Source organism: Prinia subflava, chromosome 5 (assembly GCF_021018805.1).
Source record: "Prinia subflava isolate CZ2003 ecotype Zambia chromosome 5, Cam_Psub_1.2, whole genome shotgun sequence".
Lineage (NCBI taxonomy): Eukaryota > Metazoa > Chordata > Aves > Passeriformes > Cisticolidae > Prinia > Prinia subflava.
The window spans coordinates 59,523,905-59,595,290 of record NC_086251.1 but is presented as its reverse complement, the minus strand read 5'-3'; the positions used below and the strand labels follow the sequence as shown (position 1 = coordinate 59,595,290).

General features: G+C 43.1%; 2 protein-coding genes across 4 annotated transcripts; one reads left to right on the top strand and one right to left on the bottom strand.

Annotated features, from left to right (window-relative positions):
- Positions 1 to 29,602: 29,602 nt before the first annotated feature.
- Positions 29,603 to 59,862, bottom strand: EXOC5 (exocyst complex component 5). The gene is made up of 18 exons (XM_063399616.1): positions 59,695 to 59,862; positions 50,897 to 50,988; positions 48,459 to 48,606; positions 47,894 to 48,088; positions 43,677 to 43,741; positions 43,205 to 43,233; positions 42,949 to 43,058; positions 42,418 to 42,462; positions 42,169 to 42,309; positions 40,991 to 41,073; positions 40,334 to 40,543; positions 39,014 to 39,161; positions 36,834 to 36,942; positions 36,027 to 36,147; positions 35,525 to 35,611; positions 33,218 to 33,326; positions 32,082 to 32,297; positions 29,603 to 31,944 (listed from the first exon to the last, which is right to left on the bottom strand). The coding sequence occupies exons 1-18, from the start codon at positions 59,719 to 59,721 to the stop codon at positions 31,756 to 31,758; spliced, it is 2,124 nt and encodes a 707-aa protein (XP_063255686.1). The 5' UTR covers positions 59,722 to 59,862; the 3' UTR covers positions 29,603 to 31,755.
- A 15-nt stretch (positions 59,863 to 59,877) lies between these two features.
- On the top strand, positions 59,878 to 69,421 carry AP5M1 (adaptor related protein complex 5 subunit mu 1). Of its 3 annotated transcripts, XM_063399619.1 has the most exons (8): positions 59,878 to 60,011; positions 63,842 to 64,487; positions 65,833 to 66,060; positions 66,522 to 66,661; positions 67,382 to 67,467; positions 67,569 to 67,684; positions 67,910 to 68,006; positions 69,018 to 69,408. In XM_063399619.1, the coding sequence occupies exons 1-8, from the start codon at positions 59,944 to 59,946 to the stop codon at positions 69,098 to 69,100; spliced, it is 1,464 nt and encodes a 487-aa protein (XP_063255689.1). In that variant the 5' UTR covers positions 59,878 to 59,943; the 3' UTR covers positions 69,101 to 69,408. The 3 variants fall into 3 exon arrangements, with proteins under 3 accessions (XP_063255689.1, XP_063255687.1, XP_063255688.1); XM_063399617.1 differs by lacking the exon at positions 59,878 to 60,011 and having other exon boundaries at positions 62,953 to 64,487; positions 69,018 to 69,421; XM_063399618.1 differs by lacking the exons at positions 59,878 to 60,011; positions 69,018 to 69,408 and having other exon boundaries at positions 62,958 to 64,487; positions 67,550 to 67,684.
- Positions 69,422 to 71,386: the final 1,965 nt, after the last annotated feature.

Sequence of the window (71,386 nt, the reverse complement as noted above, 5' to 3'; positions counted from 1 at the left end):
AGGTGCCACATCAGCCAATCTTCCCTTCAGACACACACACAGAAAAGATAACGCACAACATTTAGCAATCCATTTTTCTGTTCTGTTTCCTTACCACCTCAATGGAATATAAATATATGTGTATATAAATACACACACATATATATATGTAGACATGGAATGGAGTAGGAGTGGGAAGAGTGAAGACACAGGAAAATATAACATTTAAGTCCATATAGTCATGCTCGTTTCTGCATAATCAGAGAGACAAGTAAAGCCAAGAATTTGCAGAAATTCCAAGCTCAAGTCGAACCTGGAGCTTGTTTTCCTTCCCCAAAACATCGTTTGACTTCAGGGCATCATAGTCCTCCACCTTCAATGTGTCCTCAAAAAAATAAAATTGAACTGTGTAATGGGAACAGGTGCCAGCAACAAAGCCTGGAAACTCTATTTGTCCTCCCAAGAAATTGTCTTCTCACTACATAAGCACAGCCTGGTGCTGTCGATAAATGCAAACTGCATTTTGATAAAGATAAATTATGAAGGAGCTCTCTGGTTTTCTAAAGAGATGGGGTGCTGTGGACAGCTGCTTGGCTGCTGCAGCTACATTTAATGAGATTTGTGCACAAAATTGTTTGCACGTTGGAGGGATGCATTTCACAATGGCACCGAAAACAATTGGGTGTTGTGGGATAAGTACCTTTTACAGTATATCAAGGTCAAACCTTTTACTTGATGTACTTAACTAACCATGTAAAATATTACATCAGCAAGCCTATGAGGCACTTAGAGATATATTCATATTTGCATAATGTCCTCTGTAAGTTAGTCTGCGGTCCTTAAGGGTGTTTAGAATAACTGCATGCAAGAATATACTTAATCCAATCTCATTTTAGCTTTTGCTCTTTTAAGATTTCAAAATTAATAAATCCTCCTGATACTCCAAATTACCATGAGCTTTTATAAGCATAACTTTGTAACTTTAACCCATTTATGAACATACCCTACAGGCATATGTACTAATGAATAAGAAATAACATTAGAAGTTTAAAGATGGTCTCTTTATGAAGTAATGTAAGAAAATCCTGTTAGCTGGATCAAGTACAAAAGTGTGATTTCTTAAAAATAGAAAATCCTTCACAAAATTACTTGTAATTACAATAACCAAAGGATAAAAAGTAAGAATAGTTTAAGCATTGTGCATTATTTAACTTGGTACATGAAATATGTTTTATGTATATGTATGAAGCATGCAAATAGAAATCTGATCTAAAGTGTGCTTCCATGGCTACAGGATTTCTCTTTATTTATTTATTTTCCATTGTGCTTGGTTGCTGTCAAGAACACTGACAGATAAAGGATTTCAAATTACCTTAAACTCTTGGTGCTTCCTCCAGTGGACCAAGCTCTTCTCGTGTTTGCCTCTAAGACATCTGGAGGAGGTGGGGAAAACCTTCCTGGTGAAAGGTTCTCCCAGTGCCCCCAGAGTCCTGCAGAACCCACAAGCTCAACACCTACTTTGGAGAATTAAAATTGATGATGATAAAAGCTCATCACAATTAATGGATCAACAATTGAAATTTCTCCCACCAGGAGTCATTACAACCCATGGGATGAAATGTCCTGGTGACAAAACCCTGCAAGTAGGGCAGGAGAAAGGAGTGAATCCCAGGCACTGCTGCTGATGGCTCGGAAGAAAAAAGACCACGTGGGAATCATGTGGAAGTGGGAAAGAAAGGTTCATTTTGCCCACCACATATTTAATATGGCATGAAAAAGTCCCAAAACATCTCCTGCTTGCCCCCGCCCCTTCCCACTTGAAGTTAAACATTAAGTGGCCAAATTATAGAATCCTCTCCTCTCCCAGTTATGATTTATTATAATAATCCATTTTGTTCTGTTCCCAGATCAGCCAAAGTCACTGCTCTCTTTGATAGAATAACTGAAGAAAGGGGGGTTATCTGGTATGAGCAGCCAGTGTGGATCAGAAGCTGCTTTCAGTCAGGGGAGATGACACCTAGAACTGAACAGCCAGCCCTGAGCCCCCAGTGCTCCCAGCAGATCAGCTCCTGGTTTCCTGAGAGTGGCATTTCAGGATATCAGGACTGTATTGCTTCCAGAAGGAAGAGAGGTGCAAGTCCCAGGCATCACAGGAGTCACCCTGCTGTTGTAAGGAAGCTGAAGAGCATTGACAGGTCTCACAACAAAACCCATTTCACTCATCACACATTGATCTTGGCCAGGTTTTGCCCTGCTCAGCAGAGCAAGGAGAAAATGAATTTAAAGCAATGACAAATGGGATGTTTGCAGGTGGGTGTGTTATGGAGGTGCACCACTGCTCTTCCCCTGGATGTCACTCTGACATTGAGCCCAGCTCTGGGCTCTGCACAGACCAAAGCGGTTTTGTCCAGGGGAAAATGCCTGAGCTGGTGGAGAGCAAAGCTAAGAGACTCCTTGTTAAAGCAGCCCCAGACAGCCAGCAGCTCCTTGAGAAGTGGGATCGTGGTTTGTCCCAGGGACTGATGGGGCAGACAGCACATACACAATAATTCCCCAACCTGAACGAAACAGGGCTGGGAGGGGATAGATGTGCTGTAAGTAAATCTGGAGGTTGTATGCCTACAGGGAGAAATCACTGATGCCAAAGGACAGCAATGCACAGGAGCATAAGAGAACCTTGATCTTATTTAGACTGGGAGTTAGAGGAAGGTTTCAATGTGTAAAATCACAGAGGGCATGGAGTTGCCTGGATAAGTGGACTAGCAGGACAGCGCTCCCCCTTCCCAAGAAAACAAACCTCAGCCAGGACTTAAATGGACCTTGATCTGTCTAAGGATGGTTCTTCATCACTGTGTGGGTCAGCAGGTGACCCTAAAGCTCTGGCCCAGGAGGCCTCTTCAATTCTTCAGTCATCAGCACCACCTTCAGTACTACCCACCTCTGCTACACACTAAGGAAAGGGAATTTGACAGGAGCACAGTCCCCAGCTGAGAATGAGAGGAGATATTTCTGCCTCCTGGTGTTCTCCTGCCTCCCTCGTGCCTGCTGTGTCACAGTCACAACACGAGGGGACAGTTAAACAGGACTAAGAACTGTCCTGAGCTGGGCAGGGTTCACAGCACTGTAAAAATCAATAATTAGGTTTAGTCACCTAGACCATCTATCTGCTCTTGTACCCTAAATTATAGTCTTAATTACCATCACCAAACATCATCTCCTGCACTTCACAACCAGCCTACACCAGAACAAGATGCCAGAAGAAATGTCAGTACCAGGCCAGAGTTTGGCTAAGCCTGTGTAGCTCACACTAACCAAAGGTAATAATTCAGGTAGCTCAGATCCCCGTGACAATGACACTTGTACAAGAATACTCTTAGTCTCCTAACAACCAATAAATCAATGAATACTATTCCTCCTGTATGCGACCATGGATTCTGGACCATTAAATCAAGATCAGGCATCTTCAGAATGCCATCACTTGCCTTAGAAAAGCATCAAACTGGAACACAGGACCAGCCAAATAAAGTGAGCATAATGAAATCCAAATTGTAGCAGCAGAATGGAAATGCTGAGTGGGACTGAAGAAAGGCCAGTTAGGCATTTCTGGGGTGGCCACTCTACAGGCATTTATCCTTGTGAACAACCAGAACATAAAATAATAAAAGCAAACATAAAAATTTAGAGTTCCATGAGAACTGAGAACTACCAGAGTGCCCTTGACAAAGAGAAAAAAAAGACAAGTTCTAACAGCAAACAAAAATTTCTCGTGGCTGCAAATCCAGGAATGAAACTCCTTTGCAATAGAAAGATTCTTATTCTTATTCTTATTCTTATTCTTATTCTTATTCTTATTCTTATTCTTATTCTTATTCTTATTCTTATTCTTATTCTTATTCTTATTCTTATTCTTATTATTATGATGATGATGATGATGATGATGATGATGATGATGTGGCACTCAGTGCTCTGGGCTGGCTGTCAAGGTGGGGATTGGGGCCAAAGGTTGGGCTTGGTGGTCTTGGAGGTCTTTCCCAACTTGAAGGTTTCTGTGATTCTGTGATTATTCTCTAAATCCAGCAACATGAAGTGCTGTCTGCAGGATATAATTATTTGTGAGTGCAAAAGAATAATTTTATGTAAAGAGTCCAATGTACAGACAAAACATGTCACTGAACCTCAGCCGTGTCACAAGTCTGAAGTTACTTTACCCCCACATTACTGAAATTATCAAGGAAGGAAGAGTCTGACATTCCTAAATTTCTTAAAGGATGAATAATTTAATTTAATTCCCACGCTGAATAACAGATTTACTTGTAAATGCTCAGACTTTCATTCTGCACTCAGGGTAAGCACCCTGGCTTTGGGGAAGAAACACTGTATTTGCTTTTATATGCAACACTAAGTTTGAGACAACCCTTCAGCTGTAAATCTCAATTCCCCTCATTTACTGGGCCATCACTGATGCCTCCACAACACCAGAAGTCAGAGATTTGAGAGTTTTGAAAGGGTTTAGAGACACAAGTCCCATTAGACTCATGGGAACCATTCCTGCAAATCTTCCAGGCAGCTCTAAAATATTTTAGTCTAAATTCCCTTGCCCTCCTTTTGCATATTTTAAAGAAACAAGACACAGCCCTGGAGAGCAGCAGCAAGAAGTGAGGAGACTCCTTTTTTCATCGGTGTTAGCTAGGTCAAACAAGAGGATTGGCTTTGCATGGTGAAAAAGTTTAATAAAAGTTTAATAAAAGGCACCAAAAAGCGCCAAAATGCTTATCCTGAACCTGTAGATGTCACACAAAGTATCAAGTGAGTGAGGCTGCAATGCCAAGTAGGACAAGGCCACAGAGGAAAAAGCTTCTGAAAGATTGCAGGTTCCTCCTGCTCATAACGAGAAAGAGAAGTTTAAAAAGCTGAAGGAAAGGAATTTTATCCCATTTCAATTAACCAGGAAGGCTGGATGGAAATGTTTACTCCCGGAGAGCACTATCAGCTTCGAGTGTGATTCTCCTTTAGGGGACAGAAAGTTTGATAAAAATGCAGCACCCTGGTGCTGATTGTGATAAACAGAAGATGTATTTTGGTGGTGATAAGGAGCTGTGTGACCTTGTGGAGCCCCGGAGCTCCGAGGCACAGACCGGCACCGGCGGCAGCGCCTCCAACCAGAGCCTCCCCTTCTGCAGAGAAAGAAACGAGCTCAGCTCTGACACAAAACATCTTTTAACTCAATTACTGTTTACAAACACAGCCCCGCTCCTGTCTGGGGATGCAGAGCCCAGTTGCTGTCAAAGTGGATAACGAAATGGAAAAGGAAAAGGGTGGAAAAAACCCCAAATGCACCAGAACCCCCTGCCCAGCATCTCTCCTTTTCCAAGCTCTGGTCATCCAATCCCACCCGGACACACAGCAGGGATTGGCCTCCCAGGAGGAGCAGGCAACATAAAAGTGTGGAATGTGCTCTCCCCTACACCCACCACGGCAGGGCATTTGAATATTGGATTTAGTGCTGTGCTTCCACAGATACAAAATTAGGCCGACAGAAGTCTGGACTCCGGCCCTTGCTCCGTCCTGGTGACTCGTGGGGAGCTGGTAGCCAAAAGCATTTGGAACGGTTGTCTCTCTCCAGATGCTGCCATTCATTTCTGTGGGAACAAGACCACTTACATCTAATTACAGTTTCTGCTCAAATTAACAGGACAGAAATGACAGCAAAAAAAAAAAAAAAAAAAAAAAAAAGAAAATCAAACCAAAACCCGAAACAAACAAACCCACCTCCAAAATTTCTCTGGACTAACTGGGAAACTTTTTGCTGTCATGGCTTGGGAAGCAGTTGATCCTTTCAAACAATGGCTTTTGAGTGATTTTAAGTTCATGTGTTCTGACATTGTCTTATTGTTAAATCAGCAAAAGGGAGAGGAGAGTTTTATCACAGAGATTCCCTGCTCGTGAAAAATTAGTTAAATGACCATGCAGTCAACTGTGGAATTGGGACCATCGTGGCATAAAACATTGTTTTCATTATTAAACCAAATGCCAATTGTATGTTACACTATTTGCTGTGGAATAGAAGTTTTACAAAGACACGTTTTCCCTGGTGCTGCACAAGGATTGGAATGTCTGTGTGGAGTTTTATACATGAACACCTCTGTCTTTCTCTTCCTTGTGGAAATCAGGACTAATTCCACCCAAAGGTGAGAAAAGCTGCAGTTTTCAGATGACAGAGGAGCCACCCATGTAGAACCCCTTTCTCTGCATTCCATTTACCATTGGGATCATACCAGTTGGCCTCTGGATGCAGAATATTTCTGTCCTCAGCTGGATTATGGCATCATCAAAGAATCAGAGAATATCCTGGGTTGGAAGGGACCTACAAGGATCATCATGTCCAGCTCCTGGCCCAGCACAGAACACTCCTAGCACCCTTCCAAAATGTGCTGATTCACATCACAGAGGCTGAGTAACTTCTCTGACTGGTCCAGCCACAAAAAGGCTGGAAACAGAGGGGAGAGTTGGGCTGTGAGACTCCTTCTCTTGGTGGATCCAGTCCCATGAGGGGTCTCCGTGTCCTTCTGGTGAATCAACATGCAATTCAGGGTCCCTCCCTGCCAAAAAGCTCGTGAAAATCATTCTATGCTAGTAACCATTATTGACTGATTTTCCTGGCCCAACCTGGGATAGTTGCTGTCTCTCAGATCTCCAGGAATGAGACTGTCTTGGTTTGGAAGAAACAACTCACATCATTCCAAAAGAAGGGGTTAAATCAACAGTTATAGTTTATGCAGTCAATGGAAAAGTCTTCTCCTTTTTTAAAAACTTCTTCTTTCATAGCTTTCAATAGACCAGCTCCTAAATTTTTCAAGTTATTTCTCTCCCAGTTTCACAATTAGAAACAATTTTAAAGGATTGATATTCAGGCCCAATTCCTGACTTGTCCCAAGGGGCAAAGTAAAATCACAGAATCCATCAGACATTTGTTTTGTATGTGCCAGCTGTGAAGGCAGCTGACTACAGAGCAAGAATTTACAGACTGCAATGCACAAAAATTTGACTTTTGCTTCTATTCAGCCCCAGAGCCCTTAAGACATACCAGTCAAAGTAAAAATCCTTGCCTAAAAACACGGACTTCACCTCCCACTGGACAGACCTTAAAAAACATTTCAAGTCTGAGGTGAATAAAAGAGCAGGAGGAAAGGTTATACAGTGTAGATTTAGACCAATTTCATAGCAAAAATAGGAATTACCTTTAACTGCAGCTTTTCTTGCCTTTCCTGCCTTTCCTTAAGAGAAAAGCTCTCCATTTGCTCCCACTTTCATTTTATGTGCTTTTTTAAACAACTAAGCATAGTTCTTGTTCCCTGGAATTAAACTCACACTGGTAGTTCTAAGAAGAAACCAATACCTATGAACCAGGTTTACAAAAAAAAGAAATTGTTATCCTCAAGCTGCTAAAGATTCAAAGTTATTTTGTAAGGGACTAGCTAAACGTTGATTTTTTTTTTTCCTGGTATTAAAATCACAAGGATATGTATATGTATTTGTTTAACAAGGGAAAAGGCTACAATCAGTTTGAAATCAGATTACACCATCTTAGTCTTTTCCAGAAAAGATTTTTTTTTCCAGCCAAATATTAGGGATAGTGTCAGTCACTTCCAAGGAGAAATTCCTGGAATAACAGCCACTAAGGGCACAGATTGAAAGCTTTATCTAGAGGGAACATGACAGAGAACACGCAGCAGAGCAGATTTTTCACTCAAGACTCATTCCAAGAGCTGCAAAGCTACAACAGTTCCCAAAATGTAGGACAGAATTCCTCAGGTTATTGCCTTACACACATGTCCACACAGCCAGCCATTAAAAATTCACAAGAACATCTTGTCAGACGCCTCAGCATTGGGTTTGCTTCCCAGCCTGAGCCTAATCTTACCCTGAGCATCCCTTATCTCAGGAGGGAGCAAGACTCACGGTTAAGATGGGACTGGGCAGCAAAGCCACAAGAGTTCAAGTCCTGATCCTGCTTCTGAGTTTTGAAGAACTTGTTTAATCCCTCCAAGGTGCAGCTTTCCCTGCGTAGAATGGGGATAATACCACTTGCTTTTGGTTGTCTGTGCAGTCTATCCAAATCCCAAGTTATTTAGGAAACAGCTTCTCAGCATATATATTTACCTTTTGCTTTGTGGAGCAGGACTTCCAGTGCTGTTGGAGCCCTTAAGCAGCAATAGTGAAAGCTGGTGAAATAGTGCCAAAGGAGACCATGGTGTGTCCAGCTTTTCAAGCCAGGTTAGTCAAAAATCCTCCAGAATGTTTCAAACAAAAAATGTTCCTGTCTTGAAGGACACAATTCAGCTACATAATTTCTTCCCAGCAGGATTCATCAGTTAAGAGCTGCTGCATCTCTCACCCTGGCACAAGGCTCCTGGGTCTGAAGGGATTTAATCTCTGATACAAATCTTGAGCATCAGGAAGGCACCACTGAGGAGGGAAGGCAGTTTTGTGGCTCCTACCAGGACAAAACCTGAACTGTATTTCAACCAAACACTGATGGGCCTGATGGAGAGACTTTAGGACTGCATTCTCTGGCTAAAATCAGCCAGGTGTCAGGGCAGGTGGTCACAGTACAGCCTGTTGGCTTCCAAAAATGTGGCCAATCCATGGTGGAAAATTCTCAGTTCAGACACATGAGCAAGCAGTGATTTCTTACTGTATCAACACACAGAATCCCAGAATGGTTAGGTGTGGGAGAGACCCTAAATTTCATCCAGTTCCACCTCCTGCCATGGGCAGGGACACCTTCCACTATCTCAGATTGTTCCAAGGCCCATCCAACCCAGCCTTGGACACTTCCAGGGATCCAGGGGCAGCCACAGCTTCTCTGGGCACCCTGTGCCAGGGCCTCCCCACCCTCACAGGTCACACCAGGAGCAGCCCTTAGGAAGCCTTTGCAAAATTCCAAAGAGCAAATACCATGCCAAACATTTCAGGGCGTTTGGGGAAATTCTTTTGCATGTGAGGAAAAGGGATGTGGTGTTTGGAAGAATACAGGCTGCAAATTGCTCACCCCGTTCCGCTAAGCCTCCTAAATGATCTGGAGGTGTCCCAGTTAAGCAGAACTGCAATCCCTATTAAGTGGCACTCATTGCCACTAAGCATCCTTGGACTTAGATGATTTCCCTTGTAGATGTCTGGATTAAGTGGTTTTGCCAACTAAGCACCTCCTTTTTCCGATTCAGCGGCGCGTACGGCATTGCGCGTATTTTACCACTTTCTGTATCCCAAATGGCACGAAAACGGGCTGGTTTTGTGAAAATTAAAATACAGTTCATCTGTAGCACAAGTTCTTGATACACGTGAGCTCCTGGGGCACGTGGAATGCATTTCACCCCATCCATCCACCGTGTCCACAGAGCGGCCCCGCCGTGCGCTTAACCCGGCCTGATAACATTCTTCTGAGCCAGGACCCGTGTGCTGAACCTCATTAAATAATGTCAGGGCACGGAGGAGAAGGGGAAAGAAACAAATAATTCAACCCCAAACCCAGGCACCTTGAAGCAGAGCTCAGAGAACACCGTCTGTCCCAATGGAAAATCCTGTGGCCGGTGCGTTTTGGCGGCTTTCAGAGCGAGCAGTGCCCCTTTCATTGGACACTCAAAGCTCTAGAGCCACATCTGTTTGTGCTGGCGTGAGATTGGCACGCTGCTCCCGCGGATGAAAGCCAGAGCCGTGGTGCCAACCTGCTGGGAAAAGCATGGCTTTCAGGATTTTTTCCCTTTCTCTCCTTCTGTTGTGAGGGTTCTGGGTTCTCAAGCGGTGCCAAGGCGGCGCAAGAGGTGAGCGCACACAAGTTTTCTTTGGAGGGTGAGGAGAATGGTTGGAAAGGAGGAGGAGGAGGGGTGGGGATGAGGAATGTGGTGGGGGAGAAAGGCACCATGTCTGAAAGCTGAACCTGCCACAGAGTTCTTTCTTTTTTGGTGATGGCAAAAGGGGTCAGCAAATATGTGGGCCAAGGAAGGTTTGCCATTAATTTCTGCAGAGGCAGCTCCTGTGCCTTTTTGCCACGTGCCCCACACCTTTGGGTGGGAACAGGCCTGAGTTAACCTTTAAAAGTTGCTTCCTTTTCAGGTAAGGTAGGTGAAGATTCTCCTCTCCAGATTGCCTGGAGAAGAGAAGGCTCAGGAGTGACCTTGTTGCAGCCTTGCCCTTCTTGAAGGGGGCCCACGTGAGAGCTGGAGAGGGACTTGGGACAAGGGCCTGGAGTGACTGGACAAGGGGGAATGGCTTCACACTGCCCGAGGGCAGGGTTAGATGGGATATTGGGAAGAAATCCTTCCCTGTGAAGGTGGTGAAGCCCTGGCACAGGGTGTCCAGAGAAGCTGCCCCTAGATCCCTGTAAGTGTTCCAGGTTGGGTCAGGCAGGGCTTGGAGCAGCCTGGAACAGTGGAAGACATCCCTGCCCTGGGCAGAGCGAGGAACAAGATGGGCTTTAGGTCCTTTCTAACCCACCTGTTTGACCCAATTTAGGCACTGATGAATCAGGGGTTGCAAAGCCAAGCTTGCAGACCCTTAGTTCCAGGAGACCCCCAGTTCACAGTGAGTGCCTTGGTGCCTTTATCAGTGGGCAGGGAGAGCTGGAGGCCTCCCAGTGTGGCTGATGAGTTTTTGCAGCTCATGCTTAAAGCAGTAACTCTGTTAGCAGTGGGAGGTGACAGAAGCATAAAATCATTTTGGTTGGAAAAGCCCCCTAAGATCACTGAGTCCAGCTGTGAACCCAGCACTGCCAAGGCCACCACTGACCCATGTCCCCAAGTGCCACATCCACAAAGCTTCTCAGTCCCTGCAGGGAAGGAGATCCACCACTGCCCTGGGCAGCTGGGACACTGCTGGACAAACCTTTCTGTGAAGAGGTTTCCTACTATCCAAACTCAACCTCCTCTGGCACAGCTTGAGGCCATTTCCCCTTGTCCTGTCCCTGTTCCCTGGGAGCAGAGCCTGATCCTCCCTGGCTACACCCAGGGAGTTGTGCAGAGCCACAAGGTCCCCCCTGAGCCTCCTTTTCTCCAGGCTGAGCACCCCCAGCTCCCTCAGTCCCTCCTGGTGCTCCAGACCCTTCCCCAGCTCCACTGTCCTATTTACGCTTCATTTTCAGGTCAGTTTGGATTAATGGGAATTCATGGTATGGCCCACAATTTGAGTTCCAAACTAGGGTTCATCCATGTGTTAGACCCAGGTCTCAAATATGATCCCCTGAACATCAAGTGGAAAGCAGGGCCAGGAAAACATTACTGCACCTTGGAACAGCAGGAAAATAGCACATGACTCACGAGGCCAGAACTCAGGGAGGCTTTCAGTGCCCTCACAAGGGAAGATTAAAACAGAAAGCAAAAGAAAAAGAATTTGGAGTTGCAGCAGGACTGAGATTACAGCTAACCTCATTCTTGTGCCTTGTAAAATATCTGAGAATAATTAAATTTGTTCCTTTTCTTTAATTAGCCGTGTGTCTCATTAGAGCAGTTCACTGCCATGTCTTTATTTACTTGATTTATATCTCCTTCACACCTTTGCCTTCCCTCCTTCACCTAATCTTAACATCTCTCTTTTCCTTCCCTTAAAGCTCTTTATTTTAGTGCTTTGATGTTATATTGGCTTCCCCTTGACATATTTTGTTTAAAAGAAAAACAAAGACAGAAAATCTATACACAAAACAGAAGTCAACTACATCTTGACAAATCAAGCTTTTAAAAAGTCAGAAAAAGCAGATTTAGAGATGAAAGCTCATTCTTAACCCAGCTTCCTTCTTCAGAGACCTTAATATGATCTCTTTATGTAACTGTTTGCCAATTAATTCAAAATATAATGCAAGCTGCAATTTCGCTTAGAGACACGCATTCATTAGGGTTGGGGAAAGTATATAGCGTTCAGGCTTTGATTGATTTTTTAAATCTCATTGAGACGTACAGAACAAGACATCTTTTAAAGACATCAATTGTCCAAACAGCCACGGTTCGTATCTACAAATTTACAAGAAACAGATGGTTTGCAATGGGTGGAAAACAGAGTTATCCTGGAAGAATGGTAGCTGGATTTAATCTGAGAGCGATGACAAGTCCTGCTCCAGCTATGACCTACATGTGGAGAAAACAGCAGCTCACCATCACAGAGTTTGCCTTTCCCAACACAGAGGGATCAGATTGCTGGGCATGGAAGATCAGAACCTGGAAAAGTTGCTCTGGACATTTGTGTAACTACTATTTGATGCAGTTATCACTTCCACCTTCTGGAAGATGCCCTGGCATTGCACCTATGGCGTGAGGACATGTAGATTTACAGGCAGACAAAATCCCTAAAACCAGCCCAAATTCAAACAGGAAAGTTAGTTTGTTGGTTTTTTTTTCCCCTCCCCAACAATTCAGCTTGAAAAATACACATCTTGAGGAGACAGTGACAGCAGGGACAGAGGTTTCACAGCTTTCCTGATTTCACACCTGGACAGTGCTGCTACCCCAACACTGTCCATCCGATCCTTGGTACCAGAGCTTGCTGGCGTTCTCTGGGATACAAGGAATGACAAGAAGGAGCCATAAGCTGTGGAATGTGTTACTGAGGTTCACTGGAACGTGTTCCAGGTACCCAGAGTACTCATTAAACAAGAAAGGGTTTAACTGAGGTCTAATTTTAGACCTCAACAGGTCTAATTTTCAAGGATTCCTGAGTGGGATCAGGAGCCCAAACCTCGATGTCTTTCAGATCTCTCCACTCCTGACTTACTGAGTCCCTGCCCTGCCCCCAACTGCAGCACTGTTGCAGAGCAATGATGCTGCAGCAATCAGCTGCAGATGCAGCCCAAGAGCTCATACAAAATGGAGTCCCTGCTTAGAAATAAAAATTCCAGACATCTAAGTCCTGGTATAAGCCAAAGAATTCCCTGCATTTTTGACATATAAGTGAACTGAAACATCAAAACTCCTACCCAGACATTTTGGGCACATCAAGTAAATTCATTAGGGTATAGAATACGAAAGGTAAAATAAATGCCTCTTTGAGCTTCATCACCCAGAGGATTTGTTTGGAGACCACACCAGCTCAGCAGGCACAAAAACAACCTTCAGAGCCTACCATGGTTCTGAAATATGTCACAAATTATGTTAGAAAGGCACAGTGATAACTCTTCTGACAGCTGAGTGTGGCAGGATTGAAACTCCTTGTGCCACCAGATCTCAGGTGACACGAGCCAGGTGGGAAAAGAAAATTTGAGCAGCAGATGGGTGAAGGAAGTGGACTGACCATGAGAGAGGGGTACAGAGCAAACAAAAAGAAGAAAGAGGAAAGAGTTTGGCTGTTGGGTGAAGGGGTCAACACCTGGCTCGTGAGGTAGGAGAGCAGCACAGGGCAGCAGTGCAGCCCTGCAAGAGTATGAGACAGCAGATTGTGATTTCAGGGTGCAGGAGCCTGCTCTGAGCTTCCCACTCAATGCAGTATCAGGGAGATGATCTTAGCATGAGAATGAGCAGAGTCAGAACACAACCTGTTTCACTGAGTGCCCTGTGCTGTCCCAAATCTGATGCTGTTAGAGGCTCCGTGAAAATAAAAGAAAAAATTTTTAAAAGTCATCAAAAAAAACCACAAACCAATAAAAAGATGACAATATAGATGGGTTCCTCAAGGGTCCCAGACACTCAGGATCCCGGCCCTGTCCTCTTTGCTCAGACTAAACTGCTGAAGGGAGGAATTTCCTCTGTGTCAGGGCGTGCTGGAAGCATGCCCAGGCCCACCATGGCTCCACCCAGTAGTTCAGTGTGGAGCCCCCGGTGCTATTCACCATCAAGAGAGTGAATTCTATACCCCCCTGCTTCCCCCTGCCCCACTGGCAGCCAAATTCCTGCAGTGGCCTTATGCAAATCCAGCCCAGCCCCCCTGCTCCCCACTCCTTAGCTCTGTGCAGTATTTTATTGAGCTATGGTTTCTCCAGGACAGTGCAGAAAACATCATGTATTTTTCTCTGCTGACAGTCTCAGGCCACAGAGGAAAACATCCCTGCCCTCCCAGAGGAGGTCTGCAAGCACAGAGCAAGTGCTTAGACCCTGTTCCTGTCCCAGCCCCACGAGGTCTGGCACACCAGGTGCCATCCAGGGCAGCCTGTTTGCCCAGCTGGTGCTACCCCGGGCATTGTCCCAACAATGGGACAGCACAACAATGTCCCCAGCAGCCAAGGGACAAACTTTGCCCCCAGCCCCATCCAGCCATGGGCCCATCGTGGTTGACAGGCAGCTGTGCTCCCTGCAGAGGGGGTTCTGCAGATCAACACCAGCCCAGGTGTGCCCAGGTGGCCAAGAGGACAATGGCACCTGGTCTGGACCAGGAGAAGTGTCCAGCAGGACCAGGCAGTGACCATTCCCTGTGCTGGACACTGGCAAGGCCACACCTTCAATCCTGGGGTCAATTTTTTGACTCTCACAACAAGAAAGATGCTGAAGGGATGTAGTGTGTCCAGAGAATGGAACAGAGCTGGGGAAGGGACTGGAGCTGGGGGGGCCCAGCCTGGAGAAAAGGAGGCTCTGGGGGGATCCTGTGGCTCTGCACAACTCCTGACAGGAAGGGACAACTCAGGGGGGGATCAGGCTCTGTTCCCAGGGAACAGGGACAGGACAAGGGGAAATAGCTTCAAGCTGCACCAGAGGAGGTTTAGGAAAGGTTTAGGATGGTTGGAAAAATTTCTTCACCAAAAGAGTTGTCCAGCCCTGAACAAACTGCCCAGGGCAGTGATGGGGTCCCCAATGGACAGTGGAGCTGGGAAAGGGGTTGGAGCACAAGGAAGGACTGAGGGAGCTGGGAAGGGGCTCAGCCTGGAGAAAAGGAGACTCAGGGGGACCTTGTGGCTCTGCACAGCTCCTGACAGGAGGGGACAGCCGAGGAGGGATCAGGCTCTGCTCCAGGGAACAGGGACAGGACAAGGGGAAATGGCCTCAAGCTGTGCCAGAGGAGGTTGAGTTTGGATAGTAGGAAAATTCCTCACAGAAAGGTTTGTCCAGCCCTGGTACGGCTGCCCAGGGCAGTGGTGGATCTCCCTCCCTGGAGGAACTGAGAGACTTTGTAGATGTGGCACTTGGGGACATGGGTCAGTGGTGGCCTTGGCAGTGCTGGGTTCACAGCTGGATTCAGAGATCTCAAAGGCCTTTTCTAATCTAAATGAATAAATTATTCCCATGGCATCAGGCTCTTCTGGGATCCTCTGGAGCTGGCAAGTGTGGCCAAACCATCACAGAGCTGTGCCTGTCGAGGCAGTTCACTGGTCTAGCAACATTTCCTTTTCTCCCACATGACAAAATAAAAAGCAGGAGAGAATTATTTGTCAGCTCAATCCCTGTGTTAATCTAGTTGCAAGTATAATGTGATTTCCCTCCTGCCCCAGTGGTAGGTATCGCAACACCTTACATATGGATCATTTTAATCTAATATAATCTGGCTGGCTGGAAAGAAGGTTTCCCTCCACCACAGCTGCTTGTGATTAATGCTAAACATACATGCAAAGCTTCAATCAGCAAGAGTGTGCATCTTAGCTGCTCTGCATTTGGAAAATCAACAGTAAACCCTAGAAAATGCAGAAGATGCTGCAAAGCTTTACATGCTTAAGTTATATCCAGCTTTTTTTTTTTCCCCCAGATGCTTCCTCTCTTTGCCATTTCTAATGTATCACGATTTATTACTACTTTTCTTTAAGCAAAATTGATTTAAAAGCTGTTGATTGCAGGAGATAAGAAATGTCAGCTCACCTTTACAAAAAACAAACCCTGGGCAAATGATCATTAACTGTTTTGTCCTCTTCATTTTACACTCATTTGCTGCAAACTTCAGCAAGAGGAGATGCATTTCTGCTGGAGCTGAGATCAAGTACATATGTGGTAATAAAACCACAAAGCCAATAAACTATAGCTTTTTTATCACTATTAAATACAAATATGTATTCTTATTTTACTATAATTATCAAACTAGGATTAATATAATCTTGTATATGGCTTCCCTTCACGGTGAATTAAATGATGTAAAAAGTCTCCCACCAGTATTCTTACCCAGCAAGAAACACTTTAATTGTAAATTTGCCTTTTGGAGCCTTTAAATGACACACACACATGCATTAAAGAAGGCCACTACTATGGGAGCTGTGTATCCACTAATCTGTAAATAGACTCCCAGTCCAGGACTCATCTCTGAAATGTGGCATCAATTGCACAGGCTCCCATTTAGTTTTGAGTTGAATAAAGCCACACTAGATACGCAAATAACATCAAACTTGCCGGATTAGAAAGGGGCACCTCATACTCTAAATCATGATTGTCAATCATCACCCAGGATTAAGGGATATAGTTTAAAAATCTAAAAGCAAGCACTTCCTTTTAACTTCTGCCTACTGTGCATTTTGGATTATCGCCCAGAAGCAGCATTACTTGAAACAAGGCTGCCTCCCTTCTGCCACGGCCGGGAAGTGCAGCTTTGCCACCTTCTCCCCTCTGCTTGGGGAAAAAAAAAAATAAACTCTCAGCAAAGCGTGCAATTTAGATTTGAGATCTACTGCTGGCTGTGATTATATTTATAACTCGCTGTTCACAGAAAAATGGGGGGTTATTTTTGGCTTAATAAGCGCTTTCTGAACACAGTCCCCATTCTTACCACAAAGATGTAAAGGCAGTTAAAAACCAGAGCAGCCACTCTGCTCTTCCACAGAGCTGGCAGCCTCCCTGAAGCCCCGACTTCCTCGGGAAGGGTTTTGAGGGAATTACCTGGAATGCATCTCACTGTGCTCCTGAGAGCAGAGCAGCATCCCTTGGGCAGCTCAGCAGACAAACAACACTCAGCTCAGCCCTCCAGCTCTGCCCCACACCTCTCCCTCCATCGCTTTTCCCACTTTCTCCTGGCTGAGCTACAAGCTGTGCAAAGTGGGAGTTGTCTCTCCTTGGAGGAGAGGAAAGTCTCTCCTTGGCAGTCAGAAAAGAACATGATTTGGTCAACAAACATTAACATTGAGTGTGTATGCCAGCCCTGAGCTGAGCTCAGGATTGGGACATGAACCAGGAATAATTTAGGGGAATAGTTAGGAGAAGTGGCTGCTGTTTGGGCCCCGATCCATAATTGATTACGTGATTTTCCAGGTTTGTGGTTTCCCTTGTCTGACATAAAATCCAGGCGATTTTTGGGCTTTTGGTTGTTTCTGCCCAACAAGTGTGGTGCCTGCTGATGTACCTGGACGTGCAGGTTCTGTTGGAGAGCTGGACATGGATGAACAGCTGTGGGACTGGACCCAGGCAGAAGAGAAAGCACAGAAGAAATGGGGCAGAGAGGGAACCTGCCTGCACAAAGAAGGACCTGTTTGCTGTTTGAAGGCACTTCCAGCCAGCATTCTGTGTTTCCACTCCTTTGCCTGCTACCAGAGACAACACACGTCCCATTCTGTTCCACAAAAATAGGATTAAGTCATCGTGCACAGCTAATCAAAGCCATTTTCAAAATCAGTATTTTTGGAACACCTTTATAGCTGAGATGGTCACCAGAACCTGGGGACAAGGGTCATACCCTCACTGATGTGAATTCACAGCTGCACTGACTCCAGCTTCACTTCCCAAAATCTAAAGGAGTCAAAGATCTTCGCCCTAAGGTACAGTTTATGGCTGCAAACTGATTAAAGAAAATATACACTGGTTCTTTAAGCAACAAGAGGGAAAAACTCAGCTAAGGCTAATCTTATCAACATATAACCTTTTAATCAGATTATTGAAACAACATGTTAATTTATGAAAAGTTCAGCATTCTATTAAATTGCAAACAACATAGTGAATTGCAACCCAACAGGCTGCTTCATTGAATTCATGCAGCCACTCCTGGCAAAGGCATTCCAAATTTGAACTTAATTAATATTCCTACTCCTGGTTTCCATAGTTTCTTTTTAAACATGAGTACCAGCAGAAACTGGCAGTAACTTTGCCCATATTCTCAATAATAACCCCCCTCTGGCTGTCAATATGTATGAAAGGAAAAATTTTTTGCATACCCCAAACAGCCTGTCATTTTCCTGTCTTTTGTCAAAAATATGTTGGCAACTTCTTTCCCCTCTTTTTTTTGCTTACACAGCTTAAGATGCTTAACTATTTCTCTGCTTGGGTTGTGAGTGAGGCACCTTCCCTCCTTGGAGTATTGACCTGAAATGACAGCCACATTGCAAAAAAACCCCCAAATTTCACAGAGGTACAGGGTGGTGGGGGGAAAGCTTTCCTTGGAGAATGAAGAATGTAAGTGGTTAAAATGCTTGGGGAAGTATTTAACATTTTCCATCCCTTGCTTTGGAACTTCAAAAATTACTTGTCTCCATCATGGAATGAGAACTTATTACTCTAAATATGATTTAAAGTTATTTTTCTATTCCTATACAAACTGAATGCCAAAAATACAGACCAAGAAAGCCTCACTCACCATGTGGACAGAAAGCAGGAGAGAAGCACAGCACTGAATCCCACTTGGGCATGGGAAAGGAGGAAAGAGACATTCCCAGCAGTGTCCTGCTTCCACAGGAACATTTCCAAAGGGCAGAGCTCCTCTGCAGCTGCACAGCATCTCCCTTTCTGCATGATGTGGTTCCCAAATCCACCTTTCACTGTTCACCAAATGAATCCCTCGTTCACAGCATCCTTTGACTTTTAGGGAGCTCTCCTTGTATTTTGTGTTGGCACAAGAGGAACATAAATATCATTTGGGAGGGTACCCGGAGAGCAGAGGGCTCCCATAAAGAACTCCAGGCAAAAATCTGCATAGCAAATCCACCCTGAGCTCTGTGCTGCTACAGGACACTGTAATAAAGATTAATCCCTCAAGCTTCGGGACCAGTGATTTCAGATTTATGCCTTTGGACTTCTGCACAGGAATAACCTTGGGCTACTTTCCATGGGGAGCTCAGTGTCTCTGTTCCATCTGGCCAAGCAAACCCCAAGTATCTCAGACAGTGTCTGACTGAACCTCTCTTGGAAGCAGAGTTGTCCAGCTGTGCTTTAAACCAGGTGAGGTGTCAGTGATGGCAGGTGGAAAGGGAATTCACAATTCCCTAAATTAGGGACTAAATCTAAAGCTTTTTCCTAAACTGAAACCAGCAGGTAAGACCAGGATCTTGCCATGGATATATCCAAATTGATTCTTCTCTCTGAATTTACTGGGATGGTGGTGAGACACTGGCACATGTTGCTTAGGGAGGTTGTGGCTGCCCCTGGATCCCTGGAAGTGTCCAAGGCCAGGTGGGACAGGGCTTGGAGCAACCTGGGATAGTGGAAGGTGTCCCTGCCCATGGCAGGGGGTTGGAATGGGATGGTCTTGAAGGTCCCTTCCAACCCAGACCATTCCAGGTTTTTATTAATTTCTCAGGTTGGCACATAAGTTCCATATTAATCAAAAGTGGCCAAGGCATAGATTAAAACAAAACAAAAACAAAAACAGACCCTTCTATAAATTTTATCCAAAAAGTTCAATGCAAAGATCAGAAATACAAATCAGTGCATCACCAAAGGCAGGCTGCAGAGTGAGCTCAGCAGCAGTTTCTTGTTTATCCCATCTGCTGAACAGTTGAAATGTGTGAACTGGTGTCCAGTTAGAACATATGTTAATATGCAGGAGAGGTGCCAGATGCCTCACAAGGATCCACAGCACACACAGCCACTCATCCACCTGTGGGACAGCACAGAGGATGCTCCAGAGGGATTTAAAGGAGTTCAGAATCACAGAATCGTTTAGGGTGGCAAAGACCTCTCAGATCACTGAGCAGAGGGAGGAACCTGTGGGGCATCATTCCCCAGGAAACCAGGTTTGGTTTGCTCCAGTGTTCAACACAACAAAAGTAATTAACAGCCTCCCTGACAAAACAGGGTTTAGATGCACACAGCCAGCAAATCAGGCTCTGCACCTCTTTTGGGGCTGTTGAATGCAGTGTTCTTTATGACCTGAATTCACTGCTGATCCTGCTTTAAAAGTGGGGGTGGGAGGACCAGGTGAATTCATGAGGTGCCTTTCAACCTGAACTATCCCGTGTCTATCCTACATGGGGAACACAAGCAGCTAAGTACAGCCATAAGTGAATTTTCCACCTGCAAAGGCTACACTAAAAAAAAAAAAATCCAAGTGAGAAAAATTAAACTCACAGATTCTGAACTGACACAGTGAGTCTACACCACACCTTCAACAGGTACAGGAGCAGACAGCGATGCCAAAACCCAACTAATCCAACACTAAACACAACAAGGCAACCTTGGGCTGGTCGTGACACCTATTTCATTCCATCAAGGCTGATGTCAACCACGATTTCCAGGGTTTTGCAGGATAAGAAGCCTGCCCTCAGGGCACCACAGTGCAAAAAGGTGATGCCTCATGCTGTCATTCCAAATTCTGCTGTTACACTGAGTTCAGTCATGAAGGCTGTGCTGGCTGTTGCCTCCTGCGTTACCAGACTCAAACTCAAAGCCACCTGCGAGTCAGGAGGGGACAAGATGACAAGCAACTGTCTGACTGGTGAAGATCCTGTTCTTGGAATAGTTCCTGCTTATCCTGCCAAAAATGCCTTGGCTGAGGAGTGTGTGGTGGCTTGGGAGGAGGGATGAAGAGAGGGGAGGGAGTGCTGAGGATCAGAACTGCCTCCAGGTAAGGCAGACCCAAGGCAGAGCTGAACGAGAATGGCAGGTCAGATGGAAGAGCCCTGGGAGAGATGGGCATCCAGGAGGATGTCCAGCCAAACCCAGGATTTTCTTCAGAAGGAGAAAAATAATTTCTCCTTGATGTTGGTGCTGGCCTTCAGCTTTAGAGGCTCTCCAGCTCAGGGAACTGGTTTAAAAAAACTCATAAACAATGGATCAGGACACCCAAGTGATCCTTTGATGGGGCAAAAAGATGTTCTGTGGTTCACAGTTCACAACACAGAAAAGGGCAAAGAGGATGGCTGGAAATAACCTTCCATGCTGCACAGGGGAAAAAAAAAATCTTTTAATTCTTCAGCTGCACTGGGGAGGGCAACAGACATCATTTCTGTTATGGCCTGATAAGCCTTAGCTAGAAATGGATCCTGGAAAACAAAAGGGTGAAAGCAGTGAGGATAAATGAGGGCAGGTCATAACCACAGCCCTGTAGGTGATGCCTTAAGTTTTAGCTTTTGTGTTTTTAAGACTCTGTGCTGCCTAGAGCTGTAGTTCTGAGCTTTATATTAAGTGTTAGTGAGCTCTCTTCACAGAGCAGGGAGACAAAATAAATCCTTTTCCTGCTGAAGACCAAGGGCAACTTTCAGCCCAACAGCACAAACAAGGGTGGGCTGGAAGGAGGAACAAGAAGGATGGGCCCTCACAACCTGAAGCTGTAACTGAACAATTAAACCCCAATATGCAAATGGACCAAAACTTATAAAAGTGTCAGACCTCATGACGGGTCAGCCATTTTGTGACCTTTCTAAGCCCACCTTGGGCGTAGCCCTGGCCAGGCTCTTGTCCTGCCCAAGGTGTACCGTAAAGGCCTTTCAATAAATCCCTATTTTATTCTCCAGCTCTGTCCAGTCTCTGTTCCAGGCCAGCCTTCCAAGGCACCACAGGAGAGCAGGCAGACATGAGGCTCACCCCAACACCCTGAGCCTGCGGAGCTCTGAAATACCAAAACCCTGAGAAGCTGCTCACACCAGGCCCGGCACCTCAAAACTCCACCTGTGAAGGGAAGATCACTGTGGGAAAAAGAACCAGGACAGAGACTTGCAAGGAGGACAGGAGACAGCCCCTTCCTGCCAGCAGCCAGGGCTGGAGCAGACGGGTGGCAGCTGCGGGTTGTGTCGCTCGCGGCACAGCCGACCCGGCCACGGGCTCAGGGAATGGTCAGACAGCAGCTGCTGCTCAGAGCTGGGACCAGGGGAGCACAGGCAGAGCTGGGCTGCTCTGCCCTGCCAAGGACCAGCAGGTGGGCAAGGAGAGAGATGCCAAGCAGAAGGGAACCAAGCTAGAAGAAAACTCGTTTTTGTTTGAAGTTAGCCAGTGGCAGATTAAAGAAATCAAAGACTTGGTTAGAGTAAAGCAAGGAGAAATGAAGGAAGCTGTTTTCAGATTTCAGTCCAAGCCTTTTGTCCAGTTTAACCTTTTTTCTCTTGCTCCTCCATTTGCTTGTTTTCTTCATCAGTCACAACAGAACGGCTCCTCCAGGAGAGGCTCATCCCTTGGCTTTGTGATCACCAAAGAGACCAAGAGCAAAGCAATTAAGGACACGGTTTTCATGCCTGCATCACCCCAACGTGCTCCTTCACACAGCACTGCCATGGGAGATAAACCCCTGAGCGGTGCCTCAGCAGCCAGAGAGGCTCTGCAGTTTCCTTAAAGACAATTCCTGCACACAGAAAGGAAGCATTTGCCTGCTACCAAATTCTCTGCTCTCCAATCTACCACCAGACTTAGCAGGGAAGCGAAGTCATCTCGAGGTTCTTCCTGTTAACAGGGAAGATGAAATGAGCCACACAAGCTGAATTCATTACAGATGGTTTCCAGGGGTCAAATTAACAAGTAGCCATGGCTTTCTAGGCCTCTACAAGTAGGTGACGTTATCGTACTCATCAGGCATCTCATTTTAGCAGGTTTAAACAAGTGGCTTGCATCCCTTCGGAAGTGATGAGGCAGCTGAGACTCTTCTAGGGAGAAAATCATCTGTCTTACTTTAGTTCCACGCCAGGACAAATCAGACTTTGAAACAGATCCCTTGTCTCTTAGTCCATGATACACAGAGCCTGCACAATGAGCACAGTGCCCATTTAAACTCACAGAATGGGGATTTGGTAATCAGTCCCCCACGATGTTACCATGCCTGGGGAACTGCTCCACTTTTGCTTCCTCTGGCTCCATTTCTGTCTTGTGTGGCAGTGCAGAGTAGCTGTGTTGACTTCTGCAATCTTGTTCCATCACAGAACTGGCTCCATTCCATTTCCCCTTGGAATCCACACGGTTCAACATCCAAAAAATAACTACCCACGGAATTAAAACAAAACCTTTTAAAATGTTATGTCACTCTCCCACAGCTTCCTCAGCACATCTAGTTCTTTCTGTGTCTATTTTGTACAGGAATGTTCAAGAAGGAGATCTGTTCCTTGTCTTTTTTGGCACAAAACAATTTTCTGGCACTGCCAATTAAAAGGGAGTACACTCCAACTCAAAGCTGGAGACAAATGTAAGAGTGTGTGTGACAGCACGATTGACACTCATGCCATTTTTTATTTAAATCAAATTGACAGAGTCTTAGGAATTTCTAAGTGCAGACATTCCCTGAGCCTGATTAGGACCTTTCTGAGTCCTGGAAATAAAGGCCCAGGATGAGCTCTCTTCTTTAGCTGACATTACTGTTGATTTCTGCCCTCGCCACGTGACTGAGCAGTTGAGCACTCGGTGCTACCATTGAATCATTATTTCCTGCCTTCTCTTTTTCAGCCTGGCCCCTCACGTTGCTAAATGTGCCATTTTTCCATGAAACAAAGCAGAAAACTGCCCACCTTCCTGTTCCTTACCTCACATGGTGGGTCTGAATGGAAAACACCAACGTGGAGAGAATTACACGTTGCACAAAGAACGGCTCCAGCTTTCTCGACGGAAACAAACCACGGCTTGGATCCTATCGCTGCTGCAGGAGGAATTGTCCCTCCAGTGGCCTGATCTGAGGGTCCCTTCTGGAATAACGTCCTAGAGGGAAGCTGGCAGCTCTTTCTTACCCTCCCCCTCCTCCCTTCACACAACCAGCAGCATTATTCTTATAGGATTGATGTTTGTAAAGACCGAATAAAGTAATTTCCTTTAAAGCAAAGCACTTTCACAGTGTAAAGGCTTCAAAGAAATCTTTGCCCATCGTTGTGGGGACTGCTACAACCTTGAACCTATGTGTTTTTGTTTCCCTAAAGTCACTTTAACCTATTTTTCAATTTGCAGAGAAGAGGAGTGTTTTCTTGCTACCACCTTAGCACCCCTCTCACCAAAATATTAAGTGCTATCAGCTAAAGATGCTCCAGTGTCTGCTCTGAGTTTTACATCAGTCATGGTAGGTTTTAATTTGATTAGTGATTGGGCTAAATAAAAATTATAATGCCCAAGAGCCACTTAGACTTGTTCAGACTCTTTAAAAACCAAATCCCTTCAGCAACATAACATTATCTTTATAGACAAAACTGAGTTTAAAAATACAAATCTAATTGATCTCAAGTGCATTGGAATTACTACATTTAGGCACTGGATTATGTACTACAGAAAGCCTCATGCTATGCAGGCAACAAAACTAATTGTGGGAAGACAAAGGTATGTGTCTAACGTGCTTATGGACTTTTAAAAATTCATATTTTCATTGAAGCTGGCAAAGTTGCAGCTGCTCACACCAGCAGTGAATTTGGCACCGTGCCCTACATGTTGAGCAAACATAAGCCAGCTATTTCTGGTCTCCTTCAGAAGACCTGGACTTCAAGCTCTGCCTCAGAATTACCATTTAAGGTTCTCACTGCTGCAAGAAGAAAAAAACTAAATTAAAAAGCAGCAAGTTGACTCTCAACAGCTAAGCAAGACTTTTCTTCTCTTTAGTCTTGACTGGGGGCTCAGTTCATGCTGACGTTTATGGCAGGTGCTCTGACACTGAAGAAAGATGTCTTTCCACATTTAAAGAAGCTTTTCAAATGTAAGATGCTATTTCAGAATAAAGGAGTTGCCTAGACAAGAGGAAGGAGCAATCCATCCTCACAGTCACTTCTGATATTGATATATATCAGCATATATACCAAAAAAAAAAAAAAAAACACAATACAAAAAATAAAGGGTACACAAATGGAGAGATTCACTAGTCCAGTTGAAATTGTGTCTGGCTGGTCAGGAGCATTCTTTTAAAGTCTTTAGATGGATGCAGGGATTCTGGCTGCTTTGAACTGCTGCTGCTTGCAATTTAGTTGCCTCCCTGCAGACAGATTTCCACAGGAGGAAAAATGCAGCAAAATCCATTTTTTACCCCAAATACAACCCCAGTTCTGCATGTCAGAACAAAACAATTGTCAAGTAACACTGGCAGACAACATGATCCAAGATTATGGAATTATTCTTCCCAATATTGAGCCCAACCCTGCCCTCTGACAGTTTAAGATACTCCTCTAAAACTTAATGGCTCATCCCTGTTTAGCATTTCCTGCTTATCCCAGAATGTCTCCTCTTGATCTTTCTTTATAAAAGGAGATGCACTCACTGGTTAAACAGACTGGCTTTACCCTCAGAGGCTTCCAAAAATGCATCAAGAAGGGAAAACAACAAGCAACATAGAAGAAGACAATGTCTTAAAAATAGAAAGAAAAAAAACCCAAACACCTGAGCTCCATATAATTCAGGAAAATCCACAGAAGAAATCCACTTATTACAAGGGGCTGGGCTGGGTCTTGGAGATTTTATTTCAAGCTTTTCCCTACCAGGCTGGAGGGAGAAGGAAAGGATAAGAAATTCCATGGAAGAGCAAGAATCTTTCTAGGTTGAAGGTGCTATTTTTTTATTTCTTAATGAGAAATAAAAACCACAGATGCTGGGAAACAAATTTAAGTTAAATCTAGCCCAGCTTTACACATTTTAACAATTCACTCTGCTGTCTGTAGAACACAGCAATATAAATATTGCTATCTCTGTTAAAATGAATTATTGACAATTTTAATACATGTTGCACAGTACATATTAATATAGAAAAATACATGTTATCAGCAGCGCAATGTTGACCATGTACTAATCCATTCCACCTGCTCAAATATTAGTGCAAATAATTATATATTTGTAATGCATCATTGCTGTCTAGTTTGAATCTCTGCCTCCAGAATAAATGTTTCTTCTCTGAAGTTGTTTGCTATTATGAGTAAAATGTTATATATTCATACTCAAATTGACTTTGGGTGGATAAGTAAAATGAGCAACCTTCAAAAATCCACTTGCCTAAGACTTAGCAAGTCATTTTAATGAATTGTTTACAGTAAAATGGATGTTATAAAAATGTTTCAAATGCAAGCTCATGTTCACTGGCTTCTCCACAAAGCTCAAACATCAGTTAAAGCAGCAGAGGGTTCACAATGACCACCTGCAACCCAGGTGAACCTGAACTGTTTATCCTGACACCTGGAGCTTGGAATTGGTTCTGGACACGTCTGCTCTCCACAGCCTCTTTCTTTTGAAGGAAAGAGGGGCCCTTGATGAGGCTGAACAAGAGCTCCTATCCCCAAAAGACTGATGGACACCATGGAAAAGCAGCTGCACATCCAAGACTCTGCCAGGACTCCTCTGTGCCAGGATAAACCCTTGGGATGGGCTGAGAGGGGCAAGGGCAGCCCTGAGAACAGATCAGGTGGGGCTAAGGTGAATCCACTTCAAGGGAAGAGTGTGGTGAAAAAAGCCTTCTTTGGGGAGGAGAAACAGCCCCAAAACTTACAGAGGGGACAAAAGGAAAGGGCCAACAGCTCTTAGTCTGTTCTCTCCTCTATCCCTGCTAAATCCAGGTCTGAGAACAACAAAACACAGCGTGAGGAGCTGCAGCAGCAGCCACTGACCCTGAACCAGCACTCCTTCCTTCACACTATGGATTCAGAGCCTTGCAGATGATTTGGGGTTTCAGTGGAAGGAGAGGGAGGTGGTTTAACACTCCAAGAAGGAAAATTCTAAAATACCAACTTTCAAAAAATGTTGCATTTCAGAAGATCAGCAGTGAGAGCTGTGGCTCTCTCGAGAAGGTCACACACACTCTACAATTACATTTGTGGAGTGGAACAACTCCAACCCCACAAGGAGACTGGATCTTAGGAGAAGCTTTTTCACTGAAGGGGTGGCTGGTCAGGACAGGCAGAGAATATGGGGGCTGGCCCCTCCCAGCAGGGATGAGCTGCTCAACTGGGACCAGGACAGGCAAGGCATGGCAAGGGTGGGAATTGGCACAGCCTGTGGCTCAGCTGTGCTCCAGCCTCAGCTCCAAGGTCTTCTCACTGCACAGAGGAAAAACAGCAGTGCACACGAGCAGGATTTGGGACTGCTACTAGCAAACCTCAGATTTAGTTTCATCCCATATCAGGATGAACTGAAGTTGCAAATAAATAAATTACTAAGAAAACTTCAATCAAGTATCAAAACGAGTAATTTGGATTTAAGCTGATCTCAAAGATACTCTTCAGAAATTGCTCAACTTTGCATTTCATGTTCCTTTCCTGGCATGTTAAGTAAAGATTAAAGCTGAGATAGCTGACAGTTTTCCCCCCATGGTTGGCCCCTTACATGAAGTTTCAATATAATGTACAGGTCAGGGGAGAGGTGATGGAAACAGAGCCCTGCAGAGATGAGAGAATTTGGGGAAGGTAGAGGGATAAAGGGGGAGGGAGCTGCACTTCTACCATCCTCCTACATGGATGAAGAAGCACCAGATAATATGTAAAGGTCTCCAAGAAGCCACATTGCAAAGTTAAAGATTTTTCCCTCTCTGGCAAAGTGGTAACAGAGGGGAAGGGATAGTGCAGCCCTGAGATCTGAAAGGAAAACAGGGCACAGGGACATAAAGCTGATAGAATAAAAGTAGAAACCAAGGTTTCCACACACACAGAGGGCTGTATTGACACAGAGCTGTGCCCCACACAAGAGAAAAGACGACAGGCAAACACAGCTGCTTCCCCACTGCAAGATAAGCAGAAGATGGGGTAGAGAAATCTCCTACAACCAAAAGAATTTAGAATGGACGGGAAAAAAGGCAAGCAAAGCACTGCGTGGAACTGGGCAGGAGATCTGCCTCCCTCCCCTCCTTAAAACAGGTGTAGAAACACCAAGAAAGAAAGAAAAAAGTCTACAGCATGCCAGCCTTGAGGCAGAAACAAAACAGAAATATGTCTCCTTTAAGAGCTACCACAGAGGACGTGGTGGGGAGGAAATAATGCCCAGGAGCCAAAATCCAGCAGAACACGAGGACAGGAAAGGTGCTCCTACCTTTCTGCTGTCCTCTAGAAGAGAGCTGGGGGCTGGCTTGTCCTCCCTGCTGCTCCTGGGACAAGAAGGGCAAAGGGTAAGGGCTGCTGCCTGCATTTAACGTTAGACAAGCAATTGTTCAGGTCTCTGCTTCCTTTGTACAGAAAAAATCACAGCCTGCAGCTGGTTTCCCTGCCCATGAGTGGTTCAGCTCAAGTGCTAATCTGAATTAAGACAGTTATTGCCATGAAAACTGAATCCAAAGAGCCACCTCCTGCTCTGGAGTTTGTTGTGACATCCAGAATTAAGAATGTTTAGTGCCATGCACACACTGGATTGAGAAACCTGGGACTTTGTGTTTTGAAGGACAGGACAAGGGGTACCCAACCCAGGAAGGGATTCAAGGGCCTCACCCTCACCAAGGCACCTTGCAAGACACAAAATCTCCTACAAAAACAGAGCAGTCAATTCAGGCAACACTCCCATCACACCAGCAATGAATTAAAATGACTTTGTGAAGAGGAAAATGAAAACAAACCCCAAATCCAACCCAAGTCCTCTTACCACAGCCAGGACAGCCTGACTTGCCCTCTGCCAACATCACACCACCCTCAAATGCAGCAGTCACTCACCTTCCTCCAGCCCACTGTGGTCTTCTAAGAGAATCATAAACTGAGCTCTGGCAAATTCTCCTTCCCTCCACTGAGGCTGCCCCTTGCTGATGCATTTCCACTCCTTGCAGCCTCACAAATCACTAGCTGTCCTTCAGAGCAGACACACGCTGGGTTTAGATTCTCCTCCTGCTGAATCCAAGTCTCCAGATGAAGGAACAGCTTCACAGCCAAGTATTTTAGCCAGGCCCCCTTCTCTGGAGGCTGATTTCATTTCAGGGTGGGACATAGCTGTGCAAAGTCAATGCCAATCCTTCTCCTCCCAGGTTGATGTGTGTGTTGGGTTTCCATCATTCCTATTTTAACCTCCTCCTTCATGTGCTTCTTCATTTACAACCGCTCCTTCTCCATATCCCTTTTCACTTCATGTCTTCTTCACTTCTTACCCTCTATTTCTCTATCTTATATTTCTCAGCACTGCTGTTTCCCCATTTTTTTGCATTATTTGTGAAGGGTTGTTACAGAATTCCTTCCTGCCCTCTGTGCATACACAAACAGAACAAAATAGCAAATGACCTTAATAAATTACAGGACTTGGAAAAAGCACAGCTTCTTTTCCAGCCTACAACAGTTTACTGCAAAGCCATTTTCAGCAATTGTAGACAACATAATTACACACACACACACTCTTCCCCCTCCCAGGTTTGGCTGCCAGCCTGATAAATAAATGCCTGTGTTGTAGGAGGGAACATTAGACAGGCAATACTTTAACTCATTATATGAACATTAAAAGGCATATTTGTATTTTAGATACTATTTTATTGCATTCATAAGCCACTGGAAATATTTTTCTAAATTATATGCTATAAGAGCTCTAAACTTAGAAAAGTGTGAAAATTACAGTTCCCCGACCCCATCCCAATCCAACTTGTATTATAAAATTAAACTTACTGACGATGCAGCCTTCTCCAGAAATAGAAACTTCTCCAGAAATAGAAACTTTCAGTGTGTGCACGGGGAGGTTTTTTAAAGGAAGGAAAAAGCTCACACCAGTGATAAATTTGGTCAGTAAAATTACTTTTATTCTTTTTTTTCTTTAAATAGAAGGGCTTATACAATTGAGTATAAATATCTTTGAGGAACATGGAAATGAAATGAAAAAAGTATCTGGAAGGAATTCTTTTTATTGAGGAAGAGTTTACATATCTAAGTGTTCACCTACTTTTTGCTGCCTCCTGTTAACAGGCGTAATGGAAATATTGCACTGAGCATATGCATGGAAAACACAGCTAATAAAGCAAGGGATATGGTAAATACATTTCATACAACCTTAAAAAAATTCAAACAGTCATACAACAAATTCTGAAGCACTTCTGTGATCTGCAATCTCAAGATGATGTTCACTGTTCTGAAGTGTTAGCAAATTGACACTTTTTTTTTTTTTTTTTGTAGAAAGACTTTGTATTGGTTCATAAAACCACAGCCTTAAAATTGTTGGCTTTCAGTTACAGAGGTAACAGAGAGGTATCATCTGAATTCACATCAGAGCTTTCGGAACAAAAATGGCAGCAGTACAAGCAGGTGCCTCCTCCAGAGTCCAAACCCCTTTGTGGCTTTGCCATGGCCAAGGAACACAGCAGGGCAGCCCGGCCAGACTCCCTGGATCCTGGGAGCCAGGCTGGCATCCATTCCCTTGTTTATTGACAGAATGCTCCCCCAAATCCAAAATGAAGCAGGAGAACCCCAGCTAAGCAAGAGAAGTTCCAACAAGTCTTGTCAATATTGACCCCACCTGGGAATTCATTAACAGAAGAGGAAAATAAAATCCTTTGACCAACCCATAAAGTGAATGGATAGAAATGCTGCTCTGGAGGTGGGAGACAAAGAAGTTTCCGTAACGTGCTGAGCCCACAGTAGAAGGAAGGATTTGTTCCACTGCAGTTCCAACCTGGCTTCCACAAGAGCCCACTCTGAAAAAAAAGGTCTATTTACAACAATTTCCAGCTGCTTGTGGAAAAGCCACCCCAGATGTTTCAAACTCTGCTGTTGCTTCAGTTCACTGAATGCACTCTGTGGGTCCATGTCAGGCACTCCTGGATAAACCCTGGAGCACAACAGACACAGAGGAGCCTCTGTCCAATATCAAAGTTAGGATCAGTGGAAGAGCAGCTTGCACACACACGTCAACATTTTATATTGCTCAGGCACTGAGGATCAATTCTCTTCAGAATGAGAATTTGCCACTCTAGGTTTCTGCTGGAGCCACATAGGAAAAACTGGGCTACATTTTATCCTTTCACTTCATTAGAATTTGAATTTATTTACATACAAAATAAGACGGGAGAAAAAGTTCTTTTATCGTAACCCAACAATGGGCACCTTCACTTGTAATGAGGATGCCTTAGGCAAGGCAGCTGCATTTACTTCAGGAGCATATATAAAATTCAGTGTGCTGGTATCAAACAGAAACAATAATGTCAGATCATACAATGCCAGTACATTCCAGTGGGCCCTTGACTGTTACGTAAAAAACCCCAAAGCCAAAGAACCAAAAATAATAAAAAAAAAAAATTCCAAAACTTTTCACCATTTTAGTTCTGTTTAGAATGCTACACAATGAATAAATTATGTCTTTCTGGGATAGTGTTTTACTCCTACATCTCAAAGAAATTCCAAGCTAATTAATTAGAGCAAGAAATTACATTGAGCAGGATAACGTTTTAAATGAAAGAAATGACTTAGAAACACCAATCAAAGATAATTTGATTATGATTAGCTGTGCTGAAGTCTAAGTCATTAAAATTGATGAAGAATGTTTTTACACTGGTCTATTCTATGTAATCCATTACCTACGCTATGCTCTGTAGTTCAAGTCTAACAAACGGTATCTGATAATTCAATATTGAAGACTAAAATACTTTCAATGCACCATTTGCTCTCCTACACCAACATGTTTCCAATTTAAAAAAAAAAAAATCAGTAGCAAGTAGATTTGTGAAATTCTTCACTGGGAGAACTTGAGCTAACATGAAACACCATCCAGATTTTTACCTGCTCGCCTTCTACATGGTCAGGTTTAAATATGGCTGCTGCTTTATCCTGAACAGTCACTGTCCCACAGAAGTCACACCCATGGTTGGTAAGAAATAATTCCCTGTGCTTTCTAACAACTGAGGCTGCCCAAAGGTGCAAGGTTTCCTGCCATGCTCTCAGCTGAAGTGGCGAGCCAGACGAGCAGACCTGTAGTCGACACGCAGCTGGACAAAGGAGTGAAGGATGTTCTTGTCCAGGTTAGCAAGCTGTTCTCCTGAGCAAACCTGCTTCAAATTATCTGGGGCTACAACCAGAAGGTTGCAAAGTGCATGCAGGGTATCAAAGAGCTGTAAGACCAGTGCAATCTGTGGGCAAGAGGAAACAAAGGAAAAAAGCAGAAATAATTAGAGTTGCTTGAAACCTTATAACAGAACATCCATCTACATCTTCAAAACTCTTCCTCCCAGGAGAGGATTCACTCCCTCCTCACGGACAGGCTCACCTTGAAGTCTTTGGCACACTTCCTGTACTCAGCCACATCACAAATGGCCAGCATTCCTCCCATGCAGCTGTAGGAATATTGCTGTAGGTGCTCGTAGATGAGGCGATGGAAGCGAACCCCGAGCTCCATCAAAACCGTGTCCACATTCTTGCCATCCATGGAATTCCTGATCTTTTCCACCTGTTTTCTAACATAGCCACAGACTTTGACACAAGCCTAGATTAATAAAAATAAAAAGAAGTAAATAAGAATTGGGTAATCTGCTTTCTTCCACATCATAGCTTGAACATCAGTTGCTAACTTTGATTAATCTCAGTGATGTGTTTGTAAAAGTTTATTCTCCGGTTAAAAATTTTTCACATTTCTTTATATTTGCCACACAAAGATGGAAAAATGCAAGTAGAAATATGGATGCAAGAAAATATTCAATTAAGTTATAGTTCATATCAGTTCAGAATAGAACATTTTAATTTGGATTTTTAATTTGGTACATGATTAAAAGCCTCTTGTGAGTCACAATTATAAATCCAAATTAACAGCCATATAGGGATTTTCACCCTTCACACAGAGCACCACACTCCATGTCCTACAGCTGCACTTCTCCCATTCCCACCTGGCTGCAGGCAGTCAGGGAATGCTCTCACTTCTTCCCATGGAGTTTGTTTCCTACTCCTCCCTGTCTTTTTCCCTGATGTGAGCCCCCCAGCAGCCCCTGAGCCGGGACGCAGACACACTCACTGGAGAGACACCACTGTGCAGCAAAATGCTCTTGCTGAACCTGTGATGCTTTGCCAGGTTCCTGCCATTCTGAGAGCAAAAAGCACCCAGCAACTGGAGAGTACTTGATAATTGATTTTCTGAAACTGATAGCTTAAAGCTAATTATCAGCTAAAAGCCTTGTTCCAAATTTGGGCCTCTTGGGAGGGGAGAGAATGTGCCAGTTCCTCCAGCACCCACTGATTTGTGTCTGACACCAGATAAAAACTACTCCTGTTCTTTTTCAGCTTGAGAAAATAGTCCACAACAGAGTTTGGAGGTGCTTGGTGCAAAATGGAAGTAAATGAAGTAAATACACATGTTATCTAATGGGAGTTTGGTAAGGATAACACTCATGAGCTGGGCCTTTGGTTACTTACATTTGTATATTGAATCAGAACATTGTTTTCATCTTCTGGTTTGAAATCTGTCTTCTTTTGCTCTGCAGCCAAGATGTGCTTCATCTGTCCAATCATACAATTCAGTGTCCTGTAAAGGTACAAATACAGACTGGGTTTTGAGGGGAACTTTTTCATTTACTTGACTTTTGTATTTATATCTACTGACACAATTCTGGACAAAACTAAGCAGCATAAAGCAATGAGGGGAAAAAACCCAGCATCTAACATTTTTCTACAGAGAAGATCTGCTTGATTTTATGAAATCAGTTAGAGAAAGGAGCATCAGCCAAAAAAAAAAAAAAAACTTAAAAACTCTTTCCTCTTAGTTCAGCTGTCATGCTGCTTTTAAAGGGGACACATTAATTGTGAGGTAATCCATTCAAATCCAGCTCTTCAGAGAAATTGCATAGCATCCTTCAACACACAGAGAATCCAAAGGAGACATTCCAAGGAGTTTAGCAGAATTAGATCACATTGCATATTAGACAGAGGCAAGCATCAGAAAACACTTGGAAAATGAAGGAAGAGTGAGAGGGAAGAAGAAACTTCTTCCTTTGCCAGAGCTTGGTATTTCTCTTGTTCCCAGAAATCTAATGGGGTTTTACAGTATGAGTTATTTCTCTTTTATAGGATTTATCTGTTCAGAACATTATCTAAGGTCAGGGCCTTGCTTTCCTTTGAGTCCAAAGCAAAGGTCAAGCAGCAAAGCAGGCGACAGAGGCTGCAAACCTCTCCCATTATCCACCTTGGCCAGGAACATCCCCCTGGCTCTCTTCTCTTCTCCTCCCCTTTCCTTCATCCCCCTCATCCTCCCAACCATCCCAAAGAGAACATTCCAGGCCTTGAAGGATTCATGCTGGGGTGGGGTGAAGAATATACATATGCAGAGAGGGAACAAACTCCTCTTTTCCCTATGCATAGAGCTCAGGCTTGTATCTCAGATTTACTTCACTCCACAGTCCACATACCACCAGAAATTTAAAGAAATAATATCTTGCATTCTCCTCAATTTCCATTGGAATAAATACTCCCAGAAGGCTGTTTACACAAAATGCATACTGAGAGAAAGCCAGTTAAACTAATTCCGTTTGGCTAATAAATGACTAATACTGAGGTAGATAATTGCTGGGAATGGTTTTCGAGAAGCTGCACTTGGACTTTTCCAGATTGGATAAAGCTGAAACCATCAATGTTTCAAAAATTTGCTTTATTTTTTAAACTCATTTTTTTAAGCAAGACAATCAATTCTCAACAGCATCAGTGGCACCACAAAGCAGCATGAAACAGCCCCACAAACACATTTTACATGCAATGTTCATCTCAAAACTAATCTCTCTTTATGATGTGCTGAAACACAATTTTTTTGAATTCCTCACCCACAAACCATTGAATGTACTGTCTCCTAAGTCTTTAAAAGATGAATTATTTAACATAAACAGATATAAACCATTGTAATACTGATGAATGACCTGTATCTGTCTAGATCTGAGCTCGTGGCCTCAGTGCTTCAAGTATTTCCAACTTTGTGTTTAAACCTCTAAGTTCACCTGCAGCAGGAGCAGCTAAAATCTCAATTGCCACCTTACATCCCCTATTTCCACCTTTCTCCTTGCACTTGCAGAAAATAATACACCAAATCAAAAGTAGGGCATCACACAACAGCTCCATTTCCTAATATTAAGCTCGTTAGTTTATTATTTTCCTCTGCTGCAAAACAGCTGAATTTTAATTTGCAATTTTTACAGCTATCCCCTCATTTTTATTCTGAGAAATAGAAAAAAGATTAAATGAGTCACAACCTCAAAGCAAGTCAATGTCAGAATCAAAATTATTCCAGGTCTCCAGACTTCCACGACTCGGTCTAATCCATAGCACTGCACAGATACCAGCAAATCATTTAACCTATTTTTGTCAAACCTTGCTCCTAATGGAAATCCTGCAAGTGTTTAACCTATTTCAATCATCATTTCTCCCTCTTTCAAAGCAGAAAAACACCATTTTGAGACAATAAGGCAACAGTGAATTATTGCACTCTTTCAACATAAGCAAAATCCTTTAACATCCTTCCAGAAGGATTTATGGGTCAGAAATCTGCCATGGAAAACATCACCCCCTAACCACATAAAATCTAAATTTCCTAGGCCAAATAATGTATGTTGATCTGTTTAAAAAGAATGGAAAATATCAATTTTGAGTTCAGGAATAATTAATGCTTAAAAGGCCAGTTAACATATTTCACAAAGGTGTGGTTTAAAAGATTAAGAGAAAGTTTTAATCTCTACTTGCCTATCAATGCCCATATCCAGCTTCACTTCCATTTGTTCTATGATATCCTTTTTCTTCTGAAGGCATTCAGATAATTTAGGAGAAGAACTGCAACAGTATAGAAGATGTGTGACAGTGTTAAAATATGAAAATGATTTTGTCTGCTGGGTTTGCTGCTTCCAACAGGATCTAGTGAAGATTTCCCACCCCAGCAGGAAAAGGGCACAGCCACAAACCCCCTTGGGAACCACCTGGAATGCAGCAGCAAAATCTCCAAGGAGCAACGTGTCTTTCCTTCCTATCAATATTCCTGGAGCTCACCATCTCCCATTTCTTTCCAAAGGAATCAATTTGTTTAAATTTCCCTTCTTCCCCCTCCCACAAGAGTATTTTTCACAATACCAAGTTGAACTACTCCAAGCACAAACTCTTCTTAACAGAGATGAGAAATAAAAAAAAAAATTGCTTTCTTCACCAAAAAAAAAAAAAGGCCAGAGGAAATGTTATCAAAACAAAGGTTCACCTGATCAGTGGCATCAGATGATCATTGAACTGCTTGTCAAATAAATGGAAAATAGTATTGGCCTGGTGGACAACATCCAAGAAATAAAGATTTGCGTTCTTTGAATCAGAAGAGGGAATGCCTAAAGCAAAGAAGGCTTCATTAGAATTGTAACGATATGCAGTTCTTATAATTAGCATGATGACTTTTTAAATATGCAGATTTCTTCCATGAATGCTTAAATCACAGGCTTAGAGTTTCAAAAATTTACCACGGTGCCATATATAGAATTCTCCTCCTAGCTCATATTGGTAACAAGCATAAGCACAGAAATATCCTACTGATCACATTTTTGAATAAAACAGAGCAGTTGATTTAAAAACTTCAGAATGTGAGTCTGATGCTGTCTTACAAGACAGACAGGTTCTCACTGTCTTAAGAAGATTTTAACTTCTTTAAACAAGCAGTTTTCTTATTTACTCTCACTCTGAGCACACAAATATACAAACAAGCAGGAATTCCTATAAACATTAAGATTCAATACAAAAATATTCTCTTGTTATGACACAGAATGCAGAGGTAGGGAATGCTGATGTCCCAAATTCTGTGATAAAAATGTTTCTAAAGACACAAGCACATTTCCATCTGTGCATCGATTCCCCAAATGAAAGTTACACTTCAGAAGCCATTAAATGTCGACCCCCAAAGACACAAACCAGATTTAATTTACCCAACACATCCTGAACAAGGCCAATCAATAAGGCACAGCAAAGATCATGTGCACAGAAAGGCCAAGGAGATGAAATGCTCAGGAAATACTGTACTCACCAGCAAGGCCTGTTTCTAATGCGTAATCGATGTGTTCAGTACACAAGAACTCTACAAGCAGAGAAAAAATTCTGAAAGCATTCTTGGGTAAGTCAGAGGGATCAGAGAGCTTTAAAGAAAAAGAAGAAAAATATCCTAAAGGTCAGTTCTACATGGATTTGAAAGTTTATTGGATATTGCATAGGGGATAAGCTTAAAATGTAACAAGTATTCCAGAATAATTGGAATTTTACTTGAAATGAAAAGTATCCATACAGAGAATTATTCAGAAACAGCCTATAATCTCAATACACCCTTCAGCATTTACAGATAAACTGAAGCTGCCACAAGATGCTACAATAAACAAAAGCATTAACAGTTTCTAATAATAATGAGAGTAACAATAAAAAGATATTAATTAATAGTCCTCACAACAGTTTTCCAGATGCAGTCTCAAGGACTACCTAACCTGCATGCCACTGGATGCTGGGAAAACGCATACAGAAGAGATTACTCTATGCATACCCTGTATTTTTATTCTTTTAATACTCTCCTGGCACTGGCCACAGCCAGAAGCAGGACACTGGGTTAGCTGGACCTCCAGTTTGTGCTCTTTTATCCCTGGAGCAAAAATAATGCAGCTGAACCTGGGCTACATTTAGCACAGTTCAGCTGGAGTCAATGGAGCATGAACACTTTTATTAAGTGCAGCAATGCCCACGTTTACACTCAGCATCTGGACTTTGATGAGCTGTAAGCAACGTGGGATTTCGGACAGCAACCTGTCAGTAAATCCCTTTTCTAAAGAAAAACGTGACAGGGCTTTTGTACCTAGGAAAAACAGCTTTGGTTCCTAAGGAATTAGGTGAAGACTTTTATAAAGCTTGGAGGAAGAAAGATTACTGCTCCAACCCCAGGTAATTTACACAACACTCACCAAACATTTCTGCTGTGTTTTGCCCCCAAAAACTCAAAACCCCAACAACAGAGACTCCCAAACAGTGAAATGTTTCAATATATGGCTACATCAGAACTATCAATTTATTGTTCCTAAAGCAGTCACAGCTGGCAGAACCCTGCACACATCTGCTATGTGACATAAATACCACAATTAGTTGGCCAGGGACTAGCTTATCTTTTGCACAGTGAATTGCTTTGACCACAAACCCCCTAAATTCTAAAACCCTAATTTTGGAAATCTCCTTACGCGCCAAGATCCATTAGGGATTCCACTCAAATACAATTATTTTAAAATCATTTATATTAAATCTGATCCCAACAGAAAGGCAGAAACAAAAGGTTGTGCACATGTGGAAAAAAAACCAGTTTATATCATGAATTTAACAACTGCTTCTAGCAACTACGACATTGAGAAAAATAATGATCTACCTGCTTGCCCTACAGTCACTGATTTTCCTCCTGAGGAAGGTGATGATCCCAAGGGTGTGCAGGTAACAGTCCTGTGTCTGTACCCTGTTCTGTCTTTGGCCCCATTAAGTTTATTAAATATTAAAACATCTAAATATCTGAAGTTTTTCTGCCCTGAGCTCACTGAGAATGTTAAAGGAATTAAAATTTCCTAGAAATCAGTGTGTTTAGCTAATAAAAAAAAAATCACATTTAAGTCTGCAATTAAATTTCAAGGGTTTTAATTTACACCAAGTACCAGACAAAGATGATTGACAGGCAGTAAAACTAGCAATTTAATCAGAAGTAAAATACCTTTTTTACGTTAGACTGCAGCATTTAAAGAACTGTAGACTGTTACCAAGGTAAATAATGTTTAAGACTATTCCTCTCAGCATTTTATTGGTGATCACTCACTAATGTATGAAGAAATTACACTTGAGGCAGGAAAACAACTGTTGAACTATTCAGTGTATTTTTAAAACAGGAAAAGAAAACCACACTAAAGGTTTCTCAGGTTTTGGGTCTAATTTAGCAAGAAAAGCAATGTGGCCAGTAAGTTCCCCACTTCCTCCAAAACCAGCCAGCATTAATACTCACAAATTACAACTAGATCCACATGGAAAACCAAACCCTCAGCCTCCACTGTGGCTCCATTTCCATGAAAAACACAAGAGACAATTTAAAGATGTCCTTTCCTCTTCCTATCACACCTCAACCAAAAACTTAAGCTTGAGACTTAATCTCCCACACAAACTGATACCACTAAGGGAGATCACAGGAAGCAAACTTACCCTGTGACATCTTTCAAAAGCTTGTTTGGTTTCTTGCAAAAGGTTCACCACCACATCTTGTGACAGGAAAGTTTCCCCATGTGTGTCAATGCTTGGCCCCAGGGGGAGGTTTGTTCGTTGCCTTAGTCTCTCTTTGAGGTCTTGAATACTGGAACAAAGACAGACCCCAAGAAGATTTCACCAGGTGGAAGTTTTGGTACTCAAACTCAACAACAATTTAGGATCTTTTAGTTGTTAACTCAAAAAACAGGACCCAAGACACAGTTTAGGATTTGCAAGCATTAAGACAAGTCTTGCAAGCTTTAAAAAACAAAAATTGCCAGTAAATGCAAAACTATCACCTCTGATTCCATGGTAACTGTGTTGTGGAGTGGCACATTCACACATGGGAGCAGCTATTCCCTTTGTGGGATGAGGGATTTCACTGGAATCCTACAGCACTTCTGCTCTGTGGACAAATTTAGCCTCCTTCCACTCTGCCACACTGCACTTTCCAAACACTAATGAGAGCTTCCTATCTCATCCACACCCACAAATCCTCTCATCCTCAGCCATTATCTCAGCAGTCCTTTATTTAGTCAAGCATGCTTCGACACATTTCCATGCATAAAACAACCCATACAGTTACACACTACAATAAATTTAATTTTCCCCAAGAAAATTAAATTTTCATCTTTGCTTTTTTTTTTTAATTACTTCACTGCTGCTTTTTCCATATTATTCCTCGCTCCTGACACACTAAACCCAGCAGCTCTTTCAAAGGTGCAGCAGCCTTAGCACCTCTGCTTCACTCAAGTTTTAATACTTCCTATCCCACTTCTCACTACTCCTTCATTAGTTTTTCTACCCTGAGGATAATGAAGTCTTGTTTTACCTTTCTCTAAGTCCATTGCATCTTCTGGGCTCACTAAGAGCTTTCTCACTGACATTGCTATGGTCTTTTCCCCTTCCTAGGTCTTGGGAGGGGACCACAAGACCTGGGCAGGTGAAAAAAAATGTATGCTTTTAGATACACACATATACATGCTTTAGGTACCTTAGTTTTGCTTCAGTCCTTTTGTGGATCTGGGTCCTAAGTTGAAACATAGGTTTAACTGGTATTTTTCATTTCCAGCATGTACAAATACCATGCACTGAGTACATTTCACATGTACTGAGAGCAACACACTTTTGAGCAGAACATTAAGTGAAAGCAAATTATCAAAAGCTGTAGGTCTTTGGCAGTTCATCACTGTGCATCTGACACGGCAAATACAGCCTTTCTCCCCTCACCACCTCCCTTCCACTTCCAAATTACCAAATTTCCCCAAAGGAACTTACCCTCCAGTGCCAATGGACCTCTTCTGGTGGTTTTTGGAATCATAATAGCGCTGCAGAATCATAGCACTCCTACTTTTCAAATAGCCAATTTCCACCTCAATGTAATTCTCCAAGTAGGAAATGAAAATGGCCTTGATAAGCTTAGACAAGAAAGTCTGCTTATCAGTACCCAAGTTAAATTCCATCAATTTGCTTGACAGATTAGTGGTTCTTTATGCAAAAGAAACAAAGAAGGGAAGGGGAGGAAAAGGTTGAACGTGGATGAATTACAGCATTACATGTTTGTAAAGTACACAGCACAACAGAACCCTGATGGTGATTAAGACTCGGAGCAGTTTTGCATTTAAGTAAAGAATTTCACGTAATTCAGGTTTAATTACACACAGCACCACTGCAATCAAGTTGCCAGTGAGATAGGGAGGACTGGCTTTTGCACAGTTTTAAAATTACTCTTGAAGATCACCATAATACCCATTGAAAATAATAATGGCCATTTTAAATTTTCCTTAGGAAACCCATCACTGTAAAGGTTAATAGACATAAAAAAAATTTGGCTTTTATGAGAGGTTTACATTTTTGGCTTCTTTTCCTTGACAAGAAATCTGTTTATTTTCCAATAGCTTCAATCCAATAATTTTATCATTGAGATATAAATACCTTGTATATAGATCATAGAGATTGTTAAGATACTGTTCTGCATCTGATTTCCTGTGTTCCTCCAGCTGGTCCTTCACATAACTCTGCAAAATTTGGTACATCTGTTAGAAGATAACTGACAACCACCTGTCATACTCACTGCCTCCTAGATTATATAGAATTTCCTGCAAAGTGCAGATCTTACTTAAAGGAAATTCATCTCTCCTTTGTTTTTAAACCTCTAACTCCTGCATTATGCACAGAGAGAGTTAAATGCACCTGTAGAAGAAAGTGATTTAATAATACAGAACAGTAATGTGTGAAGCAAAAACAAAAGACAGATGGCTTTGAAAATATGTCTGACCAACTAACACAAAACCCCCTCAATTTAGGAATTAAAAGCACCAGAGGCCTCAGGGCATTTCTGCATTTCTGCAGTTGACAACAGGCAAAGGAGATGGTTACATATTTGCTTATCATAATACATACACAAAGCAGATACAAGCTTAGAGCCTTCTCATCATTGAATATTTGGACAAAAATACTATTTGTCATAAAATACTAATTCAAAGCTGACACACAAAATTGGGGTTGAAACACAGGCTCAATCTCTACACTGTGAGAATAACATCTACAGGAAAATTGCCTTTAGCAAGGAAAGCCATGCTGTTGACTTTAAGAACTTAAGTGAGTGTATTTGCAGGATGAAAAACTTAGTATTTTCAATTATTCTAGATTTTCATAAATATTGCATTAGCTGCAAGACAGTATTCCCAACATAAATTATTTTCACTTATACAAGGCTAACCTCACACATGACACCCAAATCCAAGAATGAGCAAATTAAAGATATGAAATGTAGAAGTTCTTTTCCTGACATATTCTTGGTAGGGGGCATGGAGAAGAAATCAAACTCGTATATGACATCTCATGAATTACCCAATGAACACAGCAATTCCCTAACAATTTTACATATTGAGTTTGAGTATTTGCAGTCACCCTGCACTCAGAGCACAAACAGATTTATTTGATATGGGCTTGATTATCTGTCTGAATTGTTACAGAGCAATGAGTTCATTTTACACCCTCATATGAAGATTACAAATACTGTAAATGCTCATTAACTGCTATAACTAGATAAAACATTTTTTTATTAAGAGGTTCCTCAATGAACTTCCATGTGTTAAAATTTGAAATACCTGAAGTTTAACTTCAAAGATATTCTGAATGAGTTTGGCTAGCACCGTCTCTGGATTGCTGAAGATTTCTCCCACTTGCTTATTCACTCTCTGGCAGAGAATGGCTGCATCTTCAAAGACATCATTCCTCAGGAATGCACCCTAGAGATTGAGAAGCACCTTTTAGAATATATTTACAACAACCTATAGGACTAAATAAGTCAATAATGTAATATAAATAAAGAAATGATGTAAAACAAACTGTGTTACCTCTTGACACTGTTTTATGTACACATCAACACAGTGGGAATAGCCCTGTGGAAGGAGCAAAACAACTCAGGGTTAGAGCAGGTTGTTCACGCTTTCAGTGCAAAATGAAATCAAGGAAATACAATACCTGTGAAAAAGTTACTTAAAAAAAAAACCCAAACAGAATTCATTCAAAGCACAGACTTTCCCAAACCCATTTTTGTTATACATCTAACATAACTCCACTTACCACCACTCTACATGGATCTGTACCTCAAGTTTCAACATTCTTTCTCAAGCATGAAAGTCAGGTCACACCCATGCAAGAAGAGATTATCTCAGAAAGTTCTGCACTGATGCTGCCCCCAATCCCCCTCATCTGCCTCCTTTATTCCCCTGCACTTGATTTCAGATTGAACACCTCAGTCCTGAAGTGACACATTATCTGACATGAGGGATGTGCCCACGCAAATACAGTCACTCAAAACAGGCACTTATTGTACCGTGGGTCGGTTTTATTCACGTATTTAAATTAAACCCCTCAGTTTTTACCTTAAAGTGAAGCAAAACTGCTGCTACTTCTCTCATTCTGGAGATTTCTCCTCTGCGCTGAGCACTGGTAAACTCTTGAATTAACTGGCACTCTAAATCGTGGTACTTACCTGGAGAGAAAAGGGGATAACAACAAAAATCCATCAAGCTACGTAATTCAGGCAAAAACTGTAATACTGACAGTATTGCTTACTTCTTTAATCATCTTTAACAATTCAAATACAGCAATATGGATTGAACTGGATAGATAACTTACTTGCTATCTTTGATTTTACTTCAGAAAACCTGTTAACAACAAAAAAAAAATAGCACGATTAAATTCAAATCCACATCACATGAGAAATCACAGGCATCCTGGATCATGAACAGCAGGCACTCTGCTTAAAAATGAAAACATGCAGCACAAAGACGACAGAAAAGTTCCCCGCTTTATATCCCTAAAAACCTACAAGCATCTAATTCAAATCTAGCATTAAGTCAGCAAAGCAAAATTATCCCATTAAAAGTCTGTTAAGCAGTTTAGGATGTGTATGTAAAGATGATCCTACAACACGAGTGCCTGAACACAAATTTGAGAATAGAGGAGAGAGAAATAAGCACACAATCCAGCTCAAAAGCTCCGTGAATCACTAAGCACAGCACCAAAAGGGCAGACAAGGGAGGCATCAGGAAAGCCACAGCTGTGCAAAGATTTTCTCTCTTAAAAAGATGTTCAGATAGATTTTTACCTGTCAAAAGGCAGTTCCTGTGCAATCAAATGCAATTTCTGAATAATATCAGCTGCCTCTTTAATCTGGTGAGAGGAAAACATGATAGAGTCATTAGAGAAGGTCTGATTTGGGGCTGCTCCTTTCCTCCCCCTGCACTGTCCAATTTTCATACACAAAGTTCCTATCTCTAAAGCTGGTTGAGTTGACATACCCGTGGAAAAGATCAGCCCCTTCAAGTTCCCATATGTACTTTTAAGATGCTTAAGGTATTTTTTTCTTTAACATAAAGTAATATAGGTCAAAATATGATGAAAAGTCACATTACATGTTCTCATTGGGGATGTCTGTGGAGGTGTGTGAGCTGTCTGGACAAAGAGCTCACACCAAAAAAAAGCCTTGACCATGCTTGGAATGCAGAGGGGAGAAAAGGGAAAAAGGGGAACAAAGCAGAGCATTCTTCCAAAGAAGGAGAAATGTAGGAGGTACTAGAAATTACAAACTCTGAAGTCTAAAGCAAAAATCAAGATGGGAGTCAGGTAATTATACAGCTACAAAATAAGAATAGCTGCATGAATACAAAAGTTCATAAATAGGTAACACAGCATGCAAACCTGTGCTCTGCTCAGCAGCAGAACCCTTCTGGGCAGCAGAACCTGTTATCAATTATTCTTCCACCACCAGTCAGCACAGGAAGTGCTCAGTGACTGCTTCGTTAGGCTGAATGAAATTACACAAAACACAAATTTCAAAGTGTGGGGAAGGCAGCTGGTTGCAACTGAACCCGAGTGGATTTAATCAGTGCTGACTGGGCCAAAGCTGACATAGCTGGAGCACATCTGATGAGGAGCTGCTGAGGGAGCTGGGAAGGGGCTCAGCCTGGAGAAAAGGAGGCTCAGGGGGACCTTGTGGCTCTGCACAGCTCCTGACAGGAGGGGACAGCCGGGGGAAATCAGGCTCTGCTCCCAGGAACAGGGACAGGACAAGAGGAAAAAGCCTCAAGTTGTCCCAGGGGAGGTTTATATTCATGTTAGGCAAAAATCCTTCATGGAAGGGGTTGTCACTGGCACAGCTGCCCAGGGCAGTGGTGGAGCCCCCATCCCTGGAGGGATTTAAAAGCTGTGTGGATGTGGCACTTGGGGATATGGGTTAGTGGTGGCCTTGGCAGTGCTGGGGGAATGGTTGGATTTGAGGGTCTCAGAGATCTCTTGCAACCTGAACTATTTGATGACTAAAAGCTTTATAAGCTGACACAATGGAGAACATGGAGAATATGCAGTTTATCCTGTTCTTCCAATTACTGATGATCCAGGGAACTGAAGTGAGAGGGAAGGAAGTAATGAAATCCTATTCTGCCACCACTTAGAGCAGGCTGGATTAAAACTTCTCAAGAATAGAAGCAGACACACAGGTAAGAATAGAGAGCACAGGCATCACACCAGGCTGGTTGTTCAGCAAAAATAGGGGCACTCAAAGTGTATCCATTCTGACTATTAAGAGCAGCTTATGTTTTGAACTGTCAGCTTACAATAGCCTCTTAAGGCAGAAGCTGCTACACTCCTCAAATAAATCCAATGAAAGAGCAGTTATTTCTATTAGCTTGCAGCAACATTAATACCTAACAACTGGGATCAATAGAATTGTCTATATACGAGCAGTTATTCACCAAAGCTACAAAATCAGAACAAACAAAAAAAAACCAACCAAGAAACCCCACAAACACGACATTTTCTTTGTCTCCTTTTCACACAATAGCTTTAACTAACTTAGATTTTATTGAATTCGGGACTTTTTCTATGCACAAGAGAAGCCATGACAAATCAATTCTCCATGGTTTCTGCTTAAACCCGGACATCTTTAATTTTCAATTGAATCAGGCTTCTGTAAACCATTAAAACCAATATAAATACCAATTCTGCAAAATACAACTTAAAGGCTATAATGTATATGGGAAAAAACAGCTGAAAAATCATGGAGAAATAATGGCAAGGGAGAATCTTAACACAAAACATGCACAAGAGAAAAGGCATAATGAAATAATATTAAGTACAGAACATAAACAGAGAAATAGACACAAGAAAAATAGTAAACATATTAAGCAGGACAATGTTGTTGCATGATAATTTTGACAGTTTAATTGTCTTGAATGGAATGATTTGCTCACTTCAAGATTCTTCAGTACAGGAGAAAGACTGATTAGCTGGCAGCACAAGGGAAATCATAAGGATTCAGAGGATGAAGACACAATGCACAGAAAGGGACAAAGCCAGCAAGGAAAACTTTCACAGAGGTAAGTCTGAAATTGCTCAGTATGACTGCAAGAAAGTGGGAGCCAACAAATGGAGTGTAGGGAAAGAAAGGAATCCAACAGATTTTAAGAACACACACTATTGAGAAAAGTAACAATTAGACCATAACTGTACCATGTTCTTTTTTGTGCCTCTCCTTTCACAGTATCCCCTCAATGTCTCAAAAGAAAAGTCCACACTTGTGAGGCCTGGCAGAGCACAAAAAATCATAACATCCCCCATAACATTATCTAAAACCCCCATCAGTTTGAAGATCAGAAGACACTGACAAAGCACTAAAGTCTCACATTTAAGAATATTTGTTACCATCTCATACTTTAGAAGTATTTTTACTACAAAGATGCATTAAGATGTAACAGCTCCTGTCTGGGCAGGTTCTTTTACAAACACTTCTTCAAGTTATTGTTTAAACTAGGAGGTAAAAAGTTAAAGAATCCACCTGGCTGAAATTAGCCTCAGTAAAATAATTTGTATCCACAAAATCTTGTGTTCCCACACGCTCTCCCTGCGGACTGACACAAGAGTCAAGGTCTTTACATTTGTTTTCCTCCAGATTTGATAACTATCTTATTATTCTTTGAGGTGTACAGAGATTCATTTGTTTACAAATTTCCAGGTCTACTCTATTTATCTACCAAATTTTTCTGGTCCTCCAACAGAATGTATCATTAAACTTTAATTTACAAATGAATTCTTTGATCCTCTTGAGCAGACAACACATCATTCTCTAACTTATGTTTTCTTATTCACCATGCTGCCACTAAATATTTGTAAAATGCATGTTTTATTACTCCTTAGGAAAAAAGAAAAGAAAAAATTTATGCAGCTCTGGGAAAGGCTGTCCAGAGAAGAACTTCCAGTATGCTGAAACCTTTCTGTTTCCCTTGGAAATCAGGGAAGTTTTTCTCTGCTCCCTCTTGAATTAGGGCAAGCAATCAACTGGTAATTACCATGTATCCACAGACCATGAATCCAAAGTCACTGTGCAAGTGACTCCTCGAGAATACAACTACATAAAATGATTAGCTTTTCATTTCCCTGAGAGATACCTCCAGCTCAGTGGGGAGGGGGTGACTATTAACCTGTCCTCAGGTCTTCCATGAGCTGCATTTCAAGCACATATATTTTTTTTGCTGAATGTGCAAATCAAGTTTTTGCTGTTTCCACATATTATAATTCCTGACTACAGCCATACCACTGCACAGAATTTAAGGAGGGAAGGAAGATTCTTCAGGATATATCACACAAAAAAACCCCTCAACAAACCCAAACCAACAACTTTACTTAAACTGCATTGGGAAATCCAATGTGTCCTTTTGCTTAGAGCTGGATTCTTTTCCTTCAGTTTATTTCTGTTTGTCACACCACTCAGACTGTATTTGCTTCATAAATGTACTCTTGAAGCACAAGAAAAACAAAATGCTTGAACATTTCTTTGAAGTTTTCCTGCCTGGTTCCTCTAAATTCCAAGGGTGGAGACATAACCACAGGACTATACAAAGCCCAAAGGCATGCTGTGACAAAAAGGTATCCAAGGCCAGTGGACTGACCCAACAGAGCAAAGTTGCACAAAGAAGCTGCATTCAGAAATGTTCTGCTTTACAGGATGGATCTAAGCAAGGGGTTCAAAGGAAAGAGGCAGATATTGTACTGCACTCCAAAGTTGCCCTCCCAGCGTTTCCCAAATCTCCGATAATTTCATAAAATGAAAAATGCCAACATTGCCACATTAAGCGTCACTGAATACAAATGCTTTATCAGCAATCTGCAGCCCAGTGTTGTTAATTTACATTTCAGAACAATGAAACTTTAACAAGTCAGTCACTCAGTGGTTTGAAGTCTGACCATGGTAAGTCATGGTAGCAGCTTGTAATTAGGGCAGTCCCGCTCGATGCTTTGAACTGCTTTCATCCCGCTGACAGCTCTTACCTTTTCAGAGTTTGTAAAAACATCAGACTTCAGCTCTCCATCCAGAAACTCATTAAAGTATTTCATCAGCTTCTGAGCCTCCACAGCCCGTTGCCGAGGCGTGTTTACCCCCTCCAGCTGGTCGCCAAGGTGACAGACCTTGGTTGCCACATAGCTGATGTGCTCATCCAGTTCTTGGAAGTGTTGGAAGGCAACCTGGAGAACACAGACACTGAACTCAGGATTTCCATTTCATGCACTTCAGGAAACACAAGGTTTCCTTCAGGAAGAAGCCCAGGTGCTGCATCTCAGAACCACAGAGCTGCTCAGAACTGCTAACTAATTAATTACACACAACTCAAAGTTTAGTGTCTTCCTTAAAATTATTGTGATGACTGCTCACTTTCAGCATTGCTAAGGCTCATCAATGGAACATGCAGATAAGCCTCCTTTGACAGGAGAAACTGTCACCAAGCCCTCTTTATTCTTATCTCTAACAGCAACACCCTGTACCAAAAAAAGTGAAAGGAGCAGAGGATGCTTTGAAAACTTGCACAGCTGCCCACTGACTACCCTTTGGATTTACCTGGTTGCTTTTCTGCAGCTCTTGCACTTTCTTGGCAAACTCCTTTGCTTCCTTCTGGCACTGTTGTTCTAGTTTCTCCACCTTCCTCTGAATCCTTTCATCCATTACCTGTAATTCTTGGATATGATTTACAAATTCTTCCAATAATCTGATTTAGAATAAAATACAGGAAAACAGACTTTAGTTCGAAAGACACTGTCCTTTGAAGAGTTTAAAACACCTCAAAAAAAAGCAACTTGCACACAAGGCTGATCTAACCACATCCAACTTAGAAATGTTTCTAGATTGTAGATTTAAATTAATAAACAGATTTAAATTTTACATGTAAATATTTTAGAAAATATTATTATTATATATAACATTATTTTAGAAAAATTCTGTTTCTAAAATTTTGTTTCAAACTACATCCCCCTGGTTGTGTACCACTCTATGACAACATAAAAACTCTGTGCATGGCAGGCCAAAGGAGAGAGGAAAACCAAATTATCAATTACTCAAGCATGTGGCTCTGCCCCAGATACAGAAATCTCTACATCCCATCTTCCCTAAATAAGTCTCATATGGAAAAAGAAAGCTTAGGCCACTATATCCCTTCAGTGTAAGGGATATAACAGAAAAATATTATGTACATATTACTGTAAAGTAGGAAATCAGCATTACAATAAGTAATTATCAATAATTAACAGAAACAACCATAATTTCATAATGTTGTTCTGACTTCACTTCTTCCTATACCCATTTTAGAGGGTTTTTTCTGCCCTTTCCCATCATTAACTTTTCTTTCAGGCTCACATTTTACTCCTCCCAATCACAGTACATCTGAATGAATTCTTGAATTCCTTCTGTTCTTTTCATTCTATTCTCAACATCTCTCTCTTTCATTCCTGTTTTTGTCCATTCTGTCCCATTTCAGTCATATTTTCAGCTCTTACTTTTCTAAATATCCCAGCCACTGGTCAAGGAATGGATTATTCCCAGATCCTCCACAGCCATAAAACTCAAGCTAAGAACTGAAAACATCTGAAACATTTCAGCACTTTGCTGTCCAGGTTTAATGTCAGAAGAGGCTTTTAGACCAGTCAGTTACTTGAAGGCACAACTTAAAGAAAATTGGACAGAGGCACATGTTGGTGACTCCTTTCCTTCATTCCCTGCTTGCCAGAAGCCCAAGAGCAAGCAAATTGCAGCAGATTCCACAGAAAACCACAAGGAACACATCTAAGTTTACAGAAGTATATTGAAAATCAAATTTAAACAGTGACACGAAGCATTCTTTCTAACAAAAGCCTAGAGAAATGCAGGCAGTCTCTGTTAATTTTAACAAACTGATTCAGGCTGGGGTTTGTTTTTTAAACAGGTCTTGTGTCAACTCAGCACTTATTCAGCAATGCTGCTCAATATATTGAGAAAGGAAAGAAGCAGAAGAGGCAGCTGTTGGTCAGGTTTTCAGAAGAGAAATAAAGACTCCAACACTCCTTCTAGCAAACAAAAGCTGCATATTCTAAAAATAGAAAAGAAAAAAAATGGGCACCAAAAGATCTATCTCTTCTTTATTATTAATTTTGGCTCCCTGCCCAATACTAGAAGATGCCACAAGAAAAATATTTACTTTTGCAGGTTTTGCCTGCCTGTCCTGAAAAATATGAAAGTGCCTCACAGAATTTGACACAAAGAAAACCATCAGAAATGCAGAAAATCTGTTAAACTGAGTAGGAATTGGTACAAATCATGAACTACCCTAATGTATATACTGGACATAATAATGGAGAAAGAGCTCCAGACAATGTTGTGTATTTCCAGGCTTCCTCCTGCTTAAATCATAGTGAAGTTCTACATAGGATACAGGCCCCCGACTGAATGCAAAGGGTTCAGCATCTTGACAGAAATCCAGAAATATCCTTTCTCTTCTCACATGCCTCCAAAGAGCCAGAGTGATCCAGAAGAAATGTCCTTTGACTGTGTCAGGTTAATTTTCTGACATTTTAGTAAATCAGATTATCTCATCGTGAGATCTCATCCCCAGAGCTGCCTCTCTTGCTGTTCTACCTTTTTATGCCTTTTATTTGCAAACTATTGTGTCTTAAAACAAGGCAGCTCAGGAAACTAAAGTAAGAAACTCATTAAATTGGCTTAACTATCACAGCAGTGAGGCCTCACATTATGCTGGAATCCAGCAACTCCAGTACTTAGGAACATTCACGTCTGACAAGCACAAACAACATCAATTCTCCTTCTTTCAAAAGGTCTCAATCAGAAAGTGACTTTCCCTACTCTTATTACTGAATAATTAGTTCTGGATAATCACAAATGTTAGCAATTCTCCCACATGAAAACCTCCTTGGACACCCAGCACCACTACACACTTGTTATTATACGTGGAATAAAACAGTACAATTAGAGATACATCCACTTTGACCATTGTGCAGTTTCATTTTTACCTTTTCGGATCGAAAGCTTCTCCACCTCTGGAACCTCCCCCAGGTGTTCTCCATGCCAGGCGTTCAATGTATTCATCTGCCACAAAAGGCTCCTGGCCACAGAAGAAAAACCCTTTACAATGAGCCACAGCAGGCTGTTCCTTCAGCAGGTGCTCACACCTCATTTTCAAAGTGTTTAGAAGCTTTACTATAATCAAAAGTACAGTGTTGACAATTACTCCATTACCTCTTGGGCTTACATATTTATTGTTGAGAATGCTGCTTTTAATATTATGAGTTGGAACATCAAGTTTAGGTATTATCAGACTGCTTGCAAAGAATGTGCTGCAGGTCTGTGAAAAGCTGGCTCTAAAATGACCTTTTTTGCAGCTGAGCTTGTGGCTTGTCATTGCAAAGTGCCTGAACCCTGCAGCTGATTTGAGAGGCTACACCACCCAAGCCAGCCCAGCTGCACAGCAAAACACATCAGAGAATCCATCTGCCTGCAAAAATTATGTAGAAAAATAAGGGGTTTTTACAGGTGTTCAACTCTGTGTCACACCATGGCATCACACACAGAACTGACCAAAAAACCCAGCACGAGATGCCACCCGCTGCAACCCAACATCAAACTGCAACCAGAAACAGAGGAGATTAAAATGAGGAAAAAAGGCATAAAAACAGAGGATGAATTTGATTTCCACAAGTAGAAAAAACAGAGCATGAATGATACTAAAACTCAAGGTCGCACAAGTTTCTCCCATAATATTTGCTGGTTCTTCCATAAAAACACCGCTCAAGGGTAAAGAGTTAAGATTATTTTCTCCATCCAATGTTTTCTGAAGGCAGAGGCATCATTTATAAATCCAAGACCTCCTGTTTTAGCTGGCCTAATGCTTACACCAGCTCAAACACTTCATCACGTAGTTTATCCTAAATTACTCTAAACACAGTCCAAATTCTATCATTAACATAAATAGTATTTATCATTTCAGTAGCAGTGCTTAGGTGCTGACATCAGCACTCCTAAGACCAGTAAGAAAAATATTCACACAGGAATTTTATAGAAAGCTTTTAAATTGCAAGCAGAAACAGTTCTAAAAGTGTGAAACAACTTTTTTGGGAGTGGCTTTGGCTAATGGTGGTATTTGATGAAACAATGGAATATCCCACCACTGCTTTTGATAAAGCTTGGTTGAAAAAAAAATGAAGATAGTAAAAAATGAACAGATCTCAACAGGTATTACATTGGCTACTGCATTAATATTTCTGAAACTTTGTCACAAGGAATAAGGAGGGGGAAAACAGCATTACAGGGTTAGTTTCATAAGTTTAAACCAAGGGTTGAAAAGCAAATATTGCCCATTCAAGGTCTGTTTCCTCAAAAACAAATTATGTCCTATGCAGTCAGGCCCAGCCACTAACTAGGAAGATAAGAGGTTTTTAAATATACTTTGTTACACTGATAGACAGGGCAGAAATTTTATCACTCAGTAACTCCTCATCCACAGACTGACTCAAGTAACCCTGTTGTGCTCAGCCCCCTTGGCTGAACTTCAAAAATAACTGGATGATAGCACATAAAAACAATTTCCCTACAAGTCACTCATCTCTTTAACCAAGTCCTTCCTGATACACAATGTGAAGTTTCCTTTACAAGAATCCTTTTCATCAAAAGCCACAATGCCAAGTGGCTTGCATGCCAAGTGTAAATTCCCTTCCTTATGCCATCTTGATATCTAAAAGTTTGGGAACACTTTTGTAATTTAATTATGGGCGAAATGAGTCATCCAGTGCAGCAACATTCCCTCCAGAGGAGGCCTCCAGCTCTTCAATTACCTAAGGGCTCTTTGCAGGACACCTCCTTTATATGAAAACCCACAATGTTTCCTCTGAAGATCCTGGAATTCAGCTGGAGCACCACTCTGGTTACAAGGATACTAAAGCCAAGCATGGAAGAACCCTGAATAAAGAGTTTACTGACACTCTGTGTGTGTGTAGATAACATTTTCTACATTTCTTCCTTCCCCAGATGTTCACACTAAAAGACAATTCACCTACACACATATAATAGGTTTGTGTCGGAGTCCATGTTTCCATGGATCCTCCACAGAGAGTGAAAAGTACAGAGATAGAATTAAAGCCTTTAGAAAAATTAGAATGTATAAAAGCTTTAAATGCATAAAGTAGAAATCTAACCCTTAGCTTTAAGCTTTACATGCCCTAAGTCCTAGTTCAGTGTAGAAGGACACAGCTTCACGCTTAGTGATAGAGTACAGACATAACAAAAATAGAGTAGAGTACTGTTTATAACTTTTAGTATGAGTTTTATGTGCAAGGTAGAACCTTATGCTAGTAAGATAGAGTTTTACGTTAATAGATATGCTATGTGTGTAGGTTTTGACGCTGATTTTCGTAGTTTTACGAACTTTAGAATTGTACCTAGATTGGTTAGTGTGTAGATAAAAAATACGAATATGCATTTTGCAATTTGAGATAAAAAGCCTCTGTGTCAGTCGGTCAGGGGGACGGATTGGATGAATTGGTCGAGTGATCAATCTGATCAATCGATCCAACCTCCACCTCCTGCAGCCTGAGGAAGGAGCCTTGCCAGGGAGCCAGATGGGATTCTAAAGGTATCATCTAAAGGTAGCCTGGGATTTGGGCCCTGGGGTCCCGTCCCTTCCTCCTGTGAGGGTTCGGGACCCCAAGGATCTCTCCTGGCCCCTGCGATCCCGTCCCTTCCCTTTTTCCCTGTGGCGTTTGCCCCAGGACTCTGTTCGGGGCTGCTGGGGAGTCTGTGAGGGTTTCTGTCTCTGCAACCGGGAACTGCAAGGGTTTGGGACCCCGGGACCCCTCCTTGTCCCTGTGACCCTGCTTTCGGGAACTCTGCCAAGTTGGGGACCCCTCCACTGCCACTGTGATCCCCGCGGCCGGGACCCCTGTCTGGGATCTGTGATCTTGTGTTCCCTTGATGTTATTGTGACCCCACGGTTGGAAAATCCTGCATGAGGTCAGATGGGAGGCTGATTTACCTAGAGGCTGTAATGTCAGATATGTGCTTTGCTTATAGTCTTACTAGTTCTGCTTGTTAGGAATTCTATGCTTTGTTTGCTGTTTCATTAGAACTCTGTGTGTTAAGATTTCTATGCTTTAGTTATTGTCTTGTTTAGACTTTGTTTGCCTAGGTTTATAATTGATTGTAGAATAAGGCCGCTCTCAGAACTCTTTGCCTTCAGATATGTGCTTTTGTATAAATAAACGACTTTATTTAGATACTAAGATGTGGTAAGACCTTTTAGATACTTTATACCCGTACAACGGCCTAGGCAAAGTGGTGCCCCTCGTTTTATGAGCGGCGTACGTTGCTATACATGAGCATCGGCCAGGTCTCTCCAGACGACTGCTCGATCTAGCTGTTAGGAAGAAAACAGCCTTTTCCGCAGGAACTTTATACAATTAATCGAATCTTGAAAAGAAAGATACGGTCGGCTTTTAAAAGCTTTCTCCAGGACGCAGGCTGTCTAGGAGAAGCTGCCGTACCTACTAGTAAACTTTTTACAATTAATCGAATCTTGAAAGGAAAGATACGGTCGGCTTTTAAAAGCTTTCTCCAGGACGCAGGCTGTCTAGGAAAAGTTGTCGTGCCTACTAGCAAAATATAGGTCTGGAGTAATTCTGAATATGGGACATAACTTATCTAAATAACAAAAACATATTTATATTACTCTAAAACTGCTACATTATCTGCTATTCTGTAACTGTACGATATAGGAATTAAATTGTTTCATGAAGCTACCAGAAGGGACAAAATAGTACCACTGATATTACCAACTTGGAGACTGTTTGTAGAACTTTTTAACTAATCACAAATGGAAACTGTAAACTTAGAACTTACTTTATTCGGTACAGCTGTATTGCAAACTGTTGAGGTGACCCGGGACCGAGATTCGCTTCTAGGGGCGGTGGGGGGCAAAGATGAATCTCTGTTTGTTCCTCAGCAACAAGGGTTTGTTCCCCCCGCTGCCGAGCCCATGCCGCGGCCCGGGAGCCGCGGGACAGAGGACGATACAGCTCCCCCGCACCCAGCCGCGAGCTCGGGAGCACAAACACAGACTGCGGCATGGCCAGAGCCCCCCTGCCAGCTCCAGCCGCGGACCCGGGCTGCGGAGGGACTCCCCCCGCCCACAGAAAAGCCCGTGCTGGGAGGACCCGAACTCTTCGGGAGTCCCGCCGCAGCCCACCCCCGCAAGGATCATGGATCGTTCACAAACCGAACCCCTGCCGTCCTTTACACCGCTGCACGGTCCGGCGGCAGCCGTGCCTCTCATCCTACGGGAGCCGCCGCTGCCGCCGCCCGACCACGGCACGGGAGACTCTGCACCTAACCTGTCACAACCCATCGGACACCGCCACCCAGGAGCGCGACCGCGGGAGCCGCTGCCAGCACCCACGCCGCCATCACACGAACACGCGGTTTGTACTGCCCGCGGAAAAGAACCAGCACTGCGGAGTGGCGTCATGCCTGCGCCAGCCCACACCGTCCTGCCTTCAGCGCCTGAGCCCGTGCCTGGGAGCCCGGACTCTCCATCGACCCCCCCGATCCTGCACAGACCTCGGACAATACCAACGCTGCAACAAGAGGGGGGAACAGGGGAGGGCAGGCACCAAAGTAAAACAACCACACAGGACATCCATGAGAGACACCATAAGACTATTATGCACCAAAACACAAACATAAATAACACTTGCTCGGACAGCGACTCAGTTTTATCAATTTTAGACCCAGCAGACTTAAACTGGGAAGCAGATTTAGTCACTTCTGACATAGAACACCCTTCATCTCAGCCTGAACGGAGGCTTCCTCCAGGAGAGGCTCAGCAGGAGTCCCTGGCTGCAGAGCTGTTTGTGGCTTTGTCAGTCAGGGATGGCAGACAGCGTGTCAACTTATTACAGACACTAAATCATGGGGACACTGAGGATCCTGCTTGTGAAGCTCTGGTGTTGACTCAGTCAATAACAACCGCAAAAGAGACTTATCCAGACATAAAGCAGGGAACATCAGAGACATTTCTCATGCTTTTAGATCACCTGATAGATGTCATAGACACACAATGTAACAATGACTTGGCATGTCTTTATATGGAAAATTTCTGTCCATAATCTCTTCTGGACTTTTTCAGTCCAGTTGCAGGGAAACCAGTCACCACCAAAAAGTACAACAACATCTAACTTGTACTCTAATTAATACAGAAATACATTACCATATGAAGTACAATCATAAGGAGAGTAGAATAGAAATAGATTTAATAGAAATGGATTTTTAATTAGAGTCATTTATTATATATGTATGTTTGAGTTAAGTTATATTTTAGTAATCTGTTAATATTAAGATAAACTTTTGTATAGTTTAGTTTAAGTATAGTCAGTGTGGTATAGGTTAAGTGTTCAATTAAATTAGGTTAGGTTAAGTTTAAGTTCTGTTAAGTTATTTTTAAGTTTTGGTAGGGTTAAGTCATTTTTAAGTTTTGGTAGGTTTAAGTTTTATAAGATTTAAATAATATTAAGTCTATATCCTATTAAGGTTTTTATCGCATATGAGTTTTGTTAAGATTTATTCATATTAAGTTTAAGTGTTGTTTGTTTTTAAGAAAATATGCTCATTTTACTTGTAAAGTTAAATTAGTTCTAGAGATAAGATGCTTCACGGGAACAGCGATGATGAAACATTGGAAAACACCTATTAGTAGATGGAGGAAGATGAAAGGTTTGGAAGGTTTGAAAGGTTCTATCTTTAGCTGCATTTCACAAATCCACATTGGGATTGTTGATTGTGAGCTGTTTTAGTGAAGTTTCCCTTTTTGTAAGTTATAAGTATATGATAGTTTAGAAAGGTATCATTTAAATTTTCTAGGATGATTAGTGTTGATATATTAATTGTTAAGATCTTTGTTTTTGAAATGTATTAAGGACCTCACTCCAGTTTAGAGCCTGAGCCTTGGCCAAGCCCTGACTCTATCTGGATGGATGTTCTGCTAAAAGCTCAGATGGTTTCTGCTTCAAAAAACAAATTCAAGTCATTTTGACTTGACAATTTGACCCTGTAAAATGACAGCTGAACCAATTTTCAGGGTGGACCTGAGCATCTTGCCCGGGAAAGGTATAAATAAACGACTTTATTTAGATACTAAGATGTGGTAAGACCTTTTAGATACTTTATACCCGTACAACGGCCTAGGCAGGTTTGAGTATTTTTTCATTTTTGTAAAACAACATTTATAAAGTTTTTCTGCAAGCCTCTTCTCCTAAGGAAATCTCATGTAGATGCCTCAGAACCCAAATAAATATTCTAATGCCAATCTTTCTCCATCCATCATGCCTCTATACAGCTCTAAATATTCCTTGAGTGCATGTGTACACAGACCACCTGCAGCTCCCTCCCTGAAAAATACCTGTTCTTCCAAAAACACTTACACAGTCTTTTTAACCATATAAATCCTGTTCTGTATTATTTAAGAAATATTAACTGCAGTGGGTATTATGTGCAAGATATTGATCAACAGAGAAATAAAATGAGCTTTTTCTTCCAATTTTCCACAGAGAGTGTGCTAAAAATAAGCTATTTCATTTATAAGGAATAAATGAAGCTCAACAGTGTCTAAGATGATTTTCCAGGTTCCACTGCAGATCCAAAAGTTTTTACTTTAGTTTGTATCTTCCATACACATTTGCTTTTTTAAATGCTATCTTGATAACAGGGTTACTCATAGCTGACAGCCTAATTCCTATTTTAAGTCTCCTATCCTGTTCTGCAGAAACTGCTGAAAATCAGCTATTACAAATGTCATTTGCAAGTCCTTTGCCTGTTATCAGATGAGCCCCAACAGTCAATTTCTTCAGCTTTGAACTTCCCTCTGGCTCCAGATGAATTAACGTGATCCCATCCATTCAGCCAATACTCCTGATTTAATAAGAGATATCACCCTGAAGTGGGTGATAACCTGGTTTGATCTGGTGTTTACAAACGAAACTACACTGGGCCCAGCCAAATTAAAAACCAGTTTAGAAGTATCCGCTGTTAAATTATGCTTTAAGTTACGTGAGAGAGAATTCAGTCCACGTTGTGTCCATTTTCAGCACAGATCCTGCTATACAATTTCCCATATCTGTACTGAAATTTACTTTGGAACACACACTCGTGAAAATATTGTAATCAAATTCCACCCTCAGCAGACAGCTAAGGGCTACTCCCATAACAAGCACATTCTTGTGTTCTTATATAAGGCAGCAATTTCAAACTAACCAAGTAGGCAACATTAAATTAGTGGACATCAACAAAAACTCTCTTGCCTTTGGAGTGAAAGGGAAGTGAAAGCAGGAGAGATAGAAATACTGGATTCCATGTTGGAAAACATAATTTATAACCCCAATCTCCAGGCAAAAGTCTCACTTAATTTGCAATTTCATCTTTATTGCTATTGCAAAATGGAAAAACTTGTTGCATGACCCAAAGCAGCCAAAACACACAGTTTTCTTTCCATATTCAAGTTACCTCAACTCAACACCCCACAAAGAACAGAAGGGCACTGTCATCATGTTGAGAAATCAAGGGGCTGCTGGAGTGGTGTAGGGAGGGTACAAAACCTGGCATCCAGCTACAGGAACACAGGATTTCAGTCCTGCTATTTTTTAAAGCTATGCAAGCCAAAAGATCTGAGTCATAACACTCATGTGCCATCACAGTGATTCATAAATTCAAATGCACACAAGGCATTTACATAAACCTCAGATATAGGATCTTTCAGAGAAACAGGAAGACCCTTTCCTGAAGGCTGGGCAAAGTGAGTCCCAGTGACAACCCACCAGAAGAACAACCAGCTCTTGAGTGACCTGGAGAGCAAACACAGGACACCTGGGGATGACACCATGTCCCTGTGAGGAGGAAGTGGGGACACCACACACCTTTTGTTTATCACAGGTCACATCATGAGAGCTCACGGTCCAGGCCAGAAGCTGGAGCCACAGAATCACAGAAGGGTTTGGGTTGGAATAGACCTCAAAGATCATCCAATTCCAACCCCCTGCCATGGCAGGGACACCTCACACCACCCCAGGCTGCTCCAAGCCCTGTCCAACCTGGCCTTGGACACTGCCAGGGATGGGGCAGCCACAGCTTCTCTGTGCCAGGGCCTCACCAGAGTCCAAAGGGTGACATTATTCTTCCTGATATCTAACCTAAACCTCCTTTCTTTCAGTTTGAAGCATTCCCCCTGTCCTGTCACTACACACTCCTGTAAAAAGTCCCCCATCCATCTTTCTTGCAGGTTCCCTTCAGGAGGGAGATGATCCCCGTGTGTCTCCTCCAGCTCAGGGCATTCTGTATTTCCACGGGGAGAATCTGACAGACTCCTGCTATCCCTGCCCTGCTCCTGCGTGGCCTTGGCTGAGCTATTCTCCTTCCGTGCCTCGCTTCCACCGCGGGTAAAGGGAGGGCAAAGTCATTTCCTTACTCCATTCCAGCCGCGCTGCCACCGCCGCGCCGGGCTCAGGCAAGGGGGTGCGTCCGGCAGAGGCAGCGCGGGGCCGGGCCTGGCGTGGCCCTGTCACCCGTCCGCTGCCAGCACCCGGGAACCGGCCGGGAAGGAGGCCCTGCAGCGGGGCAAGGTGGGCACCGCACCCCCGGGGGCGGCACCGGAGCTCCCCCGCTTCCCCAGCCCCGCACGCCGCCCGCCCTTCCCCAGGGAGAGGCCGCCGCATCCCCTCAGCGAGCCGGCCCGGCCAGCGCCGCCCGCCCCCCGGCCCGCGGGGCCCGCACACACCTCGAAGAGCTCGGCCGTAGTGGCCATGGCCGCAGGGAGGGAGGGAAGGAGCGCGGCGGCCCCTCAGCGCCCTTTCGCCGCCGCCGCCCCGCCGCTGCCGCCCATTGTGTCCCCCGCCCCGGCAGCAGCAGCGGCGGCCGCGGCGCCGCCTCCGCCCGCCGGAAATGGGGCTGCGCCCGGCGGTCACGGCGCGGCCGCGGCTCCTCCCCGGCCGCCATCGGCACCGGCGGCACCGGCGGCACCACCGGCATGGCCCTGCGGGCGCTGTGGCTCCTCAGGCACGACCCCGCGGCCGGCGGCACCGTGCTCTTCTCCAGGTAGCGACGGTTCCGGGGAGGGGGAGCGGGCACCGCGGGCTGGGCAGGTCCGAGGGTCGGGCTGGGTGCCCTGGGGGTCCGGGGGATCTAGAAGGGATCCGGATGATCTAGTAGGGATCCAGGTGCTCTGAGGGGTCCGAGTGCCCTGGGAGGACCCGGTTCTTGGGGGAAGCGGATGCTCTTGGAGGTGCGGGAGCTCTGGAGGGAACGGGGCATCCTGGGGAGAGCGGGTGCCCTCAGGGGGCGCGGGTGTTCCTGAGGGGGCCCGGGTGCTCTGGGGGTCTGGATGCCCTGGAGAAAATCCTGGTGCCCTGCGGGTCTGGATGTCCTGAAGGAAATCCTGGTGCCCTGGGGGAATAGTTTGTTCTGGGTGTCCTGGGGGACACTGCTGCGCTGTGGGGCCGGCGTTCGGCCCCCAAAACAGATGCAAAAAACCAAAACCATCTGATGCTGAATAAATCACCCGTCTCGTCGCAGCGCCGCTGGATGCTGTGCGTTTCTGACCCCGATTTCTGAAAGTTCAGAATCAGGTTCTGATTGTGCTTTTAACTAAATATGGGGCCTTTTTCACAGCTTCTGCATTTTGCATGGGAGTTTCCTTACTCTGTTCCTCTTTCTTGTTGTCACTGTAAATTTCTCCATCCTAACACGGAAAAGGACAACGCAGTGATTGTGAAATACTGTCAGATTAACAAAATGGACAGAGGAGAAAGCATATTTTATTGCCTTTTTTATTGTATTTTACTTGTATTTTATTTTACTTGTATTCTCTTCATGTTGTTCTGTAGCTATACAAAAAATATAGTACTTTCAGGCAGAAATTAGACTTTCCATTTGATGCTAATTTTTGCATATAAATACATTTTTTAAAAAGTTATTGGAGGACTTTTAAGTTAGTGGACGCTAAAGAGTCCTCCAAGTGAAGAGTTTTTATTCAGAATTTTTGCAGGTATAAAGTAAGACTTTGGGCTAGGCAGGTTACTTTTGTTGGGCTGGTAAAATTTGTTACTCTTTTTTTCTTTTGTGTCTTCAGAGAAATCTGGACAATGAGAAGAAAAATAATTGGGGCTAGGGAAAGTTTGAGGTGGGGGGGGAAAGACCTGGATAAAGTGACCTACAGCCCTAGTCTGAATTCAGTAAAACCAAAAAGAGAGAGAACCTAGGAGTAAAAAAAAATTTAAAAAAAAAAAAAAAAAGAGTAAGTAGACAGACTATCTTCCATCTTCAGGTGCAGACAGATCTCTCCATTGGACACTCCTCTGATTGTTCTAGGATTAGTATTATGGTCCTTGTATTACCTACAGGACTAGAGATGAGGCCTCCCCTCTACAAACACAGATAAAGAGAAAGCCTTGTCCCCAAAACCTCGGAGAGTGTAATCACCAGGGGCAGGGGGGCTGCTGGCAGGGATGTCTGAAGTGACTTGTCGAGCGGCAGAGACAAGGAGTAGCACTCCTTTGAAAAGGGCAAACTATCCTTGATGCTTCAAGTGATTTCCAGACTTAGATCTTTCAAGTTCCCAGAGGAAATAATAGGGCTGTGGAAGCCCCAAGTTTATCCTCCTAACTGACCTTAAATTCAACAAAGCGCGCAGACAATATAAAGAATGCCCGGATCACATGGAAACTGTTGGTTTCAGGACTTAGGCACTCAGCTGGAGATATGTGAGCCCTGATCTTTAACCTCAGGGAAGACATCGGGGACATCAAAGCATTCCCCCCTTTTTCTTTTTTTTTGAGTTGGTCATAACTTAATTCAGGCAACAAGGATGGTTTCTCTCTTGAGTCACCGAAGCTCATTCATCCCTGGAAACTTTCATCTTTTTTTTTTGAAATTTGCATCACTTTCTAGAAGGGAATACTGAAAAACTGAGATCTGAAGGGCTAACTAATGATCTAATGACTCAGCTGGTAAAATTCAGTGGTAGGAGGAGGAGGCTTCTGTGGTGTGGGTACAACTCCATCAAATGGAGCAGAGAGACTGGGACTTGACTAAGACAAAACCAGACTGAAATATCTCCTCTTCCCTTGTTTTGGAAATGTTGGCCAAAAATAAGAGCTGCTCACCAAGGTTACACATAGCCTCTTATCAACACCCTGGCTCTGCAAAGCCTCATAAATTTTAGAGCTGTAAATAAATCCACTTTGTTTCTTTGCTGTTCACAATAAAATGTGAGACCACAGGGAGGTGTTTTGCTGTCATCTGTATCCTGTTTACGAATTTTGTAGCTCTGGCTTTGCTCTGCTATGTTTGCTTTTCCCTTACCAAAAATACCCAACCCCAAAAGCCCTGGATGCCTGATTAAGAATCAAAGAAAAAAAAAGCACAGTCACTGAAAATAAGCCTGAGGAAGTGTAGCTGCCTCCAGCTACTGAGTTAAGAAAAGATGATGTAGGTGGGACTTGGAGCAACAGGATAAGATCCATGGAAGTGCTCAGGAGCAGGAGGGAAGTGCTACAGATGGAGCTCATAGATATAACAAAGTCCCACACTGCTGGAGTTGCAAGTTCCGTGGCATTTTAAGAAGCAGACTGTCAATGTGTCCTTAAAAATGGTATAAAAAGGACACCAAACTAGGGCATTTATATATCTGTGTAGTTTTTTCCTCCCATGCTGGCTTGCAAGCTTGGCTCTGAGTGCAAACAAACATCTGAGAGCATCTGCTTCAAGATGATCCATAAAGTGATTTAATTTTGCATGTGGGACCTGTGATAGGCACTTTGAGGGTCTGTAGATAACTGCTAAGGGAATCCACAGAACAGAATGTAGGAAGCCAGGCTGTCAGCAAACTTCATGTAAGAGACACTCAGGGAAGTCTGCAGCTGCAAACCAGTGCATTAATGGAAGTAATATTTTTTCTTTTCTCTTTATTAAAAGTCAACTATTTATTAAAAGACAACTCCTCAGTGCCTCTTGATGGATTTAGGTTACCTTGAAAAGAAATTCATCCCGCTCCCCTTTAAAAAACAATACTGCTGCAGGACAAAAAATCCCAGATATAAACATTTAATATGATATTCCTCAAATATTATCTCTGGAAAATCTGAAATGAAATTTATGTATTGGTACAACATAGCAATTTTAAATTTTACAAAACCTCTGTCTGTGACATTATCTTTACACCTTAAATACTTGATAAAATGAAATTATGAAAAAGTCATAAAAGCTTTAAGTCATATATTGCATGTGCAGTGTGGAATTATTATTGTTGTTATTATGGTTATTGTTATTATTATAGCAGCAAAGCTGTAGCACTGGTATAGGGTATATATAGGTATATATATGCACTCTATCTAGGCAAAAAGCTGTTGTAGTTGCATTTTATTGCATAGAACATCCATTTTCTTAAATATCTGAGAACTTCTCTTCAGTGTGATCTCACCCCTTAGAAATATTTTCAAGTTCTGCCCTTAGTGTCACACAAACATCCTGTACCTTTGTGTGACAGCCAGCACAGAAGGACACATCCACATTTTATTTTAAAAAACAGGTGTTTAGTCATTAGAATGTATTTACTCAAAGTTTAGATTTGCTAGAAAGAATCCTACCTATTCATGGAATGGTTTTATTGACAGTGATTTGTGTTCTGATCCCACCACTGCTTCTATCGAGTTGCTGCATGCTTCCATGTTCACAAGGGATTTTTTTAGGCCCAGTGGGTTTTGGGGAGTCGTTTGAATGGAGAAACCCGTTATCAGTGATCCAAAGATTTCCATAATGCTTGGGTGGAGAAGAAGACAAGTCTTGGGTGGTGCTGCCCCTGGAAGCTCTGTTCTGGGGTGGCATTTTGGGTGTCAGAATTCTGAGCCGCTCCGATTCCCTCCCCGCAGGCGCTTCCCCACGGTCGAGCTGCGCGCAGAGACCTTCAACGGCGCCACGCACGTCCCCGTGCCCTCGGACGGCGCCTTCCTCGAGGCCCTGCTCCTGGAGCTGAGGCTGGTGGACGAGCACGTGTTCGTGGAGCAGCGGGACACCTGCACACGCATCAACCACGCCTGCGTGCACGCCGTGGCCACCGCCGCCGGCGAGCTGTGGCCCGTGCTGGCCTTCCACAGGAGCGGGCTGGTGTACGCCTGCGTGCCGCTGGTGGAGGGCACGCTGGAGCCGCGGCCGCCGCTGCTGACGGTGCGCGGGCTCTCGCAGGGGCTGGCCCTGCTGCTGGGCCTCATGGACTACGTCTCTCCCAGCAGGAAAAACGAGGCTGAGCTGAATGCAAAGGTGGGGCAGCTCCGGCATCTGCTGATCCAGGCCTGCCCCCTGGGCACCCCCCTGAACACCAACATCCGCGGCCTGAGCGGCTCCTTGGAGGACATCCAGGAGATGCCTGCGGATAAGGATCAGCCAGCCTGGAGATCCAGCGCCTACAAGGGCAAACCTCAGGTCAATGTCTGCATCACCGAGAAGGTCAAGTGTATGCAGTATGACCAGAGGGATGTGGTGGACACGTGGCAGGTTTATGGAGCTGTGAACTGCAAGGTGAGAGCCTTTGATGTGCAAAGTAGTTTTCGTGCAAAATAAATACTCATTGGATGTAAAATGATATATTGAGGTGAAAATTTTCCCCAATTTTGTTGTCCGAGTCACATTCAGGAGTTACTGGTACCTTTGACTGCTTGGCCACACTGCCCTTACTTTAAATGAACCACTGAAATGCCTGAATTAGACAAAATATGTCCAGGCTGAGATGTCTAAATATCTTCTAAAAGTGTCTCTACGTGAGCATTTTTAATTATTTTTCCTGCCAAATGAAAGTTTAATCTTCTTCCTTTTTCTACTACAACATCATTTTGGTCCCACAAATGCTGGTGTTTCATGGCATAAGAAGAGTTGATAAAGAACCTGGTGGAAGAAACTGGTTGTATCATTGTTTTGGATGGTTTGTGTGTGGTAGTGGTTTTCATGGTAGAATCCCAGAATGGTTTGTGTTGGAAGGGACCTTAAAGATCATCTCATTCCAACCCATGCCATGAGCAGGGACATCTTCCACTAGACCAAGTTGCTCCAAACCCTGTCCTTGGACACTTTCAGGGATGGGCTTCCCTGGGCATTGCTTAATATTGAAATATCTCATAGTTTAATATTGCAAAGTGGGGATTACTGACTAAATACATCCATAATAATTATGAAATATGTTAAAATTTGTAACTATAATTTGTACTATAATCCATTCTTTGTTCTGAATTATTCTTAGGGAGCACACAGTATTATCTTGGCACATTAGTAACTACCAGTGATTTACAAGGAGAGAGACCTGCTAATAAAGTGATAATTCAATTATTTGCATGGAGTGGGATGCTGATCTCCAAAGGAGGCTGACCTAAATGCTGCACTTCCAAAGCCTGGGTCATTTCCCACCTGCCATGCTGGTAGGGGCTGTGTGGGTGAGCAGCTTCCTGCTCTCAGAGGGACAATTCCCAGGTCATTTTGCAGGATCCCTGCATTCTTCCTTATGCAGGAAGAAGGCCCAAGTGTGATTGTGGCCTGCTGAGTTGGCACAGGGAGGGACACGACAAGGGACACTCTGCTGTGACAGAGCTGGCATGGGACCACAGAGGCCATCCAGAGCATGCTGGAATCCATTAAGTGGATGTTGTAAAAGCAACCTAATTAATTAAATTGTCAGCAAGTGTGTGAGACTGATGTCTTAGTACTGGTGGTTATTCCAAATGATCAAAGCCAACTGAAAATTGGTCGGTATTTTATTCATTTTTAATAAACAAAATGTGTTTATATTTAATAAAAAACGTGTTTTATTTTTGAACATCTCACTGTGACTCGATTCAGGTATTTTGGAATGACGTCTTGACCTCCTTTTCCCCAGTGTGACATCGAGGGGTCTGCACCCAGCGTCACCCTCAGCCTGAGCCTCCCGACGAACGCGCCCCCGCTGCAGGACATCGTGGTCCACCACTGTGTCACCTCCGTGGACCCTGCCATGCTGCTGTCCACCAGTGCTGAGCCCCTGCACGACTCTGTGTACAACGGGCCTTACAAATTCCCCTTCATTCCTCCCTCAGAGTCCTTCAACCTGTGTTACTACACTTCCCAGGTACACAGAACACTCCCAACCCGGGCTGTTTTCTAGTGTTCAAACAGAAATAAAAACACCTCCGTGGGCATCAGCCCACACGGGCATGCTGGAGTGAGTTTGAGTCCAATATAGATAATTAAACATTAGATAAAATGGTTTTTATGTAATAAACTGCTTGGAAGGCACTTAAGGACTTGAGTTGTCTGAGCCACGTTCCGGAGTTACTGGTACCTTTGCTTGGCAGTGCTGCTCTTACTTTAAATCAGCCACTTTAATCAGGCAAAATAAATCCAGGCTGAGATGTTAAGTGCATGCCTCCCAAGTCCCTGTATCACAAGTAGCCTGAAGACTTCAGCACAGTCAATAATTAATATATGTTTGGGGTCTTTTCTAAAGTACTTTAGCAATGAAAACAGTGTATGACTGATCTTGTGATGATGGTGTTAATATATCTTGAGAATGAATATAGTTTTTTCCAGGTTCCTGTTCCACCAATCTTGGGATGTTACCAACTCGTTGAAGAGGGATCACAGATAAAAATAACAGTTAATTTAAAGCTCCATGAAAGCATAAAGAATTCTTTTGAGTACTGTGAAGCTCGTATACCTTTCTTCAACAGGTAAGAATAAAGAAAGCCTAAAGAATTTTCTTCCATTTCTCTGTTATCTTCCCAAAATGAACTTGTCAGGAGTCAGTATAACAGATTATGCCCCATCAGGGTGCTAGTAGTGAACACCAACCTTGGAATTCTTTTAATTTCCAGAATACCAAATTATACCAGAATATTTGGGAACATTCCAAACACTTCTGTTGCTCATCCTGTTTCCCTGTGGTATTTTCTCACGTGAAACACTGCCACAAATCCCCCAGGTGGATTAAGCTGGAGATCACTTCCAACCCAGGGTTACCTGTTCCTTAAGACTGCTAATCCTAGCTACAGATCAGCTTATCAAAAATATAGTTATTTCAAATTAAAACGATAGTTTTCATCTAAGCCTCTCTGACAGCTGCCACGGCTGCACTGCCACGTAATTATCATGAAAATTCAGAGATGGAATGATACAAAGTTGCTGATGCTGATCATAGTGTTAGTAAAACACCAGCAGTGAACTGAAACATCAGCAGCTCCTTTTTGATTACTGCTCTGAGAGCCCAGTGATTTCCTCCTGCTCTGTAATTTCTTCTGATAAATTAGCAGTGTGCTCAGATAGGTGTGATTTGTCTGTATGTGCATAAATAATGTCTGTACACATTTCCTGGCTTTCTGTAACAAAGCAGGCATTAACAAATGCTGAATGATAGTAATTCCAGTGGTTTTATTTCTCCTTCTCACACGTAGGGGCCCCATTGCTCAGTTAGAGTACAAAGTGAGTTATGGCCAGCTGGATCTGTCCCGGGAGAAGAGTCTCCTGGTCTGGGTCATTGGTAAGGACCTCACCCCTGGGACTGCCCTTCCTCCCCCAGCCCCTTCTCTGCAGCCTGGGCACTGCTGGGTGACTTCTCATAGATGCTGTCTCTGCCTTTAGGACAGAAGTTCCCCAAATCCTTGGAAGTTTCCCTGACTGGAACTTTGTCTTTCGGCACCGCAGGCAAAGAGCACCCGACTGATTATGTGTGCACTGGGAACACTGCTTATGTAAAAGTAAGTCACAGGCTCTGGGAAAAGAGGCCTTAGTAGTCACTCTTTTATATTGATTTAAAATCTCATATTCTCTGCATGGATTTTTGTTTTCCTGCCTAGAGGATTTGATTATCCTGTCACTTTGGAGTATCCTTGCACACCCAGAGCATGTGACACAGATTGCCAGGATTTGCACAGCAAGGGTGACAATGTGCATCTGATTGTGTTTTCCCTCTCTTTTTGTAGCTGTATTTTAGGATCCCAGACTTTACACTTACTGGATGTTACGTAGACCAGCATTCTGTTCAGATCTTTGTTCCAGGGAAGCCCAAAATTACTGCCTGTGAGTTGCTGAAATTGAATTGAAATTATGAACTGGGTATCAATGACCAAAACTACCTAACTAAAGTTGGACTTTTGTTCTCTGCTTTTGAGTTGGGGTTTTTTTGTGATGTTTAAAGCATCCCTGGAGGAGGAAGTGGCCTCTCTCTTTGAGATGAGAGCTCTAACAAAGCCAGCCTCTCTCTGGGGCTCTCTGCCCTGTGCTGGTTCCTATGCTCTCCATAATGGCAGAATTTTTGGGGGGACACAGGGAATGATCCTCCCTAATCTGGCCCCTTGTTTGGGACAGCTTTGTCAGAGATATTTCGGGTGGGTTGGAGTACCTGGGTACAGAGCTCACCTCCTGCATGCAAGGTGACACTGCTGCTGTCAGTGTCACCACACCAGCACCCCTGGGTGGATGTGGCTCTAACTGAATGTGTGGAGCAGAACCCAAATCTGCTTTTTGTTAACACATGAGCACTGCCAAGCCTGCACCAAAAATACCCTGAATGGCACACAGAAAGCACTCATTAAACCTGAGCAGCTCTACCTAATGGAAGCATTTTTATTTGTAGCTGTCTCTCTGTTGCAACTTCTGCCAGTCATGGTAGCAGAACTCTATAAATGCCTTTTGAAAATCAGGGTCTGCACTGCTAATTTTGTGACAGGTCACACTCAGCCCTAAATGGTAACACAGAAAAAGCAGAGTTTCCATGTTTTATATCGAGCATGCAATTTATATTCATTGAGCAAAATCCAAGCCATCCACCTGCTTTTGACTTAACCTCTGTTTGAATTTTAAGCTCATGACTGATACATTAGTAAAGGTAATTGAAGCTGAGACTTTAAATGTCTCATTATCAGAAACGATTTTCAAATAATAGTAAGAGTCTTACAGTTTAAAGAGGCCATTATACCTTTTCTGTAAACTGGCAAGGATGGATTAGTAGTCACTTAACTTGGATGAAGGAATGTCTGATTGTAAGGCACCCTGTAATTCTTATTTTTCTTGCCTGTTTTTTCCCTTTAGCCCGGGAACTGATTTCTTCCGATTACTACATCTGGAATTCCAAAGCACCAGCACCTATGGTGTACAAGCCCTTACTTGACTAATGTACTTGGGAATAATTTTTATATTTAAACAAAGCACAGTGTTAATGAGATTTATGTAATGATACTGTAAATAAATATTCTTCAGCACTTTTGCTTTCTGTGTGTTCTTGAAAATTCCTGTTGATGGAAAAGAAGAGGTCACTTGTCTTAAAAACATGAGATGGGTTTAAATTGTTGAATCCTGGCTGACAGCCTAGAGAGGACAATTTGAAAGCACTTGCTGTGTCTGGTTTTACTTTCCCTTCTAAGTTTAACTGGTACAAAATACATCCCTGGTGTCACAGGTACAGACATTGAGATTCCCAGTTACTCCCAGTTACTTCACTGGTTTCCCATTGCAGGATAGGAAAAGTTTCAGCATCCTGTTCCTGCCCTGAAGTCACAAAAATCTCATCAAACTCCACATTCAGAGAACAGTTCAAAGCAGAAGTTCTGTTAGTTTTACAAGATGCGTACAGAATACACACCAGTCAATAATTTACAAGGATTTTCAAGAGGAGGAATATTGAATGAGCAGCACTTATGAAAGTGGAGGCAATTTTAATTAAGGATCTTTATTGCCTCTGCCAGCAGAAGTGCTGAGTTCCCTTGCACACAACCCTGTGAACTGCTTGCTCTGAAAGCAGAGGTGTGAACTGGGTTTTTCAGCTCACAAGACTGATTCTGAGGAGGCAAAATCAGCTTAAGTTTGCTGGAGGTTCCAGAAACCATCACTGAGCTGTTTTTTCCTGGAAAAGCAGGTGGGAAAAGGTCTCAATTTACAGATGCAAACCTCTGATTTTGAGATCTGCAGGAACACAGGACATGGACTTCAGGAGAGTTATCAAGAAATTGTGAAATTGCAGATTGTGAAGGGCTGGTGAGGAGCTGCCAGAACCTGGAGAGCAGCACAAAAGCTGCTCCTCAAAGTTGCTGAGTCCTAACAGAGCTGCTCCTGCCCTGCCTCGTGTTTCACTGTGCTCTGTGGGGTAAATCAGATCAGGCATTCTGCAAGGAGGGAAGTTTTAAACTATAATCTGAAAAACACTTTGACAGAGTACTCTGTTGGGTTGGTTCAGTGTTCTAGAGGGTGGATTCGTTCTTGTGAAATGCTGTTGTGCTGAAACTGCTGTGCAAACGTAGAGCTATGCTCTGTGCCCTGTTTCACACAGGTGATGTGTCTGTTTTGTTTAGCAGCAAAAGGTGAGTTTGTGATTTTGCCCAGGACCCAGCCCCTCCCTGCTGGACACCACGGTGTGAGGGGGAAGAGGAGCTCTCTCTGCTGGAAGGGTTTAGAGCCTGCTCTGGACACCAGGCCACGGTGTTTGGCTTCCATCTCCCCTTGAGAAAGGTGGGAGCTCTGCTCTGCACAGCAGCACTGCAGGAATGGCTTTGCTTACTCAAATGCTCCCCAGTAAATTCTGGGAAGCAGTGGCACTGCCTAAATTTGTGGTACCTCTGGAGATCCCGTGCATGTAATAGAAGGGGATTCTTTTGAAACCTGATCCTTTCTGTTTCCCTGTTTCCCCTGTCTCTGACTCTCATGGTTAGGGGAGTTGAGGTGCTCAGGAATGGAGAACTCTGGCTTTGGTAAGGTAAAAATTTCAGAAGCAGTGAACTGAAGTGATGAACTGGGTATATGAGCTGCATTGCACACACCCAGTAGGGCAGCTCTGCAGGGAGGGAGAGGGGCAGGTGGTGTTTCCCTTCTAGTCCTGAGCAGCTTTTCACAAGCTCAGCTATCGCCTGTTCTGCTTTGCTATCAAGGTTTGCTCTGCAGTTCTCTGCTCAGGGCCAGCTCTGGAGGGAGAAAAGTGGGGGAAGGAGCCCTTTGTGCCTCTTTTAAGAGTGGCTGAGCTCTCTGCAGATGTGAGTGCAGCACACCCTGTTCTTTGGGGAGCACCAGGAACGGGGAAGGCAGCAAAACACAACAGGTTAAGGGCACACAGCTTCACCCAGCATTGTGCAGCCCCTGTGGGACACCCACGCTGAGGGAGAGCTTCTCCTGGCCTTTGGGAAGGGCCCATGCTCATGGATGCTTCATAAATATTAATAAGGTAGGAAAGTAGTAAACTCAGCTTAGTAAACTCACTAAATTAGGGGGCACTGGGTAGATAACACTGGAAGAGTTCAAAGAGTTACAAATGTCTAAACCTTTGTGTGTTTCTTTGTTCCCTCTGTGGTTGCACAGAAAATTTCCCTGTTTCTTTGTGTGCTCTGACCACTTGTCCTGTTTTATGATAGGAGAAAAGCCCTTCAAAACCTAAATCAGGAAGATCTGATGTAGAGCTCACATGAGCCTGAGGA

What these genes read in the sequence shown, in the direction of transcription:
- AP5M1 (XM_063399617.1), top strand. Translation starts at nt 63,690, where the DNA reads ATGGAGAAACCCGTTATCAGTGATCCAAAGATTTCCATAATGCTTGGG. An exon ending in ATGGAGCTGTGAACTGCAAG is followed by an intron (nt 64,488 to 65,832) that starts GTGAGAGCCTTT and finishes CCTTTTCCCCAG; the next exon opens with TGTGACATCGAGGGGTCTGC. An exon ending in GAAGCCCAAAATTACTGCCT is followed by an intron (nt 68,007 to 69,017) that starts GTGAGTTGCTGA and finishes TTTTCCCTTTAG; the next exon opens with CCCGGGAACTGATTTCTTCC.
- EXOC5 (XM_063399616.1), bottom strand. Translation starts at nt 59,721, where the DNA reads ATGGCCACTACGGCCGAGCTCTTCGAG. An exon ending in AGGTCCATTGGCACTGGAGG is followed by an intron (nt 39,162 to 40,333) that starts GTAAGTTCCTTT and finishes TCTTTGTTCCAG; the next exon opens with TATTCAAGACCTCAAAGAGA. An exon ending in CTGGATATGGGCATTGATAG is followed by an intron (nt 33,327 to 35,524) that starts GCAAGTAGAGAT and finishes GTACCTTTACAG; the next exon opens with GACACTGAATTGTATGATTG.